This window comes from Macaca fascicularis, chromosome 12, assembly GCF_037993035.2.
Source record: "Macaca fascicularis isolate 582-1 chromosome 12, T2T-MFA8v1.1".
Classification (NCBI taxonomy): Eukaryota; Metazoa; Chordata; class Mammalia; order Primates; family Cercopithecidae; genus Macaca; species Macaca fascicularis.
This window is the reverse complement of record NC_088386.1, coordinates 135,585,987-135,658,075: the sequence shown is the minus strand read 5'-3', so window position 1 is coordinate 135,658,075 and position 72,089 is coordinate 135,585,987. Positions and strand designations below refer to the sequence as shown.

General features: G+C 50.2%; 1 long non-coding RNA gene across 3 annotated transcripts; it reads right to left on the bottom strand.

Moving 5' to 3' along the window:
* Positions 1-18,666: 18,666 nt before the first annotated feature.
* LOC135966464 (uncharacterized) lies at positions 18,667-68,898 on the bottom strand. Of its 3 annotated transcripts, none has more exons than XR_010579785.1 (3): positions 68,790-68,898; positions 19,273-19,361; positions 18,667-19,006 (listed from the first exon to the last, which is right to left on the bottom strand). It is a non-coding gene; the product is annotated as an uncharacterized lncRNA (long non-coding RNA). The 3 variants fall into 3 exon arrangements; XR_010579784.1 differs by having other exon boundaries at positions 18,667-19,080; positions 19,278-19,361; XR_012421640.1 differs by having other exon boundaries at positions 19,278-19,361.
* Between the last annotated feature and the right edge of the window lie 3,191 nt (positions 68,899-72,089).

The following is a 72,089-nucleotide window of genomic DNA, read 5'->3' as shown; positions in this document are numbered from 1 at the left end:
CCCCCAGGCTAGGTAAGTGACTCTAGTCCTGCAACTTGTCGGGGAGTCAGGACACAGCTTCTGCCTATGGGGCCCTCTCAGCTCCAGGGATGACTGGTCAGCACCCCTGGCCACCTTTGGGGGTCTGGGTGCTTACTAAGGATCCCAGCCCACTGCACAACCTGAACAATCAGCTCACAGAATTTGGGGTGAGCGAGCTTCCCCAGGCCCTATGCATAGGCCTGTGTGTCATCAAAGCAGGAGTTTTTACTTCTATGAAGACGTAAAACCTACCACGGCTTTCTAAACAGCCATGCTCGCAGGTGACTCTGTGTGAGCCGGTTGGCCAGTTGTTGCAGAAGATGAAGTGGCCAGCTTGGGGTCTCACCCTGTCACCACTCAGCTGGCCTACAGTCCTAGCCCCGCCACAGCCCAGGGTAAATCTGGGTAGATCAGGGTAGACCAGGGTAGATCAGGGTAGATCAGGGTGGACCAGGATAGATCAGGGTGGACCAGGGTAGACCAGGGTAGACCAGGGTAGATCAGGGTAGATCAGGATGGACCAGGGTAGACCAGAGTAGACCAGGGTAGATCAGGGTAGATCAGGGTGGACCAGGGTAGATCAGGGTAGATCAGGGTAGATCAGGGTAGACCAGGGTAGATCAGGGTAGATCAGGGTGGACCAGGGTAGACCAGGGTAGACCAGGGTAGATCAGGGTGGACCAGGGTAGACCAGGGTAGATCAGGGTGGACCAGGGTAGACCAGGGTAGATCAGGGTAGACCAGGGTAGACCAGGGTAGATCAGGGTGGACCAGGGTAGACCAGGGTAGATCAGGGTAGATCAGTGTAGACCAGGGTAGACCAGGGTGGATCAGGGTGGACCAGGGTGGACCAGGGTCGACCAGGGTAGACCAGGGTAGATCAGGGTAGACCAGGGTAGACCAGGGTAGATCAGGGTAGATCAGGGTGGACCAGGGTAGACCAGGGTAGATCAGGGTGGATCAGGGTAGACCAGGGTAGATCAGGGTGGACCAGGGTAGACCAGGGTAGACCAGGGTGGATCAGGGTGGACCAGGGTAGACCAGGGTGGATCAGGGTGGACCAGGGTAGACCAGGGTAGACCAGGGTGGATCAGGGTGGACCAGGGTAGACCAGGGTAGACCAGGGTAGATCAGGGTAGATCAGGGTGGACCAGGGTAGACCAGGGTGGATCAGGGTGGACCAGGGTAGACCAGGGTGGACCAGGGTGGATCAGGGTGGACCAGGGTGGACCAGGGTAGACCAGGGTAGATCAGGGTAGATCAGGGTAGATCAGGGTAGACCAGGATAGATCAGGGTAGATCAGGGTAGACCAGGATAGATCAGGGTAGATCAGGGTGGACCAGGGTAGACCAGGGTAGATCAGAGTAGATCAGGGTAGACCAGGGTATCAGGGTAGATCAGGGTAGATCAGGGTAAATCAGGGAAGACCAGGGTAGATCAGGGAGGTCGGCTTCCTGGGAAGATCATCCTGAGTAGGGGCCCCAGGGTGGCCTCAGTGGTGAGCACTTTGGCATTGGGTGGAGTGGGTAGAGCCCAGCTCTGCCCTTGGCTGCCTGAGACTCTTTGAGTAAGGAGCTGATTGGTTCTGAGTTTTGCCTTTCTGTAAAATGGAAACAATGGTGTCTCCTCCAGGAAGTCCTTGTAGGGATTAAACAGAAGATCACATGCAAAGCCCTGGGCACGTGAGTGGAGCGTGCACCACAGGACCAGATGGTAGTCACGTGTGCAATCAGAATGTTTGCATCTGCTCAACAGTGTGTGACCCAAACAGCCAGTGTTCCCTCCCCTGGCAGAGCCAAATTTTCAGAACCAGGGCTCAAAGCTTTGGGGGCAGTTGGGAGCCCTTTGTTGAGTGGCATCTGGTTGGTGTGACCGTTTTTACTCTGAGTGCAGACCTGTCAGGGGGACCGCCCCCACCACCTGACCACGCATTGTCCTCCCCACTGTGCCTGGACAGGCACTCTAAGGACACCCAGACTCTGCTCTGGACCGGAGCCTTCCTCTGTGGACCACCACCCAACTTCAATGGTAACACTGACCTTCTTCATGGTAGGCTCTGGCCTGGGGCGGGAGCCCACGCGGTGGCTGCATCCACAGGGCAGGTAGGCCTCAGTTCTTCCACCAGCATCCCTGAGACAGTTCAGAGAGGAGAGGCCAGTTGAGCAGATTATTAAGCTAGTTTAAAAACCAAACATTTGCTTTTTGTCTTTGACTTGTGTCTGTCTTGTTTTGGGGGCCTGTGAGGAGCAATGTGACTTTCCACACCTCAGATGCTGCAGAAGGAATGGCTAAACTCCAGCCCAGATGAGCGCAGGTGAGGGGCAGGTGAGTGCAGGTGAGGGGCAGGCAGGCTGGGTGTGGAGGGGCAGCCCAGATGAGGGACAGGCAGGCTGGGTGTGGAGCGGCTGCCCAGGTGAGTGCAGGTGAGGGACAGGCAGGCTGGGTGTGGAGCTGCTGCCCAAGTGATTGCAGGTGAGGGTCAGGCAGGCTGAGCGTGGAGCTGCTGCCCAGGTGAGCGCAGGTGAGGGGCAGGTAGGCTGAGTGTGGAGCTGCTGCCCAGGTGAGCGCAGGTGAGGGGCAGGCAGGCTGAGTGTGGAGCTGCATGTTCTGCACTAGTGGTTCTAGCCATGCAGGGTGTGGAAAGCCGGATTCCAGAGTCCCTGTGGTGAAGAGGTTGGAGAGAGAAGGAGCCTCGCGTGGGCGACACAGACTTGAACCTGGTGCCTCTCGAAAGCCCCCCAGACTCCTCTCCCTTGGCTCTGAGAGCCCTGAGGGTGAGGACCTTCTTCAGCTTGCTCTGGGCCTGGCCCTGACTGTGATTCAGGGGTCTTTGGAGAACTAAATTCTAAGTAGCATGCAAACCTGTCACAGGAGAGGGAAAAGACATTCTGACTCTAATGGCAGAACTCACTGGTGGGGGTGCTGTAGGGTCAGGGCTGGGGTGTGGTGAGCTCCAGGGCGAGACTTCTGCTGTGGGCGAGCACCGGGCACTGGGCATGGGCAGAGCTGCTCTGCACAAGAGGAGAGGGGGAGGAAGTCAGGGTGCAGGAGCCGTGCAGCCAGACCAGCAGGGCGGGGTCCGGGCCGTGAGCACATATGCTGTTGAGGACGCTGGGGAGGAAGCAGCCACAGGGATGAAGGTGGTAAGACAGGCAGCCGGGGACAGGCACTGCGAGACCACGTCCACCGCAGCACCTTCCTCCTGCTTAGCAGAAATTTGGGTGTGGGCTTTTCCCTAAGCAATGGGTTTTGTAGGTTCCCAATAATTGTGCCTTAGGCACAAGAGATGGGAAGAAACCAAAATCACATCGGGGTGACACATTTGGAGGTTTCCAAGTTTCCTGAACACTGGACACAAGCCCGGCCTCGGCCTGCTGCTACCATGGCCCAAGCACCTTCTCTCCGACAACTCCAGGGTCTACAGAGCACTGGGCACTGGGCCAGGCACCCAGCGGGGCACTGTCAGGGGTGCAGAGATGAACCAGACAGTGTCTGTGCCCTCAAGGAACTTACCGGAGGCTGGGAACACAAGACAGCTGCCCTGTTCCACGTGTATGGGGTGACATCAGGCACAGTCCATCCATTGCCCATTAGAAGCAATCCCCCAACTCCCAGCAGGAGGGTTGGGAGGCTGTGCCGGTTCAGGGGTGCACTGGAATCCGGAGTCCTTTCTCCATCCTACCTCACCTTTCCCCGTGTCTCCGCTTCATCCTAGAACTGGGATCAAGACCACAGCTGCAGCTCCAGGTGGGACAATGTCCTCAGAAGTGGGAAGTGGCTCTCTGCCCAGGAGACCTATTAGACAAACAGAACAAAACAGGAAAAAGAAGCTTTTTATGATGGAAAATTTCGAACTGGACAAAAGTGGAGAGAACGGGAGAATGGACGCCGGGCCCCATCTCGGCATGTGGACGGTGCTTCCTCTGCCTGTCCACCCTCTCCTCTCTCCTCATGCCCCAACCCGCCTCCCACACCTGTGGAAAATGCACAGTCATTCCTCAATATTGGGGTTCACATTATCCTGATGGTCTATCCTTTGTTTTACAGGTTTAAAAACAACTGGAATCAGGACACAGTTAAGGGTCGTGCATTGGGATTGGTTGGTGTCTAAGTTTTAGCCTGTAGGTCTCCTTCCACATCTGTTTTTACATTAACTTTCAAAATGTTTTACTACTTATTTGCTTGTTTTTGTGGCGGTGGTTCTTAAAGAAATTGGATCATTTTTCATTTTCTGATTTTTGCTGAATACATCCCAAGGGTGATATTCAACCTTTTCCTCTGTCCCCTGTAATTCCTGAAAGCTGCTGACAGGCTCTGCCGGGTATTTGGGGGAGTCTGCTCTTAGACCACGCTGCTGGCTTTCATCTGGAGGCATGCAGGGTCCCGCTTTCTCTGTGATGTGTACAGCGGCTGATGATGAGCTGCCTTGGTTCATGGCTTCCTCGGGGGCTGTAAAACAATATCCTCACTCTATCATTGCTCCTGTGTTTATCTTCCGGACACTCCCACCAAAGCAAACTTCCCTTTCATACCAGCTTAGCTGCCCTGAGGGACGGTTTGCATAGAGAAGTCGATAAAGGCTTCATTTTTATCCTTTACTTATCCGTGGTCAGAGTAACGAGGTGGTTCTCCAGCTGCAGCCAAAGTTGACCAATTATCTTTTTGTTTTCTTATGAACTCATGGATTTAGACACCATGGCAGTGTTAGGACTCATTGTGGCTATCATTCTTATCCTTATTCAATTGTATCTGAAGCTTTGGAACAATGAGGAGATCTTCCAGGGTTTCTCTGACTGGCCCCTCCCAGTGCCCACATCTCCTCAGTCAGAATCAGGTCTGAAGTCCACACCTGATCTCCCATCAGCTGGGGAGTGACGAGGGAGCCCATCGGACTTGAAGCTCTGGAGCTGGGATGGGCCAGCGCCCTGAGGAGTGTGACCACCTGGAGGACAGGCACACCTGATCAATATGGAAGGGGAAGGAGGGGGAAGAAGAGGGGGAGCTGAGGCTGAGAAGCCCCTGCCAGGATGGGCCTCAAGCCTTCTGGGGCATGGGCAGACCAAGTGGATTCGTGTGGGGGGGGGCCCCTGGAACAGCGCAGGGGGCTCCATAAATACTTCCCGCTGTTACCACTGCTGCGGCTGAAAGCACACTCGTTAAAAAGTTGGCCAACCCAAATGTCCATCATTATAGACTGGATTAAGAAAATGTGGCACATATATACCATGGAATACTAGGCAGCCAAAGAAAAGGATGAGTTCATGTCCTTTGCAGGGACATGGGTGAAGCTGGAAACCATCATTCTCAGCAAACTATCACAAGGACAGAAAACCAAACACCACATGTTCTCATAAGTGGGAATTGAACAATGAGAACACTTGGACACGGGGGGCACCATCACACACCAGGGTCTGTCGGGGGGTGGGGAACTGGGGGAGGGATAGCATTAGGAGAAATACCTAATGTAAATGACGAGCTGATGGGTGCAGTAAACCAACACGGCACATGTACACCTATGTAACAAACCTGCACGTTGTGCACACGTACCCTAGAACTTAAAGTGTAATAATAATTTTAAAAAGTCAGCCCTGAATGTGCTGACTGTGAAGAGCCCGTGGACAGGAAAGTGACCCTGTGCCTGCCAACAGGCTTCAGAGCAGAGGGTGAAAGTGGAACCTGGTGGTGCCAGCCTCAAGGACTCAGCGCCGATGCTGTCCCCCGAGTCCCTGGGCTCGGGTGCTCGTGAGCTAGAGGGTGCTCGGATCCACCTTTCCTCCTCTAGGCTGCTGTTGCATCAATGGCATAGTGCAGGCGGGGAGCAAGGGGGAGGCTGACCTGGGTCCACAACTCCAGGCAGAGCCGGTCCTGGCTTCCGGATGGCCGGACTCTCAGCGCTGTCTCTCATGGGTCTCACGGGTGAGCAGAGATGCTCCAAGTCCTCTCCGAGTCAGAGAGGCTTCCGATGTGCCTTGTGAACGTGACCCTGCAGTCCTCGGGTGTTCTTGTCCTGTGACAAGTTCCACAGCCTCAGCCTGACTCCCTCCAGGCTCCCCTGCCCAGCCCCAGGCCAGGGAGCCTCTGCTGAGCCCCCAGCAACAGCACTGCCTGTGCCTGACATCCCCAGATACACGGCAGGTGTACAGATTTATGTCTGTATAGAGATGGATACAGATATTGATATATAGATAAACATGACTACATTACACTTACATATGGTCATCGCTTCCCAGAAAAATGTTGACTGTATTCTTCCAATCTGTTTCCATGTATGTACATATATCTGTATTTTATATATATATGTCTTGTACACTCATTCATATGTATAATATACACATTTTTACATATAAATTATATATGTGGGTATAGATGCTTGCTTATATTTGCTTATATATTGATGTATTATGTAAAACCATATGTGGTCAAATACAGTTATTGGCACAGTGATAAACAAATATGACTGTGGACCACATCCCCTATAAATATGAAATTTAACACAGGGCAAGAATGAATAATCGAAACAGCAGGTACATGTGTGAGCGCGTGGAGATCCCCATGGGGCGTGGGGGGCCTATTTGCTCATTTCCCACTTCCTCCTGTTCCTAGGGTCACCACCCTGGGCCTCCTTCCATCTGCGTCCGTCGGCATCACGCTGCAGGAATTCCTGGCCTCCAGGTGCACGGATCATGCCATCTCCAGGTCCAGTGTCAGGGTCGGACACACCGCTCTCATTTGCCATCAGTTCTTTCCATGTGACTCCAAGAGGGGCTCTGTACACACCCCGCAAAGAACCTCTCCCAGAGGAACTTCTCAGTGGTGCTTTATACCTCCCCCTCTGACCCCCATTTGGTTTGGGGAACATTCGTTCTTCTTCTGGAGGCATGTTCTTCTCTCTCCTCAAACCCATGAAAGGAAAATACATCCCAGGACCCCCAAATCACTAAGCCAAAGAGAAAAGTCAAGCTGGGAACGGCTTAGGACATTCTATTCAAAGTCATCTCGCTGCTCACTGAGATAAATGTATATCTGATGGCCTCCTTTGGAGAGGCTAATCAGAAACTCAAAAAAAAAAAAAAAAAAAAGCAACCATTTGCCTCTTCTCTACCCAAGACCTGGAAGCCCCCTCCCAGCTTTGAGTCGTCCCACCTTTCTGGACCAAACCAATGTACATCTTACATACATTGATTGAAGCCTCACGTCTCCCCAAAATGTATAAAACCAAGCTGTGCCCCGACCACCTTGGGTACACGTCATCAGGACCCCCTGAGCCTGTCACAGGTGCGTGCCCTTAACCTCGGCAAAATAAACTTTCTAAATTAATTGAAGATACTCTTTTGTTTACAAACCCTATTTCTTGAACTTTGTAAATGAAAGTTGCAGACTATAGAAGTACAGATTCTACCCAAGAGAAATGGAAACTTAGATCCATGCAGAGACTTCCTTGCAGCGTTACTGATGCCAGCCCATGCCAAGGAGTCATGCAAATGCCCATCACCTGGGGAGTGGCCGGACCCAGTGGGCTGCAGCCAAGCAGTGGGGGCTCCAGTCATGAGAAACGCAGGTGAAAGAAGCTGGACTCAGTGTCCTGCGTAGCCTATGATTCCATGTATATGAAAGGTCTGGAAAAGGCAGGTATGTTGGCAGAGAAGTAGATTGAAGACTGCCGGGGCTGGATGCAGGGTTGGGGATTAGCTAAGAGTGGGAGGGAGGGGGTTGACTGAGGGATGTCCTTGAACCAGTTTAGGGTGACAGCCCCACCACGGTAGTTACCAAAAATCACTGAGCTGTATACGTGAAAGGGGTGAATTTGAGGATATAAAAAATATGCCTAAATAAAATGTTATCTAATACCAAAGCAGCAAGAAAAGGAAAAAACAGCACATAGAGAAGTAAATCTCCCCACACCCACCCCCAGCTTGCAATCATCAACCACAGCCAGTCTTCCAAGCCTCGTTCTTCTGTTTTTCTTTTTTTTTTTTTTTTTCCACACTAGGTCTTGGTGGCCAGGTAAGCCCAGTGCCCAGAGCATCAGTAGCCATGAGGCTAATCCGGCCGTCACGGTGGACAGGGAGGGCCTCCCCGTCCCACCCTCCCGGGAGCAGGAGGAGAGGTCTGCTCTTCATCCTCTGCTCAAGGTCGGGGCGATGAAAGCTGCACCCTAGGGGGTTCTGTTCGTCTGCTCTGGGGGAGGCGGACGCGTGTTGCCAACAGACCTTTAACTGGAGTCCTGTCCCAAGGCTCCCCCACAGGGGAATGGCACTTGGCCGTGGTGAGCAGCAGCACAGACAGCGGGCAGGTCCGCTGGGAGCAAAGGCTGTGGGGAGGGGAGCGGCCGCCAGGCAGCCCTCATGGTCCGGGACCGGCGTTCAGGGAGCAGAGAGCCCTTAGCAAGGCCACCGGATGAGGGGCTTCCCTCGGTGCGCACCGAAGAAGGGCAGAAGCTGCGCGCAGAATGAGGGTCCAGGGGCAGAAAGCCGCCCTCTGCAGCCTAAGGCATGGCAGTACCAGGCTCAGGGACCAGCCTCCTCAGTCCTGGTGTTCGCCAGCCTCAGTGCCAAGAAAGAGGGTGGCGGCCCCCACATCTGCACCCCGGAGAGCTTCATTTCACTATCCATGGCGCTCATGGCACAGAGAGAAACCTTTGCTCACAGCTCCCTGCTCCCTCACAAAGTTCAAAGGTCACCCTTAATTAGGGTACCTGGGACTGTCCTGGTTTTAAAACTGAATCTCCCCCATCCTAGGAGGGCCCATTAGTGCTGACCAAACTGAGGTGGTTGGTCACCCCATTGCCAATGACCAGGATGTGGATTTTCTCTGCTCCTGCTGTCAGAAGCCAGTGTGGACACACACTGAAGGGCACCCACCACCTGCAGGGCTGTGCTCAGCTGTCGGGCGCTGCTGGCGATGTGGTCCCCCAGGCGGGATTCCATGACATCTGCAGGAACCCCTCAGGGAGATATTCGTGTCTGCATGTGACAAATCCGAGACCCCGGGCGACTCAGGTAATACTGCCAGGAAAAATCACAACCCAGGTTTCCAAGCAAATGCCAGTCCCTTTCTCTGGAGCTGGGACGTGGGTGCTCACAAGGCCAAGGCGCTCATCTGGGTGAGACACAGTGGCCAGGTCAGAGTCGGGCACCTTCTGCCCCGTCCAGGCTGCACCCAGCTCTGTGTATGTGACGGGATTTCCAGCTGACCTTGGTGCGCTGTCTGTGGGCAAATCTTTCCCATGACGAAACTGAGATTCTACGAAAGTGGAGGAGGTCAGATTAGAACCCAGGCGGTTCCAGGTACATGTGCGTGAGTGTGCATGTGCGTTATTTTTAGTAACTTTACCGAGTGGCAACTGTCACCATACATGGGTTTTAGAACTTCTTTGTTTCCAAGGGCCGGCTTCCCTCATGTGTCAGGCAGATGGCTCTGTGGAATTCGTTTTCTTTGAAAAGCAGTGATTTTTGAAGGACCATTGTTATGAAGGCGGCCACCCGGCTGTCCCTCATGCTCTGAAGTAGGCCTGCAGCTTCCACTTTTGCCTGTGAGTGCCAGGGCATGGGTTCTAAGTAAGGTCTAAGATGCCAGAGGTCATGTGCTTCCCCAGCATCCTACCCACAGCCCGCCCACATCACTGAGAAAACCAGACCTCAGGTCTTCCAGCAAAGTTCCCGAAACGCGCCTTGTGAATCCCCCAAGCAGCCGTAGTCATAACAATGCTACTGTCTTCTGGAGTGTGCCATCTTGGGGTCGTTCCTCTGTGACAGCCACATCCACGACAGCAGAGGGAGAGACCGCCAAGACGCCTCCTGGGAGGGCTCCGAGCAAGTGTCCACCAGCCTCCCCCTCCTCCTTTGTGATGTCTAAACAGACATGCTATTTCTCTACAGCACCCACCAGGCAAGCTGCCACATTACTTGATTGCTCACTCACGGGCTCTCTCCCCACTGCATGCACAGAGGCTGTGCTTTCTTTCCTGGCACAGCTCAACACCTAGACCAGTGCCTTGTCCACAGTGTAGACGCTCAAATGTGAGTGTCGAATGGGCAGATCCGCGCAAGTCAGTTCTTGGATTGCAGAAAGCGCCTTGGAGAGCCGTGAAGGTGCCGTGGGTGCTGTGATCTATTGACAGTCACCGCTTCAGATATTTGATGGTGGAAGTGTCCAAATAGACAGGAAACGTGAAAGCATTTTTCTATGAACATCCCTCACCCGTCACCTGGACTCTTCGTGCCTTTCTCCCCTTGGGCATCACTGATCACTCCATCTGTCTGTCTCTCTAGCCTTTCATCAATACATCTTTTACTTTACACATTCAAAGTAGGTAGGAGACATCAGTGCCTTTCTCCCCAAGTATTTTTGCATGATTAACTAGAGCTCAACAATTGGTGATGGGCCTTTCTGCAAGTTCTGCGTTCAATGAGACGAATAGATTCCTTCTTTCTTCATCAGCCCAGCTAGAGGTTTGTCAATTTTCTTAATCTTTTCAAAGCACCAATTGTAGCTGTATTCTCTACAGCTTCGCTTCTCTCTACTGCACTTCATTATCCCCTTCCTTTTGCTAAGCTCTCGTTGAGTTTACTTTTCTCTTTCTAGCTCCCGAAGGTGTACAGTTAGGCTATTGATTTGAGACCTTTCTTCTTTTTCAGTATGGAATGTGGACAGCTGTAAGCTTTCCCCTGAGCCCTGTCTTCACTGCTACCCATAAGTGAGTCATCCGATGAGTTTCAACCAATCCATGTACCCACGTAACCCAAACCCCTCTAAAGACACAGCACCTGCCACCACTCTAGAACGTTCTCTCAGACCCCTTCCTGGTCAAACCAGACCCCCGGAGGCAAACACTGTTCGTAGCTTAGCTGTGCTTATTCTGGAGTGTCCCACGATAGGACTATGCAGTGTGCACCCTCTGATGTGACGCTTCCTTAACTGGGCACAATGGTTTTGAGACTCACTCACTTTTTTGCATATATCTGCAATCTGTTCCTTTCTGTGGCCTTTCACAGGAAGAAGGATGTTCACCTTCCTCTGTCTGTGGAGGAGTACCCGGACTATGTTTAGTGTTTGGTTTTTATGAATACACCTTCTAGAACATTCTTGCCCAGGTCTTTTGGTGGAATTCCTGGATTATAAGGTAGGGGAGGGTTTAGTTTTATAAGACAGTCATTTTTTATAATAGAGAATATCTTAATGATCTCTTCTAACACTCTTGTTTGGAAATCATTTCATCTCTTTGTCCTTTAGTTTCCTTGACCCTGACTTACTGAGCTTTCAGCTAGAACAGTTGTGAAAATTATAAAATTCATTTGTTCTACAAATATCCAAGAGCATTTCCCATGTGACGGGCCCAGCACTTGGCTGCAGACACAACATGCCAAGATTCGGTCCTCGCCCTCGGAGGTCCCTGCAGTGGGAGGGAGTCAGCCCACAGCAGAGGCCAGACCTGAGGTTGCTCAAAATTTGGCAGCTACAAATTGTGATGCTGCAAGGAGTCCTGAGCTTCAGGAAGTGGCATCTTAAGGTCACCTTTGGTGGCCTATGGTTCTTTGTTTTAGGAAATAACTTTAACGGGTCTCTTGCTTACGTGAAGGGAAACAACATTACATTCTGCAACAGGAAAGTTTTAGTCCACGAGGAGCTGAATTGCTTTGTGTAATGAGGTAAACAGCCATCTTCCTAGTGGCAGAATTGCATTTATGTTATGTTTTCTTTAGGAAATTTCTCCTAAATATGGATGTAATCGACACTGTTCCTGAAGTTGGCTGTTCTTAGACGTGAGGGTGTATGTGTAGATGTGTGTGTGAGTGTATTTACGTGTGCGAGTGAGTGCATGTGTGAGGGTGTATGTGTGAAGCATATGTGAGTGTGTGTGTATCTGAGTAGGGGTGTATGTACGTGAGTGAGTGAATGTGTGTATATGAGTGTGTGGGTTTATGTGCATCAGAGTGAGTTGTCAGTGTGTATGTGCAAGAGTGTGTGTGCATGAGTGTATGTGTGAGTGGGTGTGTGTGTGCATGTGTGTGCACCTGTGCATGTAAATGTGTGTGAGTGTGGATGTGAGTGTATATAAGTATGTGTGTGTATATAAGAGTGTGTGTGTGGATGTATGTATATAAGCATGTGTAGCTGTGAGTGTATATAAGTATGTGTCACAGTGTGAGTGTGTCCAAGTGTGCACATGCAAGTGTGTGTGGGAGTGTATACAAGTATGTATGCAAGTGTGGGTGTGAGTGTGGGTGAGTATATACATATGTGTGTGAGTGTGGGTGTGAGTGTATACAAATATGTGTAAGTGTGGGTGTGAGTGTGGGTGAGTATATACATATGTGGGTGTGAGTGTGGGTGAGTATATACATATGTGTGTGAGTGTGGGTGTGAGTGTATACAAATATGTGTAAGTGTGGGTGTGAGTGCTGGTGTGAGTATATATAAGTCTGCATGCATGTGTGGCTGAGTGTATATAAGTATGTGTGCCAGTGTGTGTGTCTGAGTGTGCACATGCACATGTGTGTGTCTGTGCACGAGTGTGTGGGGGCATGTGTGAGTGTGTGAGCATGTGTGCATTCACTTGTGCGTCCCTGTTCAACAGTGGCCGCAGGAAGGGAGGGCAGAACTCTCTTGCTGGCAGGGGTGGGGCTGGGGCTGGGGCTGGGGCTGGCGCTGGGGCTAGGGCTGGGGCTGGGCCTGGGCCGGGGCTGGGGCTGGGGCTGGGGCTGGGCCTGGACCAGGGCTGGAGCTGGGCCTGGGGTTTGGGGCTGGAGTGCGGCAGGAAGGAGAAGAGCTTGCAGCCCTCTGCGTGCTGTGGCTGACAGAGGTGGGATGGGCTGGGCAGAGGGTGATGAGTCCTGGGATCCTGGTGTGGTGGCAGCAGCTGGGCCTTGGGGCCTGCAGCACTGTGGAAGTGCCGGGCTCCACTTCCAGCCCACCGTGCCCTGCTGTGACCTGGAGAGAAGCACTCAGGAGCCTGACTTGGCTGCAAAGGAAAAGCCATGTCTCCTTTTCCAGGTATTTCACTGGCAAGAATTTGAGGGCGGGAGTCAAAGGCTTTTTCCACCACTAGTTTTGTTGACGTCCATGTTTCAGAACCTGTGAAGGACCAGGTTCACGTGACTCAGATGATGTCATAGCTCCTTCCTTGAAAGACCCCACCTGTCAAGGGAACGACCCTTTTGGGGATGGGCTTGTCTGTGTCGCCAGGCGCCACATTCTGGAGGCCAGAGGGGAGAGGGAGGAAGCGAGGTGCCAGGTTGGGGGGCGCTGGGTTGGGGGCCCCTGGGGGTCCTGCCTTGTCCTTAGGGTGGAGGGTGGAAGGAGGGTGGGAAGAAGTCCCCGAGTGTCTGCCCAGCTCACCAGCACCTATCAGCGCCAGTGGCCAGTCCTGCTTGCCCGCGTCCCTGCCCTGACTGATGGCACGTGTCTAGGTGTGAGCCCTTCCTATCTCAGAATGCCCGAGAAAGGTGCAGTTCCAGGTTCAAGCACACAGGGGTGCATTGACCCAAACACAGGTTGGCCAAGCAGCATGTGCTACATCCTGAGTCTTACCCAGGCTAGCCTCTGCCTCCTACCCTCCTCCCATGGGCATCGGAGCTTGAGCAAAGCCGGGAAACCACTCAGCCACCCCAGACACTTTGCCGCCTCCACACAGGCCTTGGGATACCTACAGACATCACTGCCTCCACGCGACCTCACCAAGGAGACGCATCCCAAAGTGGAGAGAGCAGGGCTCAGGCCCAGGGGCAGCCGGGATCCCCGGCTCTCCCAGTGGCCTGGGCTGTGGCCTCCTCGATACACTTCTCGGTAGGGACCCAGGTGGCAGACCACGGACAGAGACCACAGCCCGCTGCCCGCCAGGGCTGGCCCCTCTGGAGTCTCCTCCTTGGAACCAGCCCCAGGTTCTGGAACCTGCTGGGGTGCTCCTGGTCCCTCTGTTCATGCACTGGCACCTTCAGAGAGGGGAGCCAGGCTCCTCCTGCCAGGCTGTGCCTGCAGACATCCTCTTGCATCTCCAAGGCAAATTCTAGGGTGAACCTGGAGTAATGGAGTGACGACAGCGTCAGGGACGCCCGGAGAACCCTCCCAGTCCTCATCCTCAGAGAGAAGTCCTTACCTGCACAGCTCCCATGATGTGACCCATCCAGGGCTCAGCCATCCTGCCCCATGCTGCCTGGCCACACTCGGCCACCAGCCCAGAGGGATCCTGCCCTTCCAGCCCGTCCCTGACGACAGTGCCCCTGAGGTCAGAGGGCAACCCAGAGGCTGTGCTGACCAGCCTTTTGCTGCTCTCTAGAGTCGACCCCCTCTGCTGGCCTTGGCAGAGTCGGTGGGTTCTGTGGAAGCCATCTGCTCCCAGTCGGGAGCTGGCTGTCACTGCGAGGCAGCACTGGCATTAAAGGGGCAGTTGGCAAGCAGGGCCCAGACTTGACGCTGAGTGCCCAGGGGCCTTGGTGTTCACCCACAGGAGCAGCTGCCTTCAAGGCCCTGCTGGGGTGGGTGGACTCGCAAGGTCTTCAGGACCCCCTCCCATGCTGGCTGCCTGCAGCTCTAACTGTGCAGCTGGAGGGAGGGAGGCTCAGGCTCCACACTGTAATTCCACTGCTACTGCTCCCCGCTACTGCGCCCCGGAAGGCATATTTTATTTATTGGACAGGGTGGGAACAATTTGGGAGCAATCCTCCAGCTCTGCACCCCTTGGTAGGAGGGGAGCATCACCAGCTGCAGGCTTTGCTCAGGTCCCAGATGACTGCAAGCATCTGTCACGTGAAGACACACATGTGTCTCCAGGCTACACACAACAACGGCTTTCTCCTGGCCCAGGCAGGGGGCCCTATGTGAGTGCCAGGCACTGGGGACTCTGGGACAAGCCCAGCCTGTGCGCCAGCCCAGGGAAATTCACCTCTCAGGCCGCCCCCCACTCCTATTTTAGATGGACCCTAGACCATGAGCAGCTACTTTGGCCTCGTTCTCAGAGAGGCTTCTGGAGATCATGGCCCAGATACTCAAGTTCTGAGCCTGGGGGCCGGGATCCTGGTGTGTAAGACATTGGTCTCCGGTCCATGTGTAAATGGGGCATTTCCTGTGCTCCAGTGCCAGCCAAGCCCGAGCCTCTGCATGCTTCTGCACAGGGGAGGTGGCTGGGTGTCCTGAGGGAGGCCCTGGCAGACTGCGGCTACCCATGGGGGACCAGTCTCACCGCTCACAATGGAGTCATCCCCCACCCAACCTCAGTCTCCTCATCTGTAAAGTGGGTGCCACAACCTGGCATGCCCACTCCAGGACTCCCGAGAAAGCTCAGCAGAGGGGTGGCCCTAGGTGTGCACTGGCAAGACAGTGGGCCCCCCGCCCCCTCGCCCCACTGCCTCCCCCACACATGCAGATGAGTTACTAGGGATGAATATCATCCTTCCAGTTTCCTGCTTGCCGGGAAAGGCCCACACCAATGAAGCAAGAGCCGATGACAGCTTCCCACAGACTGTTTCTGGCCTTCCCTCTGCACCCTGGGCTCAGAGGTTTCTTCACCTCTCTGGCTTGGTCACCTGTGGGTGACAGGACCAGGCCTGACCCGCCCCCATGGCTCACCGGGGACCTAGGACAGGGCTTCCCAGAGGCCACTGTGTTTCCAGTACTATCTGCATCTATATGGTTTGGCTCTGTGTCCCCACCCAAATCTCATCTCCAGTTGTAATCCCCACCTGTCAAGGGAAGGATCTGGTGGCAGGCGATTGGGTCATGGGGGTGATTTCCCCCACGCTGTTCTCATGAGAGTGAGTGAGTTCCCATGAGATCTGATGGTTTGATAAGGAGCTTTCCCCACTTTGGCTCAGCACTTCTTCTTCCTGCTCCCATGTGAAGAAGGATGTGTTTGCTTCTCCTTCTGCCATGATTGTAAATTTCCTGAGGCCTCCCCAGTGCTGTAGAACTGTGAGTCAATTAAACCTCTTTCCTGTATAAATTACCCAGTCTAGGGTATATCTTTATGGCAGCATGAGAATGGGCTAACACAACATGACGTGGTGCTGCCTTCATTCAGCCTCACCTGCCACCAGGGGAGAAACTAAACATCAGAGAGGGGGCAGTGACTTGGCCAAAGTCACACAGCAGTTCCATTGGAGCTAAAGCAGGAGCCACCCTTCTCTCTCCCCCAGAGGTGTAGTCTCAGTTTGTGGGGTGTGGAGTGGGGTCCCCCTTCCTTGAGGTCTGAACTTTGGCTGGGAATAGAGTTGGGGAGAAGATAGGCTGATTTTTAAACTTTTTACTCCACTGGTGGAGATTAGGCGCCTAGCCAAGGGATGCGCTGAAGCTTTTTGTGAACTAGCACACTCCAGCCATCGACGCGGGGCCTGGACGCTGCCCTCTCTCCATCCATGTTTGCAGTCTGTGGGCCAGTGTGAGTCTCTGTGAGGATTGGGGCCAAGGACATGGATTGGAGAGACCAGACCTGCTGTAGAGCTGGACTGCCCTGTTCACTATTCCAGGCCCCTGAACCCCTCCACTCCCTATTCCAGGCCCCTGAACCCCCCCACTCCCTATTCCAGGCCCCTGAGCCCCTCCACTCCCTATTCCAGGCCCCTGAACCCCTCCACTCCCTATTCCAGGCCCCTGAACCCCTCCACTCCCTATTCCAGGCCCCTGAACCCCTCCACTCCCTATTCCAGGCCCCTGAACCCCTCCACTCCCTATTCCAGGCCCCTGAACCCCTCCATTCACTATTCCAGGCCCCTGAACTCCTCTGCTCACTATTCCAAGGACTTTGGACTCCTCTGTTCAGTAATCCAGAGCCCTGGACTCCTCCATTCACTATTCCAGGGTCCTGGACTCCTCTGTTTACTATGCCAGGGCCTTGAACTCGAGTGTCCTTCTGCTGCAGGTCCGCCAGGTGAGGCCAATGTCCCTCCCCACCCTCCCAGGCTGCAGGGTTCATGAGCACGAATCCTTCTCCCTCCCTGGACTGGGGGAGTGGGAATGAGACAGCACAGTGCTGGGGGGTCCCAAGCCTTGAGGGTGCCAGGGGAACACAGGGTCCCCAGATGGAGCTCCGGGATTTGCTCCATGCTGGTCAGAGGTCCTGAGAGCAGGGAGCACACTCACCTGCTTCAGGAGGAGTGGAGGAACACAGGCACGCATTGCCCGCATGACCACCCCTGCCACCCCTGGTGGTTCACAGATGTGCCCAGCATGAGGCTCAGGCACCACTCAAGGACTCTTGGGGTCAGAGCCCATGCCTTTTGGAAGCCACCTATCACGGGAGACCTCGGGGAGGGAACCCTGTGTGTCCCCTCGCAGGAGCCGGCTTGTGTCCCTCCAGGTCCACGCTCTGGAGAGGCTCTGGAGAATTCCCTGTGGGTCCAAGGAGGCAGGGCGGGTGCCTCACTGGCCTGGCAGGGAGGAGGCTGGAGGGGAACAAGGATGGTAGAGGGTGAGGGTGGAGAGTAGGAAGGAAGGTTGAAGGTAGAAGGTGGAGGAAGGAGAGGGTGGAGAGTAGAGGGAGGAAGGAGGGTGGCAGAGGGAGGGTGGGAGGGTGAGGTTGTAGGTGGAGGGTGGGAGGTGGAGGGTTGAAGGCGGAGGGTGGGAGGCGAAAGGTCGGAGGTGGAGGGGAAGAAGGAGGGCAGGGAGTGGAGTGTGGGAGGGTGGGAGGTGGGAGGTGGAGGGGAGGAAGGAGGGTGGGAGAAAGATCCCGAGTCCGCCCAGCTCACCAGCACCTATCGGGGCCAGTGGCCAGTCCTGCTGCCCACGTCCCTGCCCTGCCTGATCGCACGTATCTGGGTGTGAGCCCTTCCCGTCTATCTCGTGACCACAACCCTCCTCTGCATTCTGCTGTGGTCTTCTCTGTAGGGAAACACGTTTGGCATATGGGGGTCACACCTCACCTGTACCCTGGGTCCTTCCTTACCAGCAGCCTTGGCACAGAAGAGTCAGGGCTCCGGAGGGCACAGGGTGTCGCTGCTCAGCACGGGGTCTGGAAGGCCCACTGAAGCCAGGAGTGCTGCTCCCAGTGGCCACCAGAAGCCTGGCCGAGGTCTGAGTGAATGCACCATGCATTGGAATATAAAAAGGGCGGTGCCTGGTGATTTGTCTACTTAGACCCAGACAGGACCCCAACACCCTCCACGACCCACGAGACACACTCAGGGGCTGAGACGAAGGCCCGCACACCCTCCAGGCCCAGTCTTCCCTCTTCTTGTTCCATCTGTTCCTCTGTCTTCTCCCTGCTTCCTTCCTGGCTTCGCCAGCAGATGCTCCCAAACCCTGTGGTGGGAAAAGCTCGGGAATGAATCAAGGACAAATCCCATGGGACTTTGTGGGAGCCACATTGTGAGCGTCATGACCACAATGCAAAGTGGGCAGTATCCAGGGTGGGCAGGAAAATGACTGTGGGCATCCGGGGGTGGGTGGTGATCACGTCGGGACGAGGACACAATTAGGAAGGACAATGAAACCCTCGAGGAAGGGCAGGACTCAGGCAGATAGGACAGGGGCCGGGAGCCTGGCTGCAGAGACCAGTAGAAGCAAAGCGGGAGAGGTCGCCCAGCCCGGAAGCACAGAGACCGGCAGAGGCTGGAGCAGGACCAGCGGGAGCAATGGGGAACCCAGATCCTACCGTCGATGGAGCGGTAAGACTGCCAGGCAGGACCAGATACGAAGTAGACAGATGCGGGAGAAAAGGGACATAATTATCAGCATAATGAAAATGACAATATCTAATTTTTGAGCACAGATGAAGCCCCAGGTGCAGGGCCAAGGCTTTACACATACTATCTCATGGACCATAGTATGATTCCCATCGTGCAGACAAAGGAGCCTCCGCACAGAGGTCAGGGGAACTCCCCAAGTTCTGTTGCTGTTCTGAACTCCCCGACAGCTGTTGGAGAAGGTGCAGAGACCGTGAGGAGCACACGGTCGAGGCTGCAGTACTGCGTGCTTTCTCTAATGGTGGCCACAGCTTCCTTCACGTGGACACCTCTGAAGCAGGCTGGGTAAACTCACAGCTTCCATATGATGCTGGGGAAATGGAGAAGCGGGAAACTCATGTCGCATCCAGGGTCGAGGGCTGAGGAGCTGGGGCTGGGCTTAGTCTGTTTGGAGAGCCGCAGTCATGGCTAACCACCCACTTTCTCCATCATCTTGGGGTCCCATCCACCCCAGCAGCCCTCCAAGCCTGCCTCCTGCACCTCGGCTTCCTGCAGCACTGGAGGAAGCTCTAGAGTGAGCCCGGCCCACCACCCTCTAAATCCAGCCTTGCCCCAGGGCCCCAGAAATCTTTGTACCTCACCCAGGGATCAAGAACGAGCTTTAATGCCATGGTCCCTTCCAACGCCAGCAGCAATGATCCTGACTGCAGCTCTCCAAACAGACCCTGGGAAGTAGACTGTCAGAGGGTCAGGGTGGAGCCCCTCAACCAGGGCACCCCAGCTGAGAACCCCTTTCCCTTGTGACCCTGAGGGCCGCCCTGGCCTCTGGCACATGGCTCAGAGCTGACTGCCCTGGCAGGGCCTATGATTACCTGTGGCAGTGCCTGCCTGAGGCTTTGGGGCTAGGAATTGGACCCGTCCTCCTCCTCAGGTAGCCCTTCCCTGCCCACAGCCTCACCAACCTCTCGGCCAGAAGGCCCTGGGACAGGGTGTGACTCCAAAGACCCACTGGCCTGATCCTCAGCCACCCCCCCCAAACCCATGAGCAGGACTGTCCCAAAGGGCTGAGCTGCTGTCCAAAGTCACAAAGCTCAAAGGTAGGACTGGAAAGGAGGTGGCCCCACCTGGTGCTCCTCTGACCCTAGGAACAGAGGAAGTGCTTGTGAGAGGCGAGGTTTCCCCAGGTATGAAGGACTGAAGGTGCCCTGGGATCCCAACAGGCTTCTCCTGGGGTTCAGACAGCCCTGCCCTCAGGTTAGACCCCACAGCCCCTAGGGGACCCTCAGAGCCGGCTGGAGCCCCCCCAACACACAGCAGGTCCCAGGTCCTGCAGGAGGCTGAGCCTGCCCAGAGCTCCAGGGGTCCGGCCCACCTGGCCTGGTCTCCCAGCCACGTGGTTGTTCTCCAACCTTTTTCTCAACATAAGAGAACGTTCCACAGACAGGTGTCAGGCAGGTGTCAGGCAGGTTAGGAACGTTAAGGACCCAAGAGTTTGAAAAACTGATGCTGAATGTGATAGAATGAAAATTGCAGGAAGGTCTTGACCTGTTGAGAAGGTCTGGGCGGAACTGGTTTCAGCCAGTGAATTCACAAGCTGCTTCGTACCTCACGCTCCGTGCCCGATGGCACCTCAACACCAGCCCCAGACTGCCCCTGTGAGATTAGATCAACCCTCTGAGCCTGATCAGCCTCCTGGCCAGTGGCTGGGTCTGTGCTGGAGAGGGGAGAAAACTGCCCAGTAATGACTCGCATTTCATGGGTGGTGAGAGTCCCGTCATTTCTGAACATAACAGAAGGAGGTCCGTACTGAAAGAACACTTTTCAAGACAGGGCGCAGAATCATCTTGCTAATGCTTGTGTGATCAGGCAAGGAAGGAAGGGGCTGCAGGCGCTGGCCTGGGGTCAGGAGCACGGCCACTCTCTCCATGAGACGGGACCCCACTGCAGCACCTCTGACCTCCGCACAGCCACTGGGGCCTTGGGGACTGGCACTGTCCCACCCTTCTCAGCTGTCTCTCTACATCCTCCGCTCACAGGTTCCCCTCCACACACATGCATGTTCCCCTCCTGCGGAGTAACAGTTCAGGCCGGGAGAGCACGTGCTGGGGCTGGGGCTCGGCAGAGACAGCCCAGCGCCCCTCGGACAACTGTCCCTGCCTGTGCACAGGGAGCAGGCCCGTGATGGCCAGCCTCAGCCCCAGTCAGCCTCTTGGGACTCTTTCCGCCAGCATTGATGGAGCCCCACCAGAGCGACGCAGCGAGGAGGAGGAGAGCGGGACTTGCCGGTGCTGAACTCAAGGCCCAGGACAGAGTCGGACACTAAAGCTGTCGCTGCTTGTTTTCTGCCTTCTGCAGAGCAGCCGGGAAGACTGGAGGCCCCTGGACACCTGGCTCCTTTGAGTTTGTGCCCAGCTGGGTGTCCTGCAAAGTGAAGGCGCCCCTCCACTCATTGCCCTTGAAAATCACAGGGTGGGGCATCTCGGGGAGGGGCCTCAAACAGGGGGGCACTTTAACCCTTTTAATCCCAGAGGCCAGGATGCTCAGGCAGACGGGGAGCTGCAGTGCTGCCCGCAAGGCCGTGGAGCGCTCCCGCTTGCCGTTGCTCTGAGTGGCCCTCTGAGGCCAGTGCTGTGAGCCTGTTCCACAGGTGAGTGCCCTGAGGTGGGGAGGGCCTCGGCTGCTCTGAGCCCCAGCTGCCTGTTTGTGGAATTGGGTAATGAGAGTGTGGGCTGTTCTGGGGATCAGATGAATGGACATCTGCGAGGTGCTTGAGAGGCACCAGCAGCATCATCAAGGCAGCCACTGAACAATAAGAAAGGGCAGGTACAAGGAGCTCAGGGGTGAGGGTGTGGGTGGAGGTGAGCTCACCCAAGATAAACGGCTGGACCACATACATGCAGGTGCTAGCAGGACCCTCTCACCCGATGACCCACACGGCGGGCAGGACTCTGCCGCTCTGGCCTGGCTGCACTCCTTCCTCACTCACCCGTCTCCCACCTGACGCTGCACCCGGGTGGAGGGTGCTGTCTGTGAGAAGTGGGTGCCCTGGCTGGGGGCTCAGGCAGTCAGAGGATGAGGAGAGCCTGTCGGGTGCTGACTCCTCATAACCTCCCCTCCAGATACACAGCGGGCCCCTCGGGCTTAGGCACAGAAGCACTCCGCCCTGCACAGGGCCTGGCGCTCCCAGCAGGTGCCAGACCTGGCTGGGAACCCTGGGCTTTTGTTGGTGAGCGGCAGACGGCTCGTTAGGCCCAGGTAAAATGAAGCGAGAAAACTTCCTTGCTGGCTCATGCCCTCCAGCTGTGTGTGCTCCTCTGCCGTCTGTTTCAGACCTGTGCCTGGTAAAACAAGTATCACGGTCAGACGATGTCCTGAGCCCTCACGAACTGCAGAGAGCACTGAGCCAGAAGGGGTGGGCACCTCCCTCGGGGTTCAGCCTGCATCCTGGCTCCAGCCCTGGATGCATGGGGAGGCAGAGAGGACTGGGAATCTCAGCCCTGGCACACTCCCGGGGCCACTCAGCCTCCACCTTCTCACTGCAGGATGGGGAGGCCAGGCCGGCCAGCCAAGGGGCTGACAGAGGAGGGCTGGTGTGGGCCAGGTGCCCGCTGTGCAGGGAGTGCTGACCATCAGAGGCCATGGGAGCCCCACAGGGGAAGGCAGGCCTTGGCCACCCGCTATGCCTGAACACCAGCCGCTGTACCCTGGGGCCTGCTGTCCCTGCTTCTCTGGGCATGTTCATCACTTGCTTGACCACAGCAAGGCCTCAGCACCCAGGGGCTCAGTCCTGCAGGTCCAGAGGCTGGACCTCCTCCCACAAAGAGAGAGCCAGGCCCTGCCTTTCGGGTCAGACTCATCAGCCAAACTCAGGAGACCGATGTACAGGCTTGGAAGGCCATGGTGCCGATATGGAGGCAGAATTACAGCAGACCATGGATGGGACTTCAGATGGGAGTCACTTCCATGGAGAAGCTCCCCGTCGCTGCGGTGGAGCCAGGTGTCCCTGAGACCTCCCTCACCTCACGGGCAGGCCGCATCGCGGGGAGCTGCGTTACTGTCTTCTGATGTCCGCCCAGATGATGGAGGTCTCAGTGGGGCTGTGTTGTCCTCATGGGCTTGTGTCCGGGTCTGCACAACCCTGATCTCAGTTGTGGGCCCTGAACCCGCCAAGAGATGAGCAAGCGCCTCCGTGTTCCCTGGTGAAGAGGTGCTGGAGGCCCCGTCTCCAAGAGCACCCTCCCCACAGGGCCACAGGCGGGCTCTTCATTCCTCATTCCCAAGCTGAGCACCGCCCCTCCGACAGCCCGAGTCTTTCTTTAAATGCAACTGCTCCTCCTTGCTCAGGCTCCTGAACAGGCTTGCGGGCTTGCCTGCAATTTACTGTCGCCTACAGGGGCAGATTCACCCGGTCCCCAATTCCTGGGTACAGCGCTGCCCTCTGGGTGAACAGTTGACCCAGGGGAGGGGACGGGAATGTCCCAGAAGGGAGGTGGTTCCCCATGTCTGACAGGCTTTTGCAGGGCTCGGTTTTCGAGGTCAAATGCTCAGCTCCCACCGCAGGGTGAGGAGGATTCCTTGGAGCCGGCTGGAAGAGCACCCCTCATAGAACAGGCAGCAGAGGCCCAGCAGTTAGGCACCCAGGAAGGTGACCCATCCACACCAGGGCTACCCACCAGGCAGGTGACCCCAACAAGGACCCAGGCATGTGACCCCTTCCAGGACCCAAACAAGGAACCCCACCCAGGCCCAGGCTGGAGGCTGCATCCAGACTCAGTCGGCCCCATCCAGGTCTCAGACTGGTGACCTCCTCCAGACCCAGGCTGGTGACCCCAGGCAGGCTATCCCATCTGGGGCCCAGGCAGTTGTCCATGAAGTCATCCACACCAGGCACCACAAAGATGCAAATGGCCGGTCCACATTCACGCAGGTGCTGGCAGGACATTGTCACCTGATGACCCACACAGTGGGCAGGACTCTGGTGCTCTGGCCAGCATGGCCGCCGCTCCTCCCTCGCTCACTTTTCTCTCTCCTGAAGCTGCACCAGGGTGGAGGTGGTTCTAGCCGCAGGACAAAGAGGGCCTGCTGGGTGCTGGCACCCCATAACTGGGGCTAATATTCCTGAAATTAGCATCAGGAGAGAGGCCCCAGCTGCTAGGGAGCCCTAAAGGCAGGGGTGGAGGTAGCCTAATTTCCAGCTCCACACACCTCCCAGGACCGCCCTCCATGCTCAGGGTCCGCGTGACATGGCAAGTCAGATGGTCCCACAAGGGTAGAGGTGTCCCTTCCCTCCTCAGACTCCCCTGGTGCCCACTGCCCAGTCATTCCCATCAGCCTGTTTGAGGCAACCTGTTGCCCCATTCCAGAGCCTCTGGGTAAATGGGAGCCTCTCCCAGGAAGGCTCCTGCAGTCTCATCTGGACTCAGGGTGGAACTACAGGCAGGTTTCTGCATGGCACCTGCAGGCAGGATCGACGGACTGTAACTGCCACTGCCTATGGCTGTTGACCTGCTGTAAACTTGGGGCCTCCTGCTGTCTCTCCCTTGTCTCCACCTGCATCAGCCTCTCCTGGCGTCGGCTGCCCACACAATTGGCGGGAGGGGGAGGAGCAGAAGCGCTGGGATCCGGGGGCAGAAAGGCACAGATGGAGACATTTCCAGGCGTGGCTGGGAAACGGGGGGCCAACCCCGCATTCCCCAGGTAGGCTAAGCCAGCGATGCATTAACAAGGGGAAAAACAGCATCATGACCTCCTACAGAGCACCCCACTCCAGAAAACTCTGCGGGTGGCTGGGAAGATGCCAATTAACCCAACCTCTCAATGGCTCCTTTTAGCCAAGTCCCTGCAGGCAAACACCTGCAGATGCCCACCTGGCTCCTGGGGAGAAAATTCCCTGCTGAGCCCAGTCTTTGGCCCCGGGATTCTCAGGGCAAGAAGGTCTCCTTCCAACAAAGCAGGGACACAGTGGCAGCTCAGCCTTCCTGAGGCTTAAACTCAGCCAAGAGGAGCTCCTGGGGACAGGCTCAGAGAAGCCAAGATAGGCGGGGTAAGTTCTCCCAGTGCAGCCTCCTGTGACTGCCCCATCACAGGGTCTGCAGGAGCAGCTGGCTAAGGAGAGACAGAGTTTGCAGGGCCCAGCCCAGCATGAGAGAGGAGAGCAAAGCATGGGCAAGACCTGAGGAGCAAGTGCCCAAGAAGTGGTACAGTAGCTTAGGGACCCATCCGCACCAGGGCTATCCACCAGGCAGGTGAACCCAACAAGGACCCAGGCATGTGACCCCTTCCAGGACCCAAACATGTGACCCAAACAGGTGACTGCAGATGCTGCTCAGCTGGCGACTGAGTGAGCTCACTCACACACACTCATGCAAGCTCATGCAGTGATGCACACTCACACACGTACACTCACACGTGCACGCTCACACACGCACATGTTCACACACTTATGCACACTCATGCAGTCAAGCACACTCACACACATACACTCACACATGTTCACACACTTATGCACACTCATGCAGTCAGGCACACTCACACACATACACTCACACATGCTCACACGCACACTCACATGCACACTCACACATGCACACGGGTACACACACATGCTCACACACTTATACAAGCTTATGCACACACACAGTCACGAACACACATGCTCAGTTGCATGATCACACACACATGCTCACTCACACACAGCTGCATAGGCGGGGACCTGGTTCTTAGGGCAAGAGCAATCAGGAGGTGGACAGTGGCCCCTCAGTGTTCTGGGCAGGACAATTTGGAAGAGCCACAGAGGAGCCTGAGGTTGGAGGTCTAGAGGTCCCAGTGTTGCACCTGACAGCTGGTGACCCTGGGGCACGGCACTGCAGCTCCCAAGTCCCAGGGCAGCTGAAACTCATCCAGGGGAGTGTGTTACATCCTCATACCCTTTAGTCCTCTGCCACCTTTAATGTCCCCTGAAAGCAGTTTCCACAAGTACAACACAGGGCAGGGCGTTTCTAAGGGATGCAAACTGCAGGGTGCAAGAGGTACCACTGTGGAGCTGGCAGTTGGCCCTGGAAGGCAGGCCTGGCTTCCTCATGAAAGCCTCATCCTGGGCCCAGCAGCCGCTCTCAGGGCCTTCAGCCTGTGCATGCTTCTCTGGGCCCCCAGCGAGACCTGCAAGGCAAACGCATCCCTGAGCTGAGGTTCTAGGACAGAGCAGGAGGCTTTCTGGACACACAGGTCCCAGCCCTTGAGAAGAGACCCCCAACTTGGAAGCATCCATGTGTCCCTCCTTTCCCTTCCATGTATTAGAGACGTGGGCCACAATCTGTCCACTTTGCTGCGCCCACCTTCTCCACCTGCCCCTCGCCTGCGCTGGCCACCGTCCCTGTCCACCTTCTGCCAGCTGGAAGGCAGGAGGCCTTGCCTCTCCGATGCCCAGCCCCCACTCCATGGCCCTGTCACACACCAGACAGGAGAATGACAGCCGCCTTCCCCGTGTGCCAGCCCTTCAGCGGCCCTCCTCACCTCTCAATGCCCCAGTGTCCAGGTATTTCTCATGGGAGGCATGGTGTCACCTCGGCTGGACTTTGGTCATCCCTGCTGGGCCAAGTGCTGTCTGTCATGCACATGGAGCTGCTCCCGTCTCTGGGGCCTTCCCGATGATTGGGCAGGGGATCACCCCTCTGGGCTCAGGTACCACCTGGTGGGGCTGGGTCACTCCGCCCACAGAGATGTACCATCACTGACCACATCTCCTGCAGGGCCAGGTGTGTCCTCTGCTACAGCCAACACCTGGACACTGAGGCCTGCAAGGACCCCCAGGCCACCACCCTCAGCTGTGGGGTCGAGCATGGAACTCCCCCTGCACCTCAAGGCCAGGGCTCCCTCCCTCAGCTATTGTGGGGAACAAGAAGGCAGCTGAATGGGGAGCCCTCCCTGGGCTGTGGAGCCCTCCGGAGCTCCAGGGCCCCACCTGAATGGTGTGGGGTGCAGCCATCAGCTTTGAAGGCCAGGAGTTCAGTCCAAATTCCAGCCCCAGCCAACTCCAGTTGTGTGACTGTGGGCAGGTGCTGGACTCCTCTGAGACGGGTCTGCTGACGGGCTGTTGACAGCTCCAGGCATCCGCACACGGTGCAGCGTGCGGGCCCGGTGCTGCTGGCTCTCATCCTGCCTGCCTCTCCCGGGAGCGGGGCCCTCTGGCCCTGCGGAGCTGTGACAGACGAGATGGCTCCACAGACGCTTTCCGCACTTCTCAGGCTGTGGGGACGCCTCTCTGCCTCTGTGGTCTCAGTCCAGGGTCCCACGCTTCCGGCATCTCCCGGGTCACCCGTTTCCTGTCCTGCAGGGCAGCCCCAACATGTCCAAGCCCCCCAGCCCCCACCTGTATATGCAGGAGCAGGCTCCAGAATCCAGGTGTCCCCGGAGCCACCTGAGGCTCTCTGGGCCTCAGTTTCCTCATCTGTCACGTTGGGGATTTGGACTACATCACCTCTCAGGCCCTTTCTGGAGTGGAAATCCTCTCTGGTGCTGATGAGACAAAAAGCTTCAGGTGCCCTCTAAACAGTATTCTCTGTATAAATTGATCAAAAGAATAAACGAGATGAGGTTGCTGGGGCGGATCCTCATCTTAGGTTAGACTCTGAGGCGAGAGGTTTGTGAATCGTTGATCACACGAGGGCCTGGGTGGAGCAGGGGGAACGGGGCTGCTGCACCATGCTGACAGAGTCCTCCGAGATCCCGGGAGAGTGCACTGGGGTTGCCCCAGCCCAATGTGGGGGTGGCTCGGGGTCCATCCCGGGCCAAGGGCTGCCCCCCAGGCAGGGGCGTAGCCTGGGGCAAGGCAGGCTCACCTGGCTGAAGGCAATTCCCAGAGAGAACAGCTCCCCAGACGTCACTGCAGAGCTCCCTCCCTATCACAGGTCTTGGACGCAGGCGCTGAAGACCCAGAGAGTGTCCCTGGGATCATGACGGGGCATCTACCAAGGGCAGGAAGCTGCAGCTCGGAAGAAAGCGCCTCTCTGAAGGCTACACACTGAGAATTATTTCCTGGGATTTTTCCACCATTGTTCTGCCCTTTCCTTGTCTCCACATAAAGGGAAAAACCCAGAAATGACACCATCCCCACGTGGGCCGAGGGTACTTTTCGAATCAGTAACTGTGGGTCGGCCCCTCATCTAAGTGTTCCCTAGAGCAGAAGGAAGCTCCTGCCAGGCAGGCCCTGCCTCTGCGTCTCTTTGGCAATCTTGAATTCCTCCCGGGCCTGGGCCAGGCTCAGAGGCCCTTAGCCTGCACCAGGTGCTGCAGAGGCTCCGTTCCCCAAGTCCAAGGCCATCTCCTGACACAAAGGAAGGGGCACGCCAGCTCTGAACCCGGCCGCATTGTCATGGGGTCACCATTGGCTCAAGTCCCAGCTCTCCTCCAAACCTCCCAATGCCAGCACCGCTGTTGTCGGGAGCCTCACATCGAGAGGGTCTGCCCATGCCCCAGCTCCTCTCCAAGCCTCCCTGATGCCAGCACCCCCACTGCGGGCAGCCTCACATCAAGAGGGTCTGCTCTGCCCTTCCTTTGGGGACAGATTCCTTTTTTGAAATCCTGGACCAGGACTGAGACCAGGGCAGGAGTCCAATCTGAATGGAAACCCTGGCCGGGCCAGTACGTTCTCCTTTCCAGAAGGCACCGGCATGGGGCGAGGTCTAGGTTGGGGCACTGAGGTTTCACAGCTGAAATCCAACTCTGGAACCACTTTAAAGTGTCTAATGGGAACAGGATGGAAGGGATGCATGGCCCGGCTGCCAGGAGAGGAACGGCCGTGGAGGCCGTGGCAGAGCGGCGGCTCCTTGTTCATCCTCTGACTCTACAGAGCTGCCCAGCCAAGCCCTCCAGGCAGAAGGAGTCCAGCTCCGCCTGGGTGCATGTCCTTTGTTTGCTTTTGCCTATTTTTCCCAATCCAGACTCAATGAGCAAACCCCAAGGTGACCCCTGCCGGCTCGGGTTTAATCCTCGCATGTCCATGGCTTCATTGTGTCCTCAGGACACCCCGTGAGGTGAACAGTCTCATGTGGTTTACAGACGCAGGGATGGCCACCCACCTGGACAGTCACCTGACTGGAGGGTCAACTGGATGGATGGTCACCCAGCTAGACAGTCGCCTGGATGGTCACTTAGTTAGACAGTCACCCGGCTGGATGGCCACCTGGATGGACAGTCACCTGGCTGGATGGCCACCAGGATGCATGGTCACCTGGATGGATGGTCACTTGGATAGATGGTCACCCAGATGGACAGTCACCTGGCTGGATGGCCACCTGAATGGACAGTCCCCTGGCTGGATGGCCACCAAGATGGATGGTCACCTGGATAGATGGTCACTTGGATAGACGGTCACCTGGATGGATGGTCACCTGGATAGACAGTCACCTGTATAGACGGTCACCGGGCTAGACAGTTACCTTGATGGATGGTCACCTAGATGGATAGTCACCTGGATGATGGCCACTTGGATGGGTGGTCACCTGGATGGATGGTCACCTGAATAGACGGTCACCTGGCTAGACCATCTCCAGGATGGATGGTCACCTGTATGGACAGTCACCTGGATGGACGGTCACCTGGATGGACGGTCACCTGGATAGATGGTCACCTGGATGGACAGTCACCTGAATGGATGATCACCTGGATAGACAGTCACCTGGATGGACAGTCACCTGGATGGATGATCACCCAGCTAGATAGTCATCTGGACAGATGGTCACCTGGAGGGATGGTCACCTGGCTAGATAGTCACCTGGATGGATGGACACCTGAATGAATGGTCACCTGGCTAGACAGTCACCTAGATGGATGGTCACTCAGTTAGATAGTCATCTGGATGGATGGGCACCTGAATGGACAGTCACCTGAATGAATGGTCACCCAGTTAGATAGTCATCTGGACAGATGGTCACCTGGAGGAACGGTCACTTGGCTAGATAGTCACCTGGATGGACGATCACCTGGCTAGACAGTCACCTGGATAGATGGTCACCTGGATGGACAGTCAGCTGGATGGATGGGCACCTGGATGGACAGTCAGCTGGATGGATGGGCACCTGGATGGACAGTCAGCTGGATGGATGGGCACCTGGATGGACAGTCAGCTGGATGGATGGGCACCTGGATGGACAGTCAGCTGGATGGATGGGCACCTGGATGGACAGTCAGCTGGATGGATGGGCACCTGGATGGACAGTCAGCTGGATGGATGGGCACCGAGCTGGCTGCTGTGAGTACAGCCCTCACAAAACCTTTGCTTCCCCCTCCAAGTTCACGGCCTTTCCTCCACTATTCCCTGCCCAAGCACTTCTAATGAATGTAACTTTGCCTCAGCTGAGATCCTGGGGTTCTTTCAGTACCTGACCCAGGCAGTGGCAGGGCCAGGAGAAGGGAGATGGCTGAGTATAGGCGAACGTCTCTGTGCCGCACATATCGCCTGTTTTCCCAGCTGGAAGTCACAAATCCTTTTCTTCCTGTTTTCAGATCTTTTGATGCGTCTTCAGATAGTGTGTGTAGTTCATGTAGTCATGTTTCTATTTGGGATTCTTTTTCCCCTGGAAAATCCTCAGAGATCTGTCTCTAAATTGAGGGCATCGTAAAGTCTTCGAAATGTGCTTTAGGGCTAGAAAGATTCCTGTTCAATCCTGGCCCTGCTATTTACATCTGTGTGACCTCAGCAAATCATCTCACCTGGCTGAATCCTCTCCCACCTCTATTGTTAATTTATGTGGAAAACAAAACATAACATCATCCAGAAAAGCCACCTTTCCTGTGGAGACAGCTGCCTTCCTCAGCCCCGCGCGCCCTTACCTGTGATGCTGTGTGGCACGCCCTAACCAATGAAATGGTGGAGCCGCGGTGCCCAGTCTCACAGGCCCTGACGTCCTGGGGCCGCACACCTCACACAGCTCCCCAGGCATCAGTTCAGGCCTGTGCCTCGGGGAGGCAGCGAGAGAAGCCTGAGGGTCTGCGGCTATAGTCAGCTGGCTATAGCCGGCTGCCCACCCGGGACCCAGGACCCTGGCCTGGCTCAGTGTCCTTGTGCAGAACAGGACACATCACCCACGTCCTAAGGGGTCTGCTGTAGTGGTCAGAGGGCAGCACTGTACTGGCAACATCGCAGTATGTCTAAGTGTCAATTAATGCCGTCATCATTCTTGTTTTTATCTGCTAATGTTGATTAAAAGCTTGCAATCTGCCGGGCACTGCCACCTCCATCCACAGGTTGTCTCTGTGCTGAGATCTCAGTTTTACAGATGAGGAAACTGAGGTTCAGACAGCACAGGGCACCTGGGACATGTCAGGGGCATGTGGGAGAACCCAGGAGGTCTGACTCAGAGCCCGTTCCTCACTCCAGGCCCTGAGCACCAGCCCAGCTCAGGTGGAACTTGGGTGTGAGTTGAACTTCCCACAGGCCAGGCCAGTGCCTGGTGTGGAGGAGCTTGAGAATGTGGGCTGTGCCTGCGTCTCCTTCTCCCTGGAAAGAAAAATATCCCAGAAAGCAAGACATTGGGCCCAGGGATGTCAAGTCCACGTGCGGCCAGAAACACTTCGGTGTGACCGTGAACGGCTGTGCCCCTGCCTTGCAGAGCGGCTGCCCTACTTATGTGGCACCAAGAAAATGAGAGAGAGGGGGTCAGCTCAGAACCGCCACTTGGCAGGCCAGGCAGGCAGCTGTGATTCAGAACACACCAGTGCCTCTGCAAAGAAGAACCCCAAAGCCTGGGATGGCCTGGGCAGCACAAAGCCACTTGTGTAGCGTTTCCAATTCTCCTTTTAAAGCAATTATTAAGTTCATCTGAAAGTCAAATAAGAGCCGCAGATCAAAAACAGAATTAGCAAGTAACAGCGGGGCTGTGAAATTCGATCTGACGTGTTTTCAGGCAAGCGGGCGGAGTGCCCACTCACATCTGGTCAAGTTCAGCCTCACTGGAGGAACCGCTGGCCGGGGTCAAAACCTTCCGCATGTCGGATCATGGAATTAGATGTGACATTCACAAGAACGAGAGTGAGCCCTTGGCCAGCGGATGTCAGCTCCTTGCTTACGAAACTGTGATCCTTTCAGGAAAGCCAGACACTGGGTCCTCTAGGTTTGCCAGGCTTTGCAGGGCCCATGTTCTAAGGTCCTTGAGAGACTGGAACCTCCTTCTTCAACAAACTCTCCTGTAGTGGGCGTCCTGCCCAGAGGGTTTTAGATCTCACGCTGGGTGTTTGCTTCTCACTGAAACCCTGTTCATAAATTCCAACATTGTAGGGCCAGGTGGTAACTGGGGCAGGGAGCACTGATAGTCCCCAGGGACTCCCCCAGTTCAGGTCCCCACGTCCCAGGAGAATGACATAAGATGGGCTCACATTTGTGCCCAGTGACCCCTATGAGCAACACCCATTCCCTCTCGGCTTTGGTGTCTGTGCTGCTCTTGCTTTTAAGAAAAATGTTTCTACTCTTAAGATTTTTCCCTTGCTTTCCAAATGTTTTCTGTTATTCCCCCCTGACACACACATACTCTCACACATATGCACACACATACACATACACATACACACACACATACACACATGCACACAGAAACACACACCCACACACACATATATATACACATGCTCTCACAGACGTATACACAGATGCACACAGAAACACACACACACATACAAACACACTTTCACACAAAAATACACACACCTGCACACAAAAATACACACATATACACACTCCCACACACACCATCTCAAGGCAGGAGAGCAGCATCTAGACTCGACCTGTCTGGTCCCAGCACCAGCTCTGTGGTCACTCCCTGTAGAGAGACAGCACGGCCAGCAGGCATCACCCTCTGTCCAGCAACATGACAGTGGGTCAACTGTGCATGTGAGCAAAAGCGTCCTGTACCTAGAATGCTCGCCAAGGTTAACACGAAACACCTGCAAAAAGCCAGCCCAGCGGGGCCTTTGCCCCTGGTCCAGAGGAGCAGAAGGGCCAACCTGAGGACCATTCTTGGGGACCTGCTCTGCTATGGCCTCCTGGATCTGGCTCCCAGGGCTAAAAAACCTGGTGAAAAGTCTCTGTGGGAGGATTGCAGGGCTGATGCTGGGTGAGTGCAGGGAAGGGAACGCGGAGGCCAGAGCAGACTGGCATTACAGAGGCCGACTCTTCCCCAGCCTTGTGATTCCATGGCCCTGCAGCTCCTTTCAGAGTGATCTGCAGGACAGCCAGTGCTCCTGACTGTGGACTGTGACCCAATATAGGCCTGCACCACGGATGAACGCTCAGGCCCACTCTGAGCTGGGCACCCCCAGGACCAGGGAAGCACTGTTCACAGGCAGTGCAAGCAGACTGCAGGGGCAGTTCCACATCAAGGGTAAGGCAGGCAGCAAACTGGCGGATGAGCAAAGCAACAGTGTTGGCTCAGAACCAGTACCATGGAGAAACTGACGTGGGGAAGAGAGAGAGGGGATGCTGGTGGGTCCATGGGGACTGCACCGTCTGACCAGGTGCCAGGCACAGTCTTTCTTCTGGGCTGGCAAGGGTGAGGCAGTGGCTCAGTGAGCCTGAACAACTACCTGGGGAGACCAGCAACACTCTTCCCTCTGTGATCACCTACCACATGCCTGGGGTTCTGCAGGTGTTTTGTCATGCCACCACATTTATTTAATTTCTAGGGACAAGGCAGCTGACTCCCCCAAGATGGCTGGAGATGCCCACAGACCTTTGCTGTGTCTGCTGAGAGGACCAAAAGCAATGACACTGCAGTAGCCATGAGCACACCCAGTGTTCAGATCTTGGTTTCTAACACCATCTCCAATGAAAAGAACCAGGACTCCTTAGAGACATAGCTGATCCTAGTGCTGGGGCAGGGAATATGCAATATGAACCTGGAGAACCTTGTAGTGTTAACAAGAAAGAAAGTGCTCAAAACAAAGAGAGGAAAGATACACAAAATGCTAGAGCTATGTCAAAGGGACAGAGGAGCCAACCAAAAGAGCACCCAATGGATGGGACCACATGAGACACAAAATAAATCAGGTAGTATTGAATGATAACCCACAGTATAAGCATCCATGAGCCCAGACCAACATAAATTGGAGATTATATACATAAGCACATGGGGGAGGCTTGGTGGGGTGGCTCACGCCTGATTACAGCACTTTGGGAAGCTGAGGTGGATAGATCACTTAAGCCCAGGAGTTCAAAACCACACTGGATAACATAGTGAGACCCCATCTCTACAGAAAACACGAAAATGAGCTGGGAATAATGGCATATGCCTGCAGTCCCATCTACTCCTGAAGCTGAGATGGGAGGATCACTTGGGCCCAGAAGGTTGAGGCTGCAGTGAGCCATGATCATGCTACTGCACTCCAGCCTGCGTGACAGAGCAAGACCCTGTCTCAAAAAAAAAAAAAAAAAAAAAAAAAAAAAAAAAAAAAAAAAGGACATGGGAGAGAATAAACAAATCTATGCAAAAGAGTTCTAAATATTTTACTTAGCTGCTTTCCCTTCAGGGAGACGTAGCCTTACTCCCCACTCCCCAAGTGTGGGCTGAGCTCAGTAGTGACTGCCTTGCCAAAAGTACAGCCTGGACATGGAGGATAAAGAGAGTAACTTTATGGTAGAGAAGCCTGGGAAACACTTCAGTGGGGTGATCAAGGTCAATGCCAACAGGGAGGAGTCATGGGGACGGGGCACCCTTGATACAATGGGACGAAAATGGCTCTTGACCTCTGTGGTCTTCCCCAGAAAACCACATCATCTCAAGTGCAGTCATGAGAAAAACATAAGACGAACTCGAGCCAGAGGAAATCCTGTGAAATTCCTAAACAGCCGTCCCTCAAAACTTTCATGGTTATCAAAAACAAGTCAGGTCTGAGAGGCTGCCACAGCCAAGAAGAGCCTAAAGAGACAGGAGAACCAAATGTGACGTGGAATCCTGGGTGGGATCCTGCAAGAGAAGAGGGACATGGCGGAAACTGAGGAAATGTGAATAAAGCCCAGGCTTAGTTAATAACAATGGACCGAAGCTGACTCGTTAGTGGCAGCCAGTGCACCTTGCTCCAAGGGTGTGAGCAACAGCAAAGCCTGGGAATGGCGTGCATGGGAATTCTCTGTGCTGTCCTCACAACTTTTCTGTAAATCTAAAACTGTTCTCAAACAAAAGCTTTACTTTAAAAAAAAAAGCTATACCTGGTTACTCCTCAATGAAATGTATGTTTGTGTTTTTTAGAAGCAAACAGGGCATGAAAATAGAGAGCGGCAGTGGTGCACAGTGCAGCCTCCAGGCATGGCCCTGTTGGTGGTCAGTTGGTGGTCAGGAGGGAGGGGCACGGTCACTGCTCACCCTGATCCTGTGGGGGGCAGTGGGGAGTGGCCTGGGGGCACTAGGCCAGCAGGTGAGCCTGGCATGGGGGGGGGTCTGGTCAGGTGGGCGGGGCCAGTCTTCTCAGCATCCATGATCTGCTTCCCCACTCCTGTTGGTCCAGCCTCCTTTCCTCCCTCTCCCTCCATTCTCTGCTCTCTGCAGTTGCCTCCCTTGCCTGACCCTCTCCCTCACCCATTGTCCTGGAGCCCCTCACTAAGTACCCCTCCTGGAGCCCTCACTAAGTACCCCTGTTGTACTGTCTGTATTAGTCCATTCTCACACTGCTGTAAAGGCATACCCAACACTGCATAGTTTATAAAGGAAAGAGGTTTAATTGGCTCACAGTTCCGCAGGGCTGGGGAGGCCTCAGAAAACCTACGATCATGGTGGAAGGAGAAGCAAACATGTCCTTCTTCACATGATGGCAGGAAGGAGAAGTGCCAAGCAAAGCGGGGAAAGTCCCTTATAAAACCATCAGATCTTATGAGAACTCACTCATTATCACGAGAACAGCATGAGGGTAACCGCCCCATGATCTAATTACCTCTGCCTGGGCCCCTCTCACAACCCATGGGGATTATGGGAACTACATGCAGCTCAAGATGAGATTTGGGTGGGGACACAGCCAAACCATATCACCCTCCCCTCCGCTTTTCTGCTCTTCTCTGCCCAGGTCTTTGTCTTCTCAGTCCTTTTCTTCACAAGTAACTAAACATTGGAAGCCTCATTTATTTTCATTGTTTGTTCTCTTGTTTGAATGCAGTTTTATGTTCCCAAATTTTAAAAACCAAGTGAGACACACACACTGTTCCTTTGGGAGCACAGGGAGCGAGGTGTGTGAAAATGTGTTTGATCTGTGTTTCTCTTTGTCCTGCGTTCAGTTGGAACAAAAGGGATTGCCCTTTTAAAAGCAACCATAAGTCACTCGACCTTTTCATTTGTCAGATGAAGTGGTTGGACATGATATTGAGAGCAGATTTATGGAGATGTTGGGTCACAGCATCCAAGCAATTTCAACCATGACTGCGATGGCCTGGCTTTAGCAAAGCCTGTCCTCTTTCGGGGCTGGTACAGACCTTTCTGCTCCAGGGAGAGTGCACAGGACATGGTCAGTGGTGCTTTGGCCTTGGGTGTGGTGGGCTTATACGGAGCTCAGCCCTCCTCCACACTTTATCCTCTGGCTATTGTATCAGTGTCCTGGGCTCTGTAACAAAGTACCACCAACGGGGGCTTAGAACCACAGAAATGCATTCTTTCACGGTTTGGAAATCGTGGTGTAGACAGGGCAGTGCTCCCTCCCAAGCTTCTAAAAGAGAATCCTTACTTCCAGTGTAGCAGGACGAGCTGCAGACAAAACTCCTCAGACACCAGATTAAAGAAGGAAGAGGTTTTTTATTCGGCTGGGAGCATCAGCAGACTCGCGTCTTAAGAGCCGAGCTCCCCGAGAAAGAAATACTTGGCCTTTTTAAAGGCTTACAACTTTAAGGGGTCCACGTGAAAGGGTCATGATAAATCGAGCAAGCATGGGAAACATGACTGGGGGCTACATGCATCAGCTAACAGAACAAAAAGTTTTACAATGCTTTTTTCATACAGTGTCTGGAATTTACAGATAACACAAGTAGTTTAGGCCAGGGGTTGATGTTATTATTATTTGTTTAACTCCTAGGACTGGGTGGTGGTGCCAAGGTTGTCTGGCTATTTATCTTACTTTTGTTTCTTTCTCTCTTTCTTCCTGTCTTGTGAACTAGGCAAGGTGGGGGAGGAGGGCAGCAGGAGTAGTAGTGGTCTCCTTCCTTACCAAGACTCCAGCCCTGGGGGCCCAGGTCTCCTTGGCTTGAGGCTGCATCACTCCAATCTCTGCCTCCCTCTTCACCTCCTTCTCCTCAGTGACTCTGCATCTCAAATCTCCCTCTCCTTTCTCATATAAAGAAACCAGTCATTTTACTCAGGGCCCACCCAAATAATCCAGGTCAATCTCATCTCAAGATCCTTATCCTAATTATATTTGCAGTGACCTTTGTTCCAAATAAGGTCATATTCTGAGGTTTCAAGTGACAGACATTTTGAGGAAGCACTGTGATTCCATCACATCTATCTATCAATAATCAGTACATGGTCAGGCACAGTGGCTCACGCCTGTAATCCCAGCCCTTTGGGAGGCCGAGGTGTGTGGATCTCCTGAGGTCAGGAGTTCAAGACCCCCCTGGCCAACATGGTGGAAATCCATTTCTACTAAAAATACAAAAATTAGCCCGATGTGATGGCACACACCTGTAGTCCCAGCTACTCAGGAGGCTGAGGCAGGAGAATCGTTTGAACCCGGGAGGTGGAGGTTGCAGTGAGCCGAGATCATGCCACTGCATTTCATTCAGCCTGGGTAACAGAGCGAGATTCTGTCTCAAAAAAAAAAGGTACATTTTTACTAATCTAAATCTAACTTCATGAGGCCCTCAGTAAATTTAACTGTGCTTGGAGGGTGTTGCTGCAGCCTTTGACTAAGAAGGTAAGGATCACAGAGTTAAAAGCTGACTTCCAGGAATTTTCAAAAAAAGTCCTAGACTGAGGATATCAGAAATTTGCAAAAAGGTTTAGCAGTTTTGCATCAATCAAATTTCAAATTAGCTTCAGCTCAGTTTGCCGGAGAGAGGGGCAGGTTCACTTCTCTTACAAATATTTCTCTAGTATCCTCCATGTGCATGGCCTGGCTCAGCAGGGAGGCTGTGGGAGGCAGAATAATGTCCTCAAAAAGACGTCTGCGTCCTCACCCCCAGACCCTTGAATATGTGACCTTATGTGGCAAAAGGACTTTACAGATGTGGTTAAATTAAGGAACCGAAGTGGGAGATTATCCAGAGTAGTTGGATGGGCCCAAAGTCATTACCGGGCCCTGATGAGAGGGAGGCAGAAGTCAGAGGGGAGCAGCCACCTGTGACGTGAGCAAGGACCTGAGTGAGGTGGCCACGAGCCTGAAGGTGTGGAAGCCACCAGAAAGAAGCGGAAAAGGCAAGAAGCAGAAAGAGGCAAGAAGCAGAAAGAGGCAAGTAGCGGATTCCCCACGGACGACTCCAGAAGGAGCCACCTCGACTTTAGCCCTGTGAGTCCCATTTCAAATTTCCGGCCTCTAGAATGGTAATAGAATAAACTGCTGTATTTCTAAGTCATTGGGTTCTGGACATTTGTGAGAGCAGTGGCAGGGAAGCGCGTGGCCCACTCATGGTCGCCTCTGGCTCTCAGTTCCGTGTGCTGAGTGACACGGGTGCAGTTTTCAGCCCCACTCAGGTTCTCCGGGGTGCCGTGCAGGGACCTCGACAGAGGCTCGTGGCCAGGGCTGCACCCCTGCTTTGGCTGGACACTGGGCACCCCTCCCTCTTAGTGTGGGAGAATCCCACCCTGCACAGCACCCTGCAACCCCAGGCAGGCTCAGCAGTGGCTGCAGAGGCTCTCCCTTCCTTCTGGAACTTACTGGGATGCACCCACACGTGTGCCCTGCACACACAGGGAAGCTGTCTCAAGCCAGCGGCCCCTTGCCTCAGCTCTCACCAGTGCTTTCCTGGCAGGACTTTGCACCCCCTTCCCCCACCACCAACTGTGGCCCCACACACTGTGGATAGGTAGTCACTAAACCTTGTCAGGTCTTGGGGGGCCGGCACCCCTCACTCTGCTGTGGGGCAGGAGCCAGTGCACACCTTGACCTCAAGGCCTCTTGACAAATGTCTCCCAGATGTGTCGTGGCTACACAGGGGGTGAAACTGAAATGCCACACTGGCTGGGGCTCTCACCCTCATGGGATTCACGCCTAGGTATCTTCGCATTCACCAACTGGCTGCAGTCACATTGTGGGAAATGGTTTGAGGCAGAAGCTATGGGGCCAGGAGGGCTGGAACGGGAACTGACTTGAGAAAACAGTGTCCCTGGAGGACACGGGGAACGTGCAGAGGAGAATAAGCTAACCAAGGGCCTCCCAGGTGCAGGACATAGGTTCTGAGGAGGAAAGAAGAGGATGGGAGGCTGCAGGGCAGAGGACAGACGAGGAATGTATTACATGGTCCTGGGAGTGAGGCTGGGCCCAGGCCAGCCCAGATGGCCATGCACAGATTTGTGTCTGCACCCAGAGAAGCGGGTGATGGGATCCACTGTGGATTGAAAGTCCACTGTGAAGTGTAGGGAGCAGATTTAGGGGAGGTGACAGGGCCACAGGAGCCTAGTGAGGATGCCAATGCCATCACCCAGGCTGGGTGTTGGTGGCCAGGGACAAAGGAGGAGGAGGGGCTGGCAGGAGGCAGCAGACCATGAGCTATCACAGGACAATGGCGAGGCCTGAAGGTTGAATGAAGCCGAAGGGGGAGGAGGAGGACCGCTGAGTGACCTCCCGAGACTTCTGCTGTGTAACAGACTCGATGGGGTGGGGGCGGTTAGGAGGAGAAATTTGCAAGTTGGGTTTGGGCAAAGTGAGTCTACAATGCCTTTTAGACATTCAGGAAGAAATGTCCAGGTCATTTGGCTGTTCTGGTCAAGAGCTCACAGGAAGCACCTGAGCTGGAGGTCCAGGTGGGCTCCTGGCATGTGGGCTTCACCTGGAGCTGTGGCTGTGGTAAGAAGACAGAGGTGTGAGCCCCAGGAGCTCCAGGACAGGAGGAAGGTCCTGCAGAGGAGGCACAATGGAGGAGGAAAGGGAGCACAAGCAAAGGAACAGAAAACATCAAGGAGATGCCTTCAAGGACTATTGACTGTGTGGGGATAGGAGATGCGAACTCACACACACCAGCTTGTAGGAGGCCAAGGAAACCCACAAAACTCACAAAAGCAGATTCTGCCTGTGAAAACCACATGCTGTGTGCTGGGCTCTTTCTTTGAGATGAACAGGAGGCAGTCACAAAAGACACTGTCTTAAGAGGGGGACAATTTGCAGATGTGGCAGCTTTCCCATAAAAAAAGAAAAAGAAAAAAAGATAACGATTTTGATTGAGCAGTAGCTAATAGAAGTTGAAAACTGAATAAGCAATATATTTATTATGTGCCTAGGTACTTGGATTACCTTATATTTTAATACCATATTGTGAACTTTCATTTAAAACAAAATAAAATTATGAGTAAGAGGTGATCTATTTTATTTTATTTTTGTAATGACAAACTGTAAGGCATAATGAGAAAGGCATAATGGTTTGGATTATGTTTACATGTTCCTCAAAACTTAATATATTACACACTTAAGAATGGCATAATATATAGAAAATCCTAAGGAATCTACAAAAAACTGTTAGAAATAATATCACAGTGAGGCTGCAGAATAAAATATCAATTTACAAAAATCAATTGTACACACCAGCAATGAACAATCTGAAAATAGAATTAACAAAACAAATCCATTTAAAATAATATAAAAAAGAATACATACTTAGGAATAAATGTATCAAAAAAGTACCAAACTTATACTCTGATATACTCTGTAATCTGAATATTACAAAATTATTGAAAGAAATGAAAAAAAATTAAATAAATGGAAAGGTATATCATGTTCACGGATCAGAAGACATAATATTGGCCAAGTGGCAGGGGTGGTTAGTTTTACATGTCTACTCAATCAGCCTACAGTCCCTAGATATTCAATTACACAAACACTAACGCTGATGCTGCTGTGAAGGCGTTTTGTAGATGTGACAGAGTTCCATGATCAGTTAACTTTAAGTCATGGAGCATACACTAGACAATATGAATAGGCCTGATCCAATCAGTTGAAAAGTTTAACAGGAAAATTGAAGGTTCTCTGAAGAAGAAAAACTTCTGCCTGTGGACAGCAGCTTCTACTTGTGCCCAAAAGTCCTGGCCTTTTGTGACTGGCAGCCTACTCCATGGATTTCAAACTTGCCTACCCAGCCTTCAAAACTGCTAAGCTAATTCCTGCAAATAAACAAACATTCTGCTGATTCTTCCTCTGCTAGAACACTAACTGATAAAATGGCAATATTCCCCAAATTGATCTACAGGTCCATTGCAATCCTTCTCAAAATCTCTGCTATTGACAGTACATAAACAACAAAATAAAGCATAGATAAATTGGACTCCAACAAAATTAAAAACTTTTGTTCTTCAAGAAATTTTGTGTATCAAGAAATAAGAAGACAATGCACAGGATAGGAGAAAATATTTGTAAATCATATTTTGCATAAAAGTCTTGCATCTAGAATATATAAAGAATTTTGTAACTCAGTAATAAAAAGGCAAATAACTCAGATAAAAAATGTGCAAAGAATTGATACCCATTTCTCTGAAAAAGATACACAAATGGACAAGAGTAACCTGAGAAGTGCAAATCAAAACTAGGAAGACGCCACTTCATACTCACTAGGATACCTGTAATGGAAGAGATAGATAATAATAAGTATAGGCAAGGATGTGAATAAATTGGAACCCCCATCCACCCATAGGGGAAATGTAAAATGGTGCAGCCATGTTGGAAAACAGCTCAGCAGTTTCTCAAATGGTTAAGCCTGGCCGGGCGCGGTGGCTCAAGCCTGTAATCCCGGCACTTTGGGAGGCCGAGACGGTGGATCACGAGGTCAGGAGATCGAGACCATCCTGGCTAACACGGTGAAACCCCTTCTCTACTAAAAAAAATGCAAAAAACTAGCCGGGCGAGGTGGCGGGCGCCTGTAGTCCCAGCTATTCGGGAGGCTGAGGCAGGAGAATGGCGTAAACCCGGGAGGCGGAGCTTGCAGTGAGCTGAGATCCGGCCACTGCACTCCAGCCTGGGCGACAAGGCGAGACTCCATCTCAAAAAAAAAAAAAAAAAAAAAAACCCAAAATCAAATGGTTAAGCCTAGAGCTACTATACAGCATAACAATTCCACACCTAGATAGACACCCAAGCGAAAGGAAAACAGGTCCACAGAAGCCTGCACATGAATATTCATAGGAGCACTGTTCACCACAGCCAGAAAGCAGAAGCAACCCACATGCCTGTCAACTTATGAATGGACACACTGAATGTCGTGTATACATAAAAAGAACAATCACTGAAGGGTTGTGTGTGCGATAACAGGGATAGACCTTGAAAACATTATTGTAAATGAAAGCTTCCTGTCACAGAGGACCACATACCATCAGAGACAGCAAGTAACTTAGCGGCTGAGCCGAGGAGTTAGGGGAAATGACAAATTACTACTGATGGGCACGGGGTCCTCTGAGCATGTGAAAATGTTCTAGAATTGACCATGGTGATAATTGTACAATTCTCGAAACATGCTAATATATTTTTACTATAATATATAGTAATATATACTATGAATATGCTAATTTATATATACTAATACATATGCATTATATAGTATATAATTTATATACTATATGTAACATTTATATTATTATATAACTGTATATCATATATAGTTATATATTATAGTTGCATAGTTATATAACTAGATAATATACATTATATACTATAATATATAACATATATGATATAATTTATATATTAGTATATAAAAATTAGTATATACACTAATATATAGACTAATACAATATATAAATTATATATTATATACATTTATATATTATATACTATATAAATTATATATAAGTATATATAAATTAGCATGTTAGTATATATTATATATTAGTATATGTATAAAATATATATTTATATATTTTGTTATATATTTATAACATATAAAATAATATATATTATGTATTAGCATATACAATATATTAGTATAAAATACTACATTATATATTGGTATATATATAAGTATATATTATATATTAGTATATAGTTTTATTATTTATTGATAACATATAAAATGATATATATTAGTATATTATCACATATATTAATAATATATATTAAATATTAGTATTATATATTAGTATATATATAAATTAGTACATTAGTAAATTTACTAAAATCACTGAATTGTATACTTTACACGAGTGAATTGTACAATATATGAATATATCTTAAGCCACTATAATGAATAACATGATTAACTAGTCCTATTAATGGGAAAGTCCCTGTGAGTTAAAAGAAGCAGATCTAAGGTTCCACCATGGCATAAAAAGATAACACGTTGAAAAGAACTTGGTTGTTTTCAGTGGGGACCTCAGCTAGAAACTCAAACTCTGTGAGAATGGATTGGCTTTTAGCTTCCTATGGAGAAGGATTTCCTTTGTTAAGGGAAAGAAGAAAGGAAGGAAAAATGGGAAGGGGAGGGGAGGGGAGGGGAGGGGAGGGGAAGAGAGGGAAAAGAAAGGCAAGGAAGGGAAGGGAAAAGAAAGGCAGGGAAGGGAAGGGAAAAGAAAGGCAGGGAAGGGAAGGGAAAAGACAAGCAGGGAAGGCAGAGAGGTAGGGGAGCAGGGTATAATAAAGAGGATTAGCTCCACACCAGGAGATGGAGCACACTTCACCTCTCTGATGCTCAGTGTTTTAAACACCCTCCTCCTCCAAATTCCCCTCTGGCTCCCTCTGACCTGGATTCCCAGCTCTGAGTTTTTCGTGTAAGATGTCCCACCCCCTTCCCAAGCCCGTCTCTGCTGAGTCTGGGTCAGATCCAGACTGGCCAACTTGAAGTCCTTGAATCCCACACTTGGCCAGCCGGAACCTGCTTTTGGCAGCCCTGGAGGTAGGTCAGAGGGCAAAGAGAGAATCTTGGAGGGAGAGATCCCAAAAGTTCTGAAGTTCCAGCTGAGTTAGCATTTTAAGAGAGCTAGAATGACCCTTCGTGGGAAAAGAGTTATGTTCAACTCTAACAAAGCCTTAGGGTAAAAGACAGAGAGAAAGAGGGGGAGAGAGAGGAGGAGGGAGGGAGAGAGGGAAGAAAAGTGAGAGAAAGAAGGGTGCAGAGAGAAGGGGGACAGAAGGAGGAGGAGCTCAGAGGAGGAGTATGGAGCTGTGGTTGGCATCAGGGGTCCCCTCTTTACACAGCCCACTGTGGTATCCCTTTCACATGAGCAGCCAGCCCCAGTGTCTGCAAGGTGAATATTTTTTTCTAATTACTAACAACAAAAGGGCCCCCTTGATCACCCACATTCGCATCCCCTCCCCACACTCAGGGTCCTGCTTCCGGATGGCGCAGCTGGGAGCTCTACTCTGAAACTCGCCCAGATGTGAATCCCCCAGGTCTCATCAAGTGGCCCCCAGAACCTCCCTCCTCCCATTAGCACCTTCCCAAAAAAGCTCTTGTGGTCACAGCCTTCTGCTCAGCAAGTGGATTCCCACCAGAGGGTCTGTGTCTCTGGGGGCGTGAATGAGTCTGGGAAATGGCATCCACAGAGTCACCTGTGTGGCCCTTTTTCTTCTACTCTTCTGTTTCTTCACCTACATGCCATTAGATCATAAATTTGCTATTATCTTTAATAAAAGCTAGATTAGATGGGCATAGTGGTTCACACCTGTAATCCCAGCACTTTGGGGGGCCGAGGCGGGTGGATCACCTGAGGTCAGGAGTTCAAGACCAGCCTGACCAACATGGAGAAACCCTGTCTCTACTAAAAATACAAAATTAGCCAGGTGTGGTGGTGCATGCCTGTAATCCCAGCTACTCGGGAGGCTGAGGCAGGAGAATCACTTGAACCCAGGAGGCAGAGGTTGCTGTAAGCCGAGATCAGGCCATTGCACTCCAGCCTGGGCAACAAAAGCAAAACTCTCTCTCAAAAACAAACAAACAAACAAACAAATAAATAAATAAATAAATATAAAAGCTAGATTAAACACAAGGGGATTGTCATGCCTCCTGTCATGGTCCTGCCATTTGAAGTAAGGGGTGAAAGAGCCTTCGAAATGCAAATGACATCTGAGGGTTTTCTCCCTATCTGCATTCCAGCACTGAGGAGATAGACGCTCCTGGAGGTGAAGGGAGTCACCTCAAACTCACACTTGCCCATGGACAGGCTGGCACTTGGGTCAAGGTCTCCCCTGTTCTGAGTACCCCATGGGGTCTACATTCAGTTCTCTGGGTCCTAAATAACCTACAACATCTCTCTGGGGAGAAAGTGGGTGTTGGGTGGGGGGAAGAAGCAGAGGTGCAGGAAGGGGAAGCCATTTGTCAGGATGTTAGGCCCGTGTGCAGGCAAAGCCTGTTCCTGGAGCCCACGTTCTCAGAACTGTCCTGCAGGGGCCTCAAAGCAGATAGCAGCAGTGGGTGCCGAGAGGAACTGTGGAATGGGGCCTGGCCAGTCAGTGAATTTTCCAGTCTAGGACAGGGGAATAACAAGCCCCTCCCTTTGCACAGACACTTGTCTATACCGCCTCCCATCTCCCTTCTGCCCTGCCAACCCCTCTAAACTGGAGCCGAGAGTACCGTGGACTCTGCAATATGTCATCTAACTCTCTTCTCACTTTGCCAGTTCCTTGGTCTGGGTGAGAGGTGGGCTTTGTTTCTGGCTGTCCTTTCCTGTGCAGTCTGCCCTTGCTTGGGTCGTCTGACTCTTCCTAGATGAACTATTCCCTCTTGCATCTCTCCAGACATTTCAGCCATGCCAGGAGCCTCTGCTCTCTTCCCCAGCACAGCTTTCTAAGGGATAACTGCACTCTGGCCTACAAAGGCAGGTGGTTTCTTCCTTGATGGGACGTACTTTCTTCTTTTCCTCATCTCTGATAAGTCTCACTAGGAATACAAACAGTGACTAATGGACAAACAGACCTGGATTGCAATCCTAGATCTTTCTAGAGACTAGGCAACTCCTATAATTGCTCTGAGCCTCAATTGCCTCATCTGTAAACTGGAGAGCGTGTCCTGTGCCTACAACTGTTGCAGAAATGATGCAACATGTCTGGCAGTGCCTGGCAGAAGCTCAGGTACTAGTGTAAATACTCATATCTACACAGAGAAATGATGGGCACCTGAAATGGAGATGTTGCAGGTAGATATAAAATACTTCTTTTTTTGTTTTTAAAATTATTTAAAATATAATTGGCTGTTTAATGCAAAAATAATAGAAATATATTATGGAGGTTAAAACATCAGTAAAAGTAAATTTAACAATTACAATAAATATAAACAGTCTAAACACTTCAAATAAAAGGTGTAAACTGTCAGACTGGATAAAAAGAACACAGCCCAATAACAAGCTGTCTGTAAGGTATGTACTTTGGGCCAGGAGTGGTGGCTCATGAACTTTGTGATCCCAGCACTTTGTGAGGCTGAGCGATCGCTTGAGCCCAGGAGTTCAAGACCAGCCTAGGCAACATAGTGAGACCTCATCTCAAAAAAAAAAAAAAAAGAGATAAATGCATGCACTTTAAATATAAATACTCAGATAGATGAAAGGTAAACAGACCTAAAAGAGGTATACTATGTAAATTCTAATCATAAGAAAACTAAAGTGGGAACATTAAAATATGACTTCAGGACAAGGAATACAAAGAAACATTTTATAATGATAAAATAAATAATTCATCAAGAGGATATAACAAACTTAAATATAGGAAGCAAAAGCTGGCAGAACTAAAACATCAAATAAATCCACAAATACTGAGATCAGTGTTCCTCTCGCTTAAGGATAGAAGAAGTAGACAAAAAGTCATTGAGGATACAGAGAAGTTGGAGAGCCATATCAAACAACTTGACCCACAAAACTTAGCAAGCACCCCACCCACCAGCAACAGAATCCACATTCTTTTCAGGAAGAGTTCTCCAAATATGTGAGGCCTGATATAAGACAGGGATAGCGTTACAGGTCAGTGGGGAAATAATTCAATAAATGATGCTGAGAAGTTTGCTATCCATGTGGAAAAGATAAAATAAAATTAGATCTCTGCTTGCATAATCCTCAAAGATAAAATATGGCTGGATTAAACTTAACTGTGAAAAGTACATTTTTAAAACTGTTATTCAGAAAGATAGATATTTTGCAACCTCACAGTAGGAAAAGATTTATTAAGGAAGTCCTAACACAACAGAGCTTCAACATAAAGGGCAACAATGATAAATTTTATTCTATCAAAAGTTCAAATTGTACATGAAAGGACATCACAACAAATTTACTAAAAGACCACCACATGGAAGATGTCTGTGTCACACAAAATGACTGAAGGCTTAAAATCTAACATATGGAGCAGGCGCCAAGACGGCCGAATAGGAACAGCTCCAGCCTCCAGCTCCCAGCATGAGCAACACAGAAAACAGGTGATTTCTGCATTTCCAACTGAGGTAACGGGTTAATCTCACTGGGGCGTGTCGGTCAGTCAGTGCAGGACAGTGGGTGCAGCCCAATGAGCGAGAGCCAAAGTAGGGTGAGGCATCACCTGACCTGGGAAGTGCAAGGGGGAAATGAATTCCTTTTCTTAGCCAAGGGAAACCGTGACATACAACACCTGGAAATTCAGGTCACTTCCACCCTAATACTGCACTTTACCAAGGGTCTTAGCAAACAGCATACCAGGAGATTATATCCTGCCCCTGGCTCAGAGGGTCCCACACCCATGGAGCCTCCCTCATTGCTAGCACAGCAGTCTGAGATCTAATTGCAAGGCGGCAGCAAGGCTGGGGGAGGGGCACCTGCCATTGCTGAGGCTTAAGTAGGTAAACAAAGCTGCCAGGAAGCTCGAACTGGGTGGAGCCCCCTCCAGCTCAAGGAGGCCTGACTGCCTCTGTAGACTTCACCTCTGGGGACAGGGTACAGCTAAACAAAAAGCAGCAGAAACCTCTGCAGATGTAAATGTCCCTGTATGACAGCTTTGAAGAGAGTATGGAGGTTGAGCAGCATGGAGGTTGAGATCTGAGAAGGACAGACTGCCTGCTCAAGTGGGTCCCTGACTCCCAAGTAACCTAACTGGGAGAGCCGAACTGGGAGTAGCCTAACTGGAGTGGACCTCAAGCAAACTCCAACAGACCTGCAACTGAGGGTCCTGACTGTTACAAGGAAAACTAACAAACAGAAAGGACATCCACACCAAACCCCATCTGTACGGCACCATCATCAAAGACCAAAGGTAGATAAACCCACAAAGATGGGGAAAAACCAGCACAGAAAACCTCAACATTCCAAAAATCAGAGTGCCTCTCCCCCTCCAAAGGAACACAGTTCCTCGCCAGCAACAGAACAAAGCTGGATGGAGAATGACTTCGATGAGTTGAGAGAAGAAGGCTTCAGCTGATCAAACTTCTCAGAGCTAAAGGAGGAACTACAAACCCACCACAAAGAAACTAAAAACCTTGAAAAAAGATTTGACGAATGGATAACTAGAATAACAATGCAGAAAAGTCCATAAACGACCTGATAGAGATGAAAACCATGACACAAGAACTATGTGACAAATGTACAAGCTTCAGTAACTGACTCGATCAACTGGAAAAAAGAGTATCATTTGATTGAAGATCAAATGAATGAAATGAAGCGAGAAGAGAAGTTTAGAGAAAAAAGAGTAAAAAGAAATGAACAAAACCTCCAAGAAATACGGGATTATGTGAAAAGACCAAATCTACGTCTGATTGGTGTACCTGAAAGTGACGGGGAGAATGGAACCAAGTTGGAAAACACTCTGCAGGATATCATCAGGAGAACTTCCCCAACCTAGCAAGGCAGGCCAACATTCAAATTCAGGAAATACAGAGAATGCCACAAAGATACTCCTCGAGAAGAGCAACTCCAAGACACATAATTGTCAGATTCACTCAAAGTTGAAATGAGGAAAAAATGTTAAGGGCAGCCAGAGAGAAAGGTCAGGTTACCAACAAAGGGAAGCCCATCAGACTAACAGCAGATCTCTCGGCAGAAACTCTACAAGCCAGAAGACAGTGGGGGCCAATATTCAACATTCTTAAATAAAAGAATTTCCGACCCAGAATTTCATATCCAGCCAAACTAAGTTTCATAAGTGAAGGAGAAATAAAATCCTTTACAGACAAGCAAAAGCTTAGAGATTTTGTCACCACCAGGCCTGCCCTACAAGAGATCCTGAAGGAAGCACTAAACATGGAAAGGAACAACTGGTACCAGCCATTGCAAAAACATGCCAAAATGTAAAGACCATCAATGCTAGGAAGAAACTGCATCAACTAACAAGCAAAATAACCAGCTAACATCATAATGACAGGATCAAGTTCACACATAACAATATTAACCTTAAGAGTAAATGGACTAAATGGTCCAATTAAAAGACACAGACTGGCAAATTGGATAAAGAGTCAAGACCTATCAGTTTGCTGTATTCAGGAGACCCATCTCACGTGCAGAGACACACATAGGCTCAAAATAAAGGGATGGAGGAAGATCTACCAAGCAAATGGAAAACAAAAAAAGGCAGGGGTTGCAATCCTAGTCTCTGATAAAAGACTTTAAACCAACAAAGATCAAAAGAGACAAAGAAGGCCATTACATAATGGTAAAGGGATCACTTCAACAAGAAGAGCTAACTATCCTGAATGTATATGCACCCAATACAGGAGCACTCAGATTCATAAAGCAAGTCATTAGAGAGTTACAAAGAGACTTAGACTCCCATACAATAATAATGGGAGACTTTAACACCCCACTGTCAACATTAGACAGACCAAGACAGAAAGTTAACAAGGATATCCAGGAATTGAACTCAGCTCTGCACCAAGTGGACCTAACAGACATCTACAGAACTCTCCACCCCAAATCAACAGAATATACATTCTTCTCAGCACCACACACACTTATTCCAAAATTGACCACATAGTTGGAAGTAAAGCACTCCTCAGCAAATGTACAAGAACAGAAATTATAACAAACTGTCTCTCAGACCACAGTGCAATCAAACTAGAACTCAGGACTAACAAACTAATCAAAACCACTCAACTACATGGAGCAACCTGTTCCTGAATGACTACTTGGTATGTAATGAAATGAAGGCAGAAATAAAGATGTTCTTTGAAACCAATGAGAGCAAAGATACAACATACCAGAATCTCTGGGACACATTTAAAGCAGTGTGTAGAGGGAAATTTATAGCACTAAATGCCCACAAGAGAAAGCAGGAAAGATCTAAAATTGACACCCTAACATCACAATCAAAAGAACTAGAGAAGCAAGAGCAAACACATGCAAAAGCTAGCAGAAGGCAAGAAATAACTAAGATCAGAGCAGAAATGAAGGAGCTAAAGACACAAAAAAACCCTTCAAAAAATCAATGAATACAGGAGCTGGTTTTTTGAAAAGATCAACAAAATTGATAGACAGCTAGCAAGACTAATAAAGAATAAAAGAGAGAAGAATCAAATAGATGCAATGAAAAGTGATAAAGGGGATATCACCACTGACCCCACAGAAATACAAACTACCATCAGAGAATACTATAAACACCTCTATGCAAATAAACTAGAAAACCTAGAAGAAATGGATAAATTCCTGGACACATACACTCTCCCAAGACTAAACCAGGAAGAAATTGAATCCCTGAATAGACCAATAGCAGGCTCTGAAATTGAGGCAATAATTAATAGCCTACCAACCAAAAAAAGTCCAGGACCAGACGTATTCACAGCTGAATTCTACCAGAGGTACAAGGAGGAGCTGGTACCATTCCTTCTGAAACTATTCCCATCAATAGAAAAAGAGGGAATCCTCCCTAACTCATTTTATGAGGCCAACATCATCCTGATACCAAAGCCTGGCAGAGACACCACAAAAAAAGAGAATTTTAGACCAATACCCCTGATGAACATCAATGCAAAAATCCTCAATAAAATACTGGCAAACCAAATCCAGCAGCACATCAAAAAGCTTATCCACCATGATCAAGTGGGCTTCATCCCTGGGATGCAAGGCTGGTTCAACATACACAAATCAATAAACATAATCCAGCATATAAACAGAACCAAAGACAAAAACCACGTGATTATCTCAATAGATGCTGTAAAGGCCTTTGACAAAATTCAACAGTCCTTCATGCCAAAAACTCTCAATAAATTCGGTGTTGATGGAACGTATCTCAAAATGATAAGAGCTATTTATGACAAACCCACAGCCAATATCATACTGAATGGGCAAACACTGGAAGCATTCCCCTTAAAAACTGGCACAAGACAGGGATGCCCTCTCTCATCACTCCTATTCAACATAGTGTTGGAAGTTCTGGCCAGGGCAATCAGGCAAGAGAAAGAAATAAAGGGTATTCAATTAGGAAAAGAAGAAGTCAAATTATCCCTGTTTGCAGAAAACATGATTGTCTATTTAGAAAACCCCATCATCTCAGCCCAAAATCTCCTCAAGTTGATAAGCAACCTCAGCGAAGTCTCAGGATACAAAATCAATGTGCAAAAATCACAAGCATTCTTATACACCAATAAGAGACAAACAGAGCGCCAAATCATGAATGAACTCTCATTCACAATTGCTTCAAAGAGAATAAAATACCTAGGAATCCAACTTACAAGGGATGTGAACGAAGGACCTCTTCAAGGAGAACTACAAACCACTGCTCAATGAAATAAAAGAGGACATAAACAAATGGAAGAACATTCCATGCTCATGGATAGGAAGAATCAATATCATGAAAATGGCCATACTGGCCAAGGTAATTTATAGATTCAATGCCATCCCCATTAAGCTACCAATGACTTTCTTCACAGAATTGGAAATAACTGCTTTAAGGTTCATATGGAACCAAAAAAGAGCCCACATTGCCAAGACAATCTTAAGTCAAAAGAACAAAGCTGGAGGCATCATTCTACCTGACTTCAAACTATACTACAGAATGGGAGAAAACTTTTGCAATCTACTCATCTGACAAAATGCTAATATCCAGAACCTACAAAGAACTCAAGCACATTTACAAAAAAAAAAAAACCACAAATAACCCCATCAAAAAGTGGGCAAAGGATATGAACAGACACTTCTCAAAAGAAGACATTCATACAGCCAACAGACACATGAAAAAATGCTCATCATCACTAGCCATCAGAGAAATGTGAATCAAAACCACAGGAGATACCATGTCACACCAGTTAGAATGGCAATCATTAAAAAGTCAGGAAACAACAGGTGCTGGAGAAGATGTGGAGAAATAGGAACACTTTTACACTGTTGGTGGGACTGTAAACTAGTTCAACCATTGTGGAAGACAGTGTGGCATTTCCTCAAGAATCTAGAACTAGAAATACCATTTGACCCAGACCCTCTGGGTATATACCCAAAGGATTATAAGTCATGCAGCTATAAAGACACATGCACACGTATGCTTATTGCAGCACTGTTCTCAATAGCAAAGACCTGGAACCAACCCAAGTGTCCATCAGTGACAGACTGGATTAAGAAAATGTGGCACATATACACCATGGAATACTATGCAGCCATGAAAAATGATGAGTTCATGTCCTTTGCAGGGACATGGATGCAGCTGGAAACCATCATTCTCAGCAAACTATCACAAGAACAGAAAACCAGACACCGCATGATCTCACTCATAGGTGGAAATTGAACAATGAGATCACTTGGACACAGGAAGGGGAACATCACACACCAGGGCCTGTTGTGGGGTCGGGGGAGGGGGAAGGGATAGCATTATGCGATATACTTAATGTAAATGACGAGTTAATGGGTGCAGCACACCAATATGGCACATGTATACATGTGTAACGCACCTGCACGTTGTGCACATGTACTCTAGAACATAAAGTATAAAAAAAGAATCTAACATATATCAAGAATTCCTACAAAAAGTATAAAATAATAAACAACAGAAAAAAATTATCAAGGATTTGGAAAGGCGATTTACTGAGGGAAAATTTCCAATGGTAAATAAACTTGAAAATATGATCAATCTCACTAAAGGTCAGAGAAATCCATATTAAACGACACTAAAACTCCAAAACTGCCCACAAAAGCAACAGAAATTTAAGTCTCATCACTTAAGTGCTGCAGAGGCTGTAGAGAAAAGAAAACTTTTATACACTGCTGGTGAGAATATAGATTGACATAACTACTTTGTATAACAAATTGGCAGTGTCTAGTAAATTTGAAGATGCCTCTACTCGGTGATGAACAATTTGATCCTGGGCATATATTAGAAGCTTAGAGAAACATTAAGTGCACAGGAAGAATTTTATAAAACTGTTCCTAACAATATTACGTTTTGTTGAGGAATACATACATTCATAATGAAAGTGGTTAGAAATTCAGGGTGAGGATAAACACCCAAGTCAGGATAGTGATCCTCTCTTGGCAGGGGGTATGAAGTGGAATAGGACCAGGAGCGGTACATGGTTGGCTGCAGCCATGGATTCCAGGCTGCTGGTTGGGTTCATGCGTGCACATGAAACAAAGGTGGAACCTCCCTTATCAAAGATGCCTGGGATGAGAAATATTTTGGGTTTTGGTTTTTTTAAGAATTTGAAATATTTTCTTTTATATAATGAGATAACTTGGAGATGGGACTGAAGTCTAAACACAAAATTCATTTATGCTTTATAGACACCTTATACAGATAGTTGGAAGGCAATTTTGTCCAATATGTTTAATAATTTCGTGTATGAAACAAAGTTTGTGTTCAGTGCTTGTGCGTAGAATTTTCTAATTGTGGTGTCATGTCGGTGCTCAAAAAGTTTCAAATTTTGGAGCATTTCAGATTTTAGATTTTGAGATTAGGGATGTTAAATATATATTCATTTTTTATTTTCGGATGTCCAAAAAGTTCCATAAATTATAGTTATTTCAGATGCTTTGGAAACTTTGTTCAGTTAAATACATAAATCGTAAAACTATAGTTAATGTGAAAAATTGCTGATGTTTAACTTCTATCATTTGATGCAAAAGATTCATCGGTAAGCTTACTTTAACCTGTATTGTGTTAAAAAAAAAATTTAGATGTTAAAAAGGAAAAAGGAAATAAAGAAATGAGGCTGATTCTACGATGTTTTGGCTAAATCAGTATTTTTCAAAGTATGGTCAGGCCCCTGGGGCTCCCTGAAGTTTTCTCAGAAGTCTCTGAGGTCAAAACTCTTTTCATAATGCTAAGAGGCTACTGTTTTCCTCCCTATATTGACATTCGCATTAATGGTACCCAACAACCTCGGTGCTGGGCTTGGAATCAAGACTGGAGCCACACCACACAGCGGTCACTGCATGCATCACTGCCAGGCACTCACGGGGAGGGACAAAGAACACAACCTCCGTGTCACTTAAGAATGTTCTGGGTGAAGGAGAAAAATTATTTATTTTATTAAAGCTCAATGCTTGAGGCACATGCCTTTTTAATATTCTGACTAAGTTGATAGTACACACAAAGCCCATCTGCAAGCTGAAGAACAATGGTTCTCTTGAGGAAAAGTACCATGTGACTGAGCCAAGAGCTCAACTACTCACTTTTTCATGGAACATTGTTTTTACTTGAAAGAATGACTTACAAACTATTCAGAGTTCACTGTTTGGCAGATTTCTTGAAAGTAAATGAAGTGAACCAGACATTTCAAAGAAAACCATTGACAGTGTTTGTTGCCAATGCTAAAATGTGAACTTGAGTGTAAATTAAAATTTTGGAAAGCATATATTCACCACCAACGTCTTCCTAGCTTCCCGTTACTTAAAGACTTCCCTGGTGAGATGGGTGGTGATTTTAGCAAATACGAGTTTTTTGGATATTGAATAATGAAATGTGTCTACATTTGAAAACCTGTATAACTCAGTGAGTCATTATTTTCCAAATGACCAAGATATGATGTTATAAAATCATACAAAAGTAAAAGATCCATTCAAAGTTAATGATAGGGCTATGCATTTTAATGTATCAGAGACGAAAGGGCTCATTAACAGGATTCTGACTCTATGTTGTAACTAATCTTCAAGAAACTACCAATTTTTGTGTATAGCATGAGGTTCTAATTTTATTATTTTGCATGTGCATATCCAGTTCTCCCTAGAGAATATCCTTTCTTTATATGTATTTTTGGCACTCTTGTAGATCATTCAACCATATACCGTGGATTTATTTCTGGGCTTTTGGACCAGAAACTGTAAAGCTCCTAGAAAAAAAAAACATACAGGAAAGGCTTTCTGGAGTTAGTCTTGGAAATGATTTCATGAATATACCAAAAGCACAGTCAACAAAAGCAAAAGTAGACAAATGGAACGTCAAATGTAAAAACTTCTGCACAGCTAACAAGCAACAGAACGAAAAGGAGACCTACAGAATGGCAGGAAACATTTCCAAACCATAGATCTGATAAAAGGTGAATTTCCAAAATATATATGAAACTCCTACAACTCAATATCAAAAACACTAACAACTCAATCAAAAAATAGGCAAAGGGCTTGAACAGACATTTCTCCGAAGACAATGCAAAAATGGCCAACAGGTATAAAGAGATTCAATGTCACTAATCGTCAGGGAAACACAAATCGAAACCAACCTCCCACCTATGAGTACAGCTGCAAAAAAAAAAAAGAAAAAAAAAAAAAGACACACATTGGTGAGGTTGTGGAGAAACTGGAAGCCTTGTATACTGTTGTTGTTCAGAACGCAAAATGGTACAGCCATGGTGGAAAGCAGTGTGGCATTTCCTCAAAAATTAAAAATAGGGCCAGGTGCGATGGCTCATGTTTATAATCCCAGCATTTTGGGGGCCAAAGTGGGTGGGTCACCCGACATCAGGAGACCAGCCTGGCCAACGTGGTGAAACCCTGTCTTTACTAAAAATACAAAAATTAGCTGGACATGGTGGTACACACCTGTAATCCCAGCTGCTTGGAAGGCTGAGGCAGGAGAATCGTTTGAACCTGGGAGGTAGAGGTGGCAGTGAGCTGAGATCACGCCATTCTACTCCAGCCTGGGCGACAGAGTGAGATCCGTCTAAAAAATAAAAAACAAAAATAAAAATAGAACCACCATATGACTCAACAATCTCTCTTCTGGAATTTAACCAAAAGATTTGAAATCAGGGCTCAAAGAGCTATTAGTACTCCTGTGTTCATTGCAATATTACTCACAACAGCTAAGATGTGTAAACAACCTAAATGTCCATCTACATGACTAGATAAAGCAAATGTGTGTACACACGATGGAATACCCTTCATCCTTAAAGATGAAGGCAGTCCTGCCACAGGCAGCCACACGTGATGAACCTCGAGGACAGGCCACAGGAAATAAGCCAGCCACAGAACAAATACCGTATGACTCCATTCCCACCAGGTCCCTGAAGGATTCAAATTCCTAGAGGCAGAAAGTAGAATGGTGGGTGCTAGGGGCTGGGGGCTGGGGGGCAAAAGCCAGGAGTTGCTATTCAACAGGTGTAAAGTTTCAACTATGCAAGATGAGTAGGTTTTATTGATCTGCTGTACAATGTTGTGCCTACAGCTAACAACATTGTATTGCATGCTTAAATATTTGTTAAATGTTTTCACCACAATAAAATAAAAAAGACTACTGGTCAGACAGTTTGGTACAGAGTCAAAGCAGAAATGCACAATTACATGCAAAAAAAAAAAAAAAACTATTAAAAGAGTTTTATTCCAACAGACCTATCTGTCAGATTTTCTTCATGTGTTTCCACCAAAACAACATATTCAATTGATGGCCGGAGAAACAGTTATGAGACTCCGGCTACCATCTATTAATCCAGACTTTAAGGAGATCTGTGAAATTCTAAAGCAACGACACTCACTGTTTTCACTAAATATTTTACATTAAAAAGTATAGCTATTTTCCCAACATGTTATTTACGTTAACATATGATATGTTATTATTGTTATGTTTAGGGAATACATCTCTGAGATGTTTCGCTTTAATTTTTTAGATGATAAACATTGCTAGGTATAACCCATGGGAACTAAATCTCTTTGGGGTCCTTGATGGTTTTTAATGTAATGAGGCTCTGAGCCCAAAGCAGTTGCTACCCACTGGGATGAAACATCCGTACCATGTCCCGTGCCTTCTAATTTCAGGGACAAATGCCCCTGAAAACACAATCAGGGAAACAAATGTTTTCTAGAAACATGTCTACACTGGATTGCAGGGCCTGAGTGTGTGGGTGTAGAAATGCATGCTTAATTGTGTGGAAGAAAGTTGTTCAGATGATAAGTTTGGGAGAGAGTGTGTTATACAGCCACGGTTTTATTTCTGCTAGAGAAAAAAACATACTGATCGTTCTTTTTATTTAAAATATTTAAGCTGGTGACTCTGGCCACATCTTAACATGGCTCTGCTCAGCACTGAGCAGGAGGGAAAGGGGGCCGTGCCTGCCGTGAAGTGGAAAGGGCGTGGGCCCTCCAGACCCCGAGACATTAGAAGAGGTAGGCCTGGACCGGGACGGTGCCCTCCACCACGTTAGCCCTGCAGGGACGCCGAAGGCTTTGTGCATGGTGGGCCCAAGCACAACACCCTGTGGCCTTGGACCTCAGCCTGGTAAAAAACTGCCTCCTGGGTGTTCCCAGTGAGTTTTTCACATCAGCTTCTATGGCCACACACTTTGCTCTCTTGATGAAGTCAACGCTGGTATTCTAAATCAGGGGTCCCCAACCCCTGGACCATGGACCAGTACCAGTCTGTGGCTCTCAGTAACTGGGTCGCACAGCGGAAGGTGAGAGGCAGGTAAGCGAGCAAATCGTCGTCTGTATTTATAGCCACTCCCGATTGCTCACATTACCACCCTCCCTCAGGCTGGGCCATGGTTGCAGAGACCTGGGGCCGAGCAGAGCTGCCTGTGAGGACCTGGGGGAAGAATTCCAGGTAAAGGGTGTTACAGTAGGTGGAGTGTGCATGCAAGCTGGGCAAGTTGCAAGATGTGCTTCCAGGCCAAACACTAGCAAACCCGAGACAGACAATGAGCAAAGTAGGGGCCTGAGAGGTTCCTGGGGAGGCAGAACAGGGGTTGGGGGTACATCCTGCATGCCCTGTGTGTCCCTGCAAGATCTCTCATGCCACGAAGGTCCTCTGAGCATATCTGGACCACTTCCAGGGACTCTATATTCTCATCTCTACAAAAAAGATTCTTCACTGCACACCTATCAGAATGGCTAAAATAAGAAACGCAGTTTACACAACATGCCATGAGGATGTAGAGACACAGAACACTCATGCACTGCTGTGGGGGACAGGGAGGCAGAACTGCCCGAGAAGAGCGTGGTGGCTTCTTCCTGAATGAAACATCTTCCTCCATTGCCACCCAACCGATGGTGGTCCTCCTGGGCATTTATCCCACAGACCTGGAGACCTAGAGTCACACAGAGGCCCATACACGAATGTTCACATTGTCTTCTTCCATAACGGTCAAAAACTGGAAGCGACACACATTTCCTTCAACAGGAAAATGGTTAAACTGTGGAACGCCTGTACCAGGGACTACCACTCGTGACAGGGAACAAACTGTTGCTACTAAAATTAGGATGATCTCCAGGGAGCCATGCCAAGTGAAAAAGGCAACCTGGAAGGTTATGTCGTGGAGAGTAATCTTGAAATGATAAAGTGATGGAAGTGCAGAAGAACTTAGCGGCCACGGGGGTGAGGGACAGGGAGGTGGCCGTGGCTCCACAGGGCAGCCGCAGGGGTCCTGGATGGATGGTTCTGTGCCTTCACTGTGGTGGTGGATACGCAAACCGACACAGAATCAACCCACACACAGGCAAGGGCGTGTGACGCTGGCGACATCTGAGTGTGGGGCGTGAACGGCACTGAGGTCAAGCTCAAGGCTGTGGCTTTGTCCTGTGGTTACCTAAGACGGCACCTCTGGGGGAGACAGTAGAGGCACCCTGATCACTCTCTAGTGTTTCTGCAACTGCATGTGAATCTACAGTTATCTCAATGCAGAAAGGTATTTGGTTATATTTTTTAAAAGAAGACTGAGACAAATCAGTGGATTACAAACTGTCTCCGTGGAGTCACCAGGACCATAACAGAGAAGCAAGAGCAGGACTAGGCACTTCCCAGGAAGTAGCATTCCAGATCAACCAGTAGGGTTGGAGCCTCACCCAGGGCTCAAAGCCCACGTTGGGGCAGGGATGGCAGCACTTGTGTCGACGCCTCTCTCTCCCTGCCCTGTGGCTCCAGCAGGGTCCCTGGGCACCGTGGCTGGGTCTTAGCCACCCATGATGGAGCGTGGCCAGCATACACAGTTGCCAAACACTCAGAGCTTAGCCCTGGAGATGACTACATGAGCTGGGGCCAGGGAAGATGGATGAGAACTCAGGAACTGCCCCGACTACCAGGACCACATGAGCCGGAACACAAAGGAACCCGATGGACAGGAATCAGGACCAGTCTCCACAGCCCAGACCATGTGAGCTGGGGCAGGACAGAGCCAGAGAGGGTGGACGGGAATCAGGACTCATCTCCGCACCTCAAGCGGCCACCTTTTCCCAGCCATATCTCTCACTGCTCCTTCCTCACACACCAGCATCACCACGATCATCTCCACCCACACGTGCAGACCACAGCCCCAATGCTGGCACCAAGCTATGAGATACACGTGCCCAAAACTCTCTGGAACCTTCTTAGCATTGTCAAGCGCATATTCTGGTGCCAAGCAAGGGGACTCAAACCCACCATTCTCTTTGGTTTACAAAGTCTGAAATTTTACTGGAACTGGTGAAAATCGTTCAGCAACATCCGTATCATTCCTCCTTCTCAAAGCATGGCATGGGTTTAGAAGAGAACTCCCCAAAATGCATGATGGATTTGCCAAGCCACAAGTACTTAAAAACTAACTTTAGAGGCTTGCCAAACCCCTAAATTCCAAGGCATATTTTGATCCTTATTTTTTTTTTTTTTTTTTTTTTTTTTTTGAGACGGAGTCTCACGCTGTTGCCCAGGCTGGAGTGCAGTGGCGCGATCTCGGCTCACTGCAAGCTCCGCCTCCCGGGTTCCCGCCATTCTCCTGCCTCAGCCTCCTGAGTAGCTGGGACTACAGGCGCCCGCCACCGCGCCCGGCTAATTTTTTGTATTTTTAGTAGAGACGTGGTTTCACTGTGGTCTCGATCTCCTGACCTTGTGATCCGCCCGCCTCGGCCTCCCAAAGTGCTGGGATTACAGGCTATTTTGATCCTTATTAAAGTCGTATAAAATAATACCACTCGTGAGGGGCTCTCTGCTGCATTCCCTGGGCTCTGTGAGATCGCCTGTCTGTTCACCAAAGCAGTGCCTACTCTGAAGGGCTTGTGGCAGCCCCGGGCCACCTCCTGAAGGAGCAGGCACCCTGAGCCTCCTGGGTGGCCTGGCGGCCAGGAGAGTGGCAGCCCTGGAATCTGGGCTGGATCCTGGCTGCACTGACTCCTTGGTTCTCCCTGGTGAATGGTTTCACCCATCAGGCCTTGGTTTCCTCATCTGCAGTGTACATAGAGTGCTTAGCCCTTGGTTACAGAAACCCCAGCTCTTCCAGCAATTCCCTCTGCTCTGCTGGCTTACGTCTAATTTCCCCTGGAGAATTGCTCACCGGCCTGTGGGAAGCACCATGAGTGCTTACAGCCCGTTCTCTGCAAAATTGCAAATACTCTGCTGGAGACGGCTACACGGGTCAGTGGGCCAAGCCTCTGTCAGGCCTGTCTGAGGCCTGGACTCCACCATACGAGAACTGAGGCCTGGGCTGTTTATGCGCCGTCTGAGTGCTCACCCCCCACACACACCCCCTAAACCCCCCCACCACCGCAGGTGAGGTGTGAACGTAGATGAGGCATAAACTGTAAATAGTTGTGGCCTTGGGCCCCCACTTCCCCACTCCCCATGGGCTCATCTGCAAGTGTGATCCCACCGGCCTGCTCCTGAGAGGAACCAGCAAGAGTTTGAGTCACGTGGACTTTTTGGCCGTAAGGGTGGGTGGGTGGAAAACTCAGCCAAACTTACACAAACCAAAGAGGGGGTTACTGGAAACCCAGGGCTGGTGTCCAAGCCCACAGCACCGTGGGTCCTCGTGGTGCCCCAGAGGTTCAAAGTCGGTTGTGGGCCGGAGGTGTGCTCTCCTCCTGTCTTTCCCGGCTATGTACAGAGGCTCAGGTCCCCCCCATGGCCCTGCAACCCTGGCAGTCATCTCTCTGCTCCCTGCTTCCCGGCTCACACCTGGCCAACCTTCTAAACAACCACCCCTTTACCAATCACCACAGCTGTGGAGGGGGTGAAGTAGAAGAAGGGGAACCTATTGGCCCCAAATATTAGGGAGAAGATGGAGGGAAAGAGAGGAAAATGCAATTCCCAGGAGAAAGAAAGCTCTGCCAGATCAAAATCAACGCCTCCACACGTACCACACAGGAAGCACAGGCATGCTTTGCAGAACGCAGGGTGCTCCCCACACCTCCAGGGCAGAAGATTTGCAGGTGGCCAACAAGCCTAGGGAAAAATGCTCAAGGTCATCTGCCATCAGAATCCAAACAGCGAAACTACCACGAGATGCCGCTTCACAGGCATGAGGGTGCCTAGAATCAAAGGGACAGACAACAGTGCTGGTGAGGATGTGGAGAAAGCAGAACCCTTAGGGGCTGCCGGGAGACTGTGAAACACGGCAACGGCCGGGAGACTGTGAAACATGGCAGCCACTTTGGAAAACAGTCGGACAGGTCTTCTAAAGGGTAAGCACACAGTTACCACATGTTCCGGCAACCCCACTCCTCGGTATATACCCAAGAGAAGCGAAAACACGTGTCCACGCAAAAATCTATGCATGTGCAGAGTAGTATTATTCATGGTAGGTAGCCAAAAAGTGAAAACAACACAGTGTCCGTCGACTTGTGAATGAATAAATAATATACGGTCTACATACTTTGGAATATTATTCAGGCATATAAAAAAAAAGGGAGGCACTGATTCGCACAGCAACATGCATGAACCTTGAAAATATGACGCTAAGCGAAAGAAGCCAGATGCAAAGAACCACATAGTGTCTGAGTGTATGATTGCATTTGGACTGAGAAGTCCCAAACAGGAAAATCTACTGGGACAGGAAGTAACTTAGTTGTTGTCTAGGTTGGGGTGGGGGAGTGATGGGAGATTGGAAGGTCATAGCTGAAGGGTATGGGGTTTCTTTTGGGAGGTAACAAAAATGTCCTAAAACTGATTGCGGTGGCAGTTGTACAATACTATGAATATGTTAATGCCGCTGAATTCTGCACTTTAAATGGATGAATTGTGTGGTGTGTGAATTACATCTCAATAAAGCTGTCACCAAAAAAAGATACTGCGTACCAGAGAGTGATGCTAATTAGCCTCATTAAGCCCTCCCCCTCACTGCAGGCCCAGCTCAGAATCAGGTTCTTCCAGAAGAGCCCCCAGGCAGCTGAAGCCCAGGGATCTCTCCTCTTGGATCTCCCGGTTCTGCACCACCTGTGCAGCCCTGGATATCAGTTTCCTGTGCTGCTGGGACATGCCCGGATGAAAGTAGCAGCCCGTGGATCTTGCCCTGTGAGGACACCAGCGAGTCCCTGGCACCGGGCAGCCGCTTGGCCAAGGCTTCGCTGATGCGGATGAGGGTCATCGGTGGTAAGAAATGACATGTGAGGAGAAGCTGGATGCAAAATGTGCAGCCCAGGTGTCAGGTTCCCATGCTGAGGGCCTGGATATGACACTGCCAGCCCCACCTCCTCCTGGCAGGGGCTGAATAGGGCAGTGGGGAACAAGTCTTCTCACCTCGTCTTGACCCTTTGGCTCCTGCCTTATTTATTCAGGGAATAGGGGGAGCTTTGGGTGGCCTGGGTTTGAATAAGTGGGTGCGATATTAGTGGATGGGCCAACAGTGGGGATGCTGAGGGTGACTGCCCCTAACAGGGGACACAGCCCTGCTCAGCGCTTCTCTCCATAGGCCACGTGAACCCCAGGGCTGTGTTGTATATGAGCCTCCGGGATCAGAACAGAGGACAGAAGTTACAAGCGATCAGCTTTGGGCTGAAAAACATCTTCATAATAACGTTCTCTCGCAAGCCTTGGGTCTGGCTCCCTCTCCCCGAGGCGGTCAGAGTTCAAGGCTGGCAGGGTCTCCTCTCATGGAAGCGACACGTGCACGAGGAAAAGGGGGACTGGACGAACTTGACTGGCCCTGATCCCAGAAGGTGGGGGGCCTTTCTGCTGTGAGCTGCCCCGGCCGAGTCTCACGTGCACACACTTCAGGGTGCACAGGGGCCATTCTGGGGTGACTGGCAGAGAGTCCCTGAGCCCATAGCCAAGGCAGGAAGCCTGTTCCAGAGATACTTGGGGTGCTCTGATGGCAATGGCCATGCTGCTGTACCATCGTGGCAGGCCGCTTCTCTCCGAGGGTGTCTTCTCACCAACCCAGCGAACGTGCCTAGCCAGGGGAAGCCTTGTAAGTGCATTTGGAATGAATAAGATCAGGAAAGAGTGCTTCAACCCCCAGGCTCTGTTCTGCGTGGTCCCCACCTCTCCCCTGCTGTGTGCCCAGCACTGGGGTGGCCCATCCAGTCTGTCCCCGGGAGGCAGCACACCCTGAACTGTGTATCCCTGAAGCTCAAGCAGCTTCGCCTTTCACGGAGACCAACACACTCTCCCTCCTGGCCAGGGCTGCAGCTCAGCCCAGCCTGTGTGCAGGTCATTTCAGGGCACTGCCTTTGGAGAGAGAGTGAGGTACATTCGATCCGTGGCTGATCTGCTTTCTGATGGCTCAGATAACACCCCCGGACTGCTGCTCTTGGACCAGAGCCCCAGCGGCTCCTTCGAGCCCTCCCCCTCAGCCCCTCGCCCCTGCAGCACAAGCCAGCCCCATGATCTGATCACAACACACAAGTCAAGTGTCCCCCAGAAGCAGAGGAAATGTGTTCCCATCCTTGTAGGCTCCAGCGTCTGGTGGGGCCCTGAGCAGGTGCCCTGGCCAAGTTCAAATCCCATTAGACTCTGGGAAGAGCAGTTTGGGTTTGGGTCACTCAGGAGGCCCAGACGAGTTGCAGCCGATTAATAAGACAAGAGTGATGACCGTGGTCCTTCCTGTGGCCCTTCTTGCGATTCCCGAGGGGCTGTGGCCTCAGTCGTCCCATTTCTCAGAAGGAAAAGCTGAGGGCCAGAGGGTTTCTGTGACCGCACTGCTGCAAAAGCAGTGCATGGCAGAGCCCACCTGGGATGCCAGGGTGCTCTGACTCCACCTGGCTCTCCCTGTGTCTGTCCAGCTCCTTGGCTCAGCCCCACCCCAGCACCCACCCTGTTTGTTTTTTTCAATATGTTTTTTTTCTTTCTGAAAAGCAGTATTGACTTTTTTCTGCTAAAGAAAAATAACTAAAAAATGACAGCCCTGGGAAAATATTATGCTTTAATTTTTAAGGAATAAAAGAGGATGCAGTAAGAAAGGGTTTGTGAGCATTCATACGGATCCACACCTGGCAGGCTGGAAGCCGCACACGTTGGAACATTTGATGTTTTTATTTGTTTCCTCATCATTGCGTGCATTTTAAAAACATCTGCAGCACCTTCCTGACTTGTTTATACATGTATTTCTTTTGTCAAAGCCCCCTCCATGGGAACCCCTCCCCGGCCTCCTGGGCCCTGGGCTGGGAAGCACCCCTGGAGATCCAGGTGAGTTTGTTGCTACTGGAGGCCCCGGGAGTGGCCTGGGCTGAGGCCGGCTTTTAGGATAATTTGTCTTCTTGAGGTTCCCGAGGCGTGTGAGTGGAAGAAGTTCAGACTCACTGAAAAGTGTGGGAGACTTTGCATTTTCCCTTCATGGAAGACTTGTTTTTCTTTCAGAGGCAGAAGCAGCCTGGGGCATCCTGTCCCAGAACCAGGGCCGGAACCAGGGCTCTGCTCTCTCGGCCAAGCTCACACTCCTGCCAGCCTGCTTCAGGTTTCAGGCCACGCAGGTACTGCGTTTTCTTTCTTTTGAACTCAGCTATATCTTTTTTTCTTTTTTTTTTTTTTTCTCTGAGCCAGGATCTTACTCTGTTGCCTGGCCAGGCTGGAGTGCAATGGTGTGATCATGGCTCACTGCAGCCTCAAATTCTGAGGTTCAAACCATCCTCCTGCCTCGGCCTCCCAAGTAGCTGGGAGTACAGACACGTACCACCACACCTGGCTAATTATTTTTTAAAGTTTTTGTAGAGATGGGGGTCTCCTTATTTGCCCAGGCTGATCTCAAACTCCTGGGCTCAAGCAAAATCCTCCTGCTTCGTCCTCCTAAATGCCGGGATTATTGGCGTGAGCCACGGCACCTGAACAGCTGTATCCTTAAACACACACCGGTGCATGCACACCCACGGGCCCTGCCCATGATTCTTGAATATTTTTGGCTGAACCAGTTCCCACCTCAGCTCTGTCCCTCATGTTGTGGGAAATCTGTACGTTTATAATTAGAAAAATAGGTTTGTTTTTTAAATACACCTGTTTATGCCCTGTGTTCCTAGATGCTGGCGACATGAAATATATAAAACAATAGCTTTCCTGGGAGGTGCATTTCAATACAAACCCAATAAAGGTGTGATGAGAACTGCAAATGAGGAATAGTGAGTGCAGATACATTCTTAGTAATAAATATTAAAACATGGGTTGTTGTAATTTACTTCCCACCACAAAAAGTCTGGCATCCTGTGGTGTGCTGTGTAAGGAAAACATAAAAGGCCCATCTCCACTTCCACACCAGTGAGGCCCTCACCGTGGCTGCTGTGAGGACCCCTGTGAACACTTTGGGGAGACCACACACTTCTCGTACCTATGCCCTCCACGGGAAAAGTAGCGTGAAGCAGGCACGCAGGGCCCAGATTCGGGTCCGAGGAAGCAGCCCCTCCTGTGCTCCCCCGATGCCGGCCCTAGGCGTGGGTCCAGCTCAGAGAAAACCATTTTCATCTGTGTGATTTTCGGAGTTTTCACCAATAGTCAGGGATGCATTAGACACGGAGCCTCCACACCAGGGGTGCAAAGAACCCCTCACTCAAAGAAAGACACTTGCCCACCCAGGAGAATTCTGACGCCAGCTATTCCAGGAAAAGAATCTATCTGCCTCATCTGCCACAACTCTACTTACAGCAGACACTGGGTTTTGTGCTCTGCATTTTTCTACTTAACAATACATCACAAACATTTTTCTTGTTGCTTCATAATCTTGGGACTTCTATGAGATGACATCTAACATTCAATCCATCTGGCATCATAAATTACCTAGCCCTTCCCCTCCCGACAGGTATCCGATTGACTTTGTGAGTTGTATAATTCTGCAGTAAACCTCTTCGTGCATAGGCTTTGGGCCATTTTTGGAATTTTCTTTTAGAACATTTCCCAGAAATGTCGCCACAAGGTCAAGTGGAACAAACAATTTTATAATTCTTGTTATGTGCTGCCAAACGCTCTCCCAAACAGCTCGTCTCCTTTTGCAATGCCAGGAGTGTGGGAGCGGGCAGGTAGGCAGGCGCCCCACCACGGAGGTGGCCGTTGGAATGTGGAGTGGGAGGGCTGCTCCAGGCTGAGGGTCCTGAGATGGTGAGGGAGGAGCTGTCTGGCAGGTCCAGGGGAGCGGTGGAGCTGCGTGCAGGGTATGGGGTGGGAAGCGTCACAGCTGGTGGAGCCTGAGCCCTGCAGGGCAAAGGTAGTGCACAGCCGGGCACCTCTGCCTGACACGGGGGTTTGGGATTTTATCCAAACTACTGTGATCCCAGTGACCAGCCTGCCCCTCATCCTGCAGTCTCTGGGACCTGTGTGGCTCTGTGGGCGGGCACCCAGGAGGCCTCTATGGAAACTATCCTTAGGTGGCTGAATGTGCGTCAGTTTGAGCATCACAATCAACACAGTGGTAACAGATTATAGCCTACATCAAGAACCCGTGAGCTCATGCTGATGTAAAACTAAGGGGACAGATAAATAGGGGAAGGGGGAAGCTCTTCCTCACAGTTGGATGTGTCCTCACAGTAGGCTGTGGACTGACTCACGGAGATGGATGGGATGAGGGAGTTCGGGTCACGGCTTCGCAACCAGCAGAGCGAACAAAGATTCCGACAGGAATCCTCAATGGCTACTGAAATGGCTGGGGGAAAGTCTGACGGGGAGTGGGAGTCTCAACGATGGCCTCTCAAGTTCTAATTAATCAGAAAGAGGGACTAAGAACCAACAAAAGAGCCGGCGGCACCACCCTAACTAGTGGCCGGGCCTGGGGACATCACCGGCTTCCTGCTGCACACCCCCTCCCCCGGGGAATCCCTGCCAGAAGGCACCACCCACATCCAAGCCCGGGGCATCCTGCAAAGTAACTGCCCTGCGGTCCTCACCGTAGTCACCTTCAGGGATGACGAAGACAGGCCGAGACACTTCTAGAGGAAAACAGGCCGAAGGGGCATAGAGTGTGTGATCCTGGAAATTAACTACAGTGTGTGATCCTGGACTGAGCAAAAATGGCTGTAAAAGAAAATATCGGAGCCGGGCACAGTGGCTCACGCCTGTAATCCCAGCACTTTGGGAGGCCAAGGCAGGTGGATCGTTTGAGGTCAGGAGTTCGAGACCAGCCTGGCCAACGTGGTGAAACCCCGTCTCTACTAAAAATATAAAAATTAGCCAGATGTGGTGGCGGGTGCCTGTAATCCCAGCTACTCAGGAGACTGAGGCAGGAGAATTGCTTTAACCCGGGAGGCGGAGGTTACAGTAAGCCAAGATAGTGCCACTGCACTCCAGCCTGGGTGACAGGGTGAGACTCCCTCTCAAAAAAAAAAAAAAAAAAAAAATTTGGAATAATTAGTGAAATGTGAATATGAACTCTATACTCTATACATATAATATCTATACATATAATACTTAAGAGTATTATATGATTGTATAACTTTTGTTGAAAATACCTCTATTTTTAGAGAATGCCCACAAATATTTAGGGGAAGGAACATGATGTCTGCAATTTACCCTCATATAGTTCAGGGGAAAATATATCTATATTTTTGTGTGTGTGTGTGTGTGTGTGTGTGTATACACACATACAGACAGCCTTCCATAACTGTGGATCAAAAATATATTTTTAAAAAAGGATGGTTGCATCTGTACTGAACAAAAGCAGACTGTTTTTCCCTGTCATTATTCCCTAAACAATACAGCATAACAACTATTTACATAGCATTTGCATTATGTTAGGTATTATAAGTAATCTAGAGATGATTTAAAGTATACAAGAGGATTGTGTATGTTATATGCAAATACTACATCATTTATATGAAGGACTTGAGCATGTGTGGATTCTGTTATGCACGGGGCTCCTGGAAGCAACTTACTGTGGATACTGAGGGACAACTATATATGTGTGTGGACATCTATATCTATATCTCTATATCTATATCTCTATATCTCTATCACCTATCTATCTATTCTATTTATCTATTGTCTATTTATCTTTCTATCTAGAAGGGAAAAGCCAATGGAGGAAAATATGAACAATTGGTCAATCTGAGTACAGGGCATATGGCCATTCTCTGTACAACTCTTGCATTTATATACAAGGTAAAAAGTTACAACCCCTACAAAGATGGAACAGCATGAACACTGAGGCAGTATTTCCATCTTGTCATCAGCAAACGTGTTTCCAGGTGGCGTGGACAATGCTGGACTGATCATTTCATCCCTTCTTACTGGAATGGGGCTCCTGTCACTCAAGATCACGTGACATCCTCAAACTCACGCAGGACTTCTGACTTCTCTAATGTCACTCACACCTTATCAGTCTCCTGTAAAAATACCCAGTAACTCACAGAACTGGAAATCTCGTTGGTCGGGCTCTTCGCACACACAGCCTCCTCCGCTTGGACCCCTCCGACCCCTCCCTCCTCCCAGTGCTTGCTCAGGAGTCATCTCCCTGGAGGAGCTTTCTCCTTCTTTGCCAAAAAGCAGTGGTCTCTGGTCTCCCTCAGCCTGTTGTGAAGCCCACCACCATGCTTGCCAGAAGGTCCTATAATTCCAGGGTCACCTCCCACCTCCCTGACATCCCACGAGGTCTCCCAGGGCAGGAAAAATACCTCATTCGTCTCCGCGGGGCCAGCACCTGCCATGGTGCTTGGAACAGGACTGGTTGCTCAATCGATGCCTGTGGAACGGCTGGATCCTGAGTCTGTCAGTCTTCTCCACGCCTGGGCGGGTTCTCCCTGCACTACAAAGGAGTGCAGGGGGAAAGTCATCCACGTCATTGCAGAGGAACACCGGGCTAAAGCGGGAATGCAGCCTGCGTGTAGGTCTGGTGTGATGCCATCACGGCTTCGCTTCTCCCCATGAGGAAGTGAGTCTCAAGCGCTGTGCCTACCCCAGGCATCCCTGGCTTCTCAGCGGTGCTGTGACTGTGCATTGATGGGGATCTGTTCTGATGGATCAGTCCAGAAGGGTAACTTAACTGAATGCAGAACTCAAAGGGAAAACGTTATCTATGAACATGTTCAGTGATGTATCTATGTATATATCTCCATTCAGTGATTATATAAACACGATTATTAAGTTTTCAGCTTTAGGAAAAGCTAAGGCAAAATCAATTCAATTCAGCAGCTCCCGCCCCCCAGGTGTCCTTGGTGCTGCCTTCACTGCTGTTTTCTACCATGTCTGTGTCTTCTTTCTAAAGGGTCGGGCCTGCAAGCTTTTTCCCATTTTTGAGCCCTGCGGACTCATTTTCTCATAGAATTGGCTGAAATGTGTGGTTTTCCTGGGAAAGGAATCCAAGAAAAAGTGAAATAACACTTTTTTTTCTTTCGAGACAGGGTCTTACTCTGTCACCCAGGCTGGAGTGCAGTGGCTTGATCATGGCTCACTGCAACCTCTGCCTCCCTGGCTCAAGTAAGCCTCCTACCTCAGCCTCCTGAGTAGCTAGGACCACACGTGCACCATGCCCAGTTAATTTCTGTATTTTTTGTAGAGAGAGGTTTTAACTGTGTGGTCCAAGCCAGTCTGCAACTCCTGGGCTCCAGCAATCCTCCAGCCTCGGCCTCCCAAAGTGCTGGGATTACAGGTGTGTGCCATCATGCTCGGCCAGAAATAAAGTGAAGAGAAATAGCAGTTGAGTGAGCCATGCACAGTTTTGTTACGCAGCTCAGAGCTGTCTATCCCCATTAGGCAAGAAAAGGTTCATGAGAATTGAAGATCAGACCACCCTGCATCTTCCTCCTGACGGGTGGGTCTTGGGTTTGATGCAATTCCACCAGCAGCACTGACTCGCCAAGTTTCCAGGGAAGGCAGGATTAAGTGGAGGTTAATGAGATGTCCAACAACAGTCATTCTGGAAGCTTCCATATGAGCTCTGCTCACCAGCGTTATGGTCCAGTTCAGGCAGTCACAGGTGGAGAGTGGACTTGCCTGAGATGATCTGGAAGGAAGGGAGGTTGGTCGAAAAGAAAGCAGCCTGCCAAGGGCTAGTGGTGAGGACAGTGAGGACTCCTCATGGATTGTGCTTCAAACTAGAGAAAACGACTGGCAAAAAGGTAGATCACAGCATCAGACACTCAGAGAGATACAGATAGTGCCTGCCAGCCAGTGCGTGTTTGCAAAGGGCGAGAATGAATAACTGCCTAACAGTCAGAGCTCCTGTGATTTTTACACTTTCTTTCCATTTGAATGGGCGTGAACTAGGTTGGACACAATTCTGAAACTGGGGAAAGGAGAGGCGAAGTGGTTTGCTCAAGGTGATACAGATAGTATGTGGCAGAGTTGGGTTTTCGATGTAATTCAAATGGTGAATTAACATGGGGTACTACTGATTTGGGCACCAAAACTCAATCTCAGCAATGCATAAAAACAGAAGGAAGTTAGCGGATCCATTAAAAACAAAAAACCCACCTCCCCACTTAAAACATTGAGAACTCTGGGTACTTGAGCTTCTGGGATGGGGTAGTATAGGGAGGAATTATTACCTACAGGAGAAAAAAGAGACTCCAGAGATAGGATGTGGGAAGGAGAATTTTCCTAGTGTGTCTTTAATCCTTCTTCCAGCACTGGGCAGAAGTTAAAAACTGGTTCATCTACTATCCCTAACCTCTGTAAGGGTTTCAGTTTCTAGGGAGTTTAGAGTAAATATCAACAGTTCACTGCTCCGAACACAACTAGAAAAATAAGTTGATAAATTATAAAGATTATAGCCATTGATTCGCTGTGAAAGTAGAAGAACCAAACAAAGTAAAATTCCAGAGCAGGAAGAGCCCTTTCCAGCCGAGCTGCAATCCCCGACCGTTTTATCCCTGGGGGACTGGGCTGGGAGTGATTTTCTGAATCTGGGCAAAGGCTGAGGTTTAAGCTTTTCCTAGGCAGAGGGGCTCTTTTGAGGGAAGATAAGTCAGTGGCTATTTTTCAAATAATTTGAGCTGGGCTAAGAGATCAGAATCTACAGGAGCTCAAAACGCTGAGCTGTTTTCTCCCGTAGGTTTCTTGCTGGCTTCTGCAGTGGTACAGGAAGGGTGGAACCACTAGAGAGGGGATGAGACCTCCCGCTGCTCCACTCGCCAGGGAGATCCACCGTCTGGCTTCAGTCTTCAGACTTGGAAAACAGATGCACTGCTTCTCATGTGGCACCCCAGACTCGAATCAGCTCAATCCTGAATCGGATTCAGGTGATTAGCAACTAATCCCTATCTTCCAAAAAAGGGTGGGTGGAGAGAGGCAGAGATTCTCAGAGAAACAGCAACAACTTTAGTTTCCATCATTTTTGTATACACAATGACTTTCCTATAATCATAACTTACATGAATACGAAATAGGAAAACATGACTAACGATTGATAAAAAGCTGTCAATAGAAGCAGATCTGTAAATAATCCAGATATAGAAATTAGCATACAAATTAAAATTATCAATTATAGAGACATCAAAGCCAAGAGGGGAGAGATGCACTAAGTGGCTGAAAAGATGGAGAATTTCCAAAACAAAAAAAGTAGTTTGGAATTCGTAAAAAGAATCAAATAGATATTCTGAGTAAAACAATATACTAGCTGAAATCGAAAATGAATTAAATAAACTTCATAGCAGATGGGGCACAGTAGATCAGGCAAGTGAACAGAAAGACCAAACCTCTAAGAGAAAGAAAAGACTAGCAAGAGCAGACATGTGAATTGCGGGGACGTGGACCAACACACTTCTGTCTGGAGTCACAGAAGAAGAAGACAAGGAGAATACACCAGAGTTAATATTTGAGGAGATCATGGCTGAGATTTTCCAAAACTGGTGACAGACTTCAATCTACTGATTTAAGAAGCTCAAGGAAGCCCCGTTTACCCTGTGTGAGGAGTGAGCAGCCATCCCAGTGGTAGCTGGTTGGAAGGATAAATTAAAGATTCTACCACACACGAA